This window comes from Phascolarctos cinereus, unplaced genomic scaffold, assembly GCF_003287225.1.
Source record: "Phascolarctos cinereus isolate Bilbo 61053 unplaced genomic scaffold, phaCin_HiC Scaffold_5;HRSCAF=322, whole genome shotgun sequence".
NCBI classification, from domain to species: domain Eukaryota; kingdom Metazoa; phylum Chordata; class Mammalia; order Diprotodontia; family Phascolarctidae; genus Phascolarctos; species Phascolarctos cinereus.
Window position 1 is genome coordinate 229,764,279 of NW_027555958.1, and position 71,124 is coordinate 229,835,402.

Below are 71,124 nucleotides of genomic sequence, written 5' to 3' on the forward strand. Positions count from 1 at the left end.
TCATATATGACTCTTTGTAACCCCTTTTGGAGTTTTCTAGGCAAAGATACTGGAGTGGTTTGCTATTTCCTTCTCCAGCTCATTTGACAGATGAGAAAACTTAGGAAAACAGGGTTAAGTGACTTGCCCAGAGTCACATAGCTAATACATGTCTAAGGCTGGATTTGAACTCATGGAGATGAATCTTCCTGATTCCTAGCCAACTGTTCTATCCCCCGTACCATCTAGCTTCCCCCATAATAATGATTGCTAGTCATAGCTGCCAAAAGTATAACAATAATAATATTAGATAGAGAGATCCCATTGAGGTTTACAAAGTGATTTCCATATATTATCTCATTCACTGCCCCCCCCCAAGCTAGTAAGTATCAGTAGGGCTATTAATGATAAAGAAATTAGGACCATAAATTTGGAGCTGGAAAGGACCTTTGAGGTCATCTAGTCTGACACTCTCATTGTAGTATTCTATTTTTGTGTATGTGTGAGGCAATTGGGGTTGACTTGCTCAAAATCACATAACTAGTAAGTGTTATATGTCTGAGGCCAGATTTGAACTCAGGTCTTCCTGACTCCAGGGCTGGTGCTCTATCCACTGTGCCACCTAGCTGCCCCAGGGACACTCTCACTGTAGACAGGGAAACAGCCCAAGAAAGATGAAATGACTTGCCTGAGGTCTCCCAGGCAGTAAGCAGCAGAGTCAGGCTTTAAACCTATCACTTGGGTCCAAATTCTGTGTTCTTTCTACTGTTCTGGGCTGTCTCTTATTAACAAGGACCCTTGACTCTGAAAGACCATTAGCTCAGTGCGAGTTATACAGTAGTTTGTACTTCTCTAATTCAGTTCAGTCTCACAAACATTCAATATCTTCTCTCTCTTTTTTTTTGTTTTTTGGCTAGGCAATGGGGTTAAGTGACTTGCCCAAGGTCACACAGCTAGTAAGTGTTATTATGTGTCTGAGGCCGGATTTGAACTCAGGTCCTCCTGAATCCAGGGTCAGTGCTCTATTCACTGCGCCACCTAGCTGCCCCCATTCAATATCTTCTCTGAGGGGCAAGGGACATAAAGGTGAATCCCCCAATTAATATGCATGTATTAAGCACCTCCTATGTATCAGATGAAAAAAACAACACAGACTTTGTTAGAGACTAATTTGTGTATTTACTATCTGTGTACATGTTGTTTCCTCCAATGAATAGATAAATGGATAAAAGATTTATTCAGTGCTTACTATGTGCTAGGCACTGTGCAGATTGTAAGTTCCTTAAGGGCAGGGACTGTCTCACTTTTAGGACCTTAAAATTTACTAGTAGTATGAGGTATACCCATAAATAACTATATTGGAGTGAATTAAATGCATAGGAGAGGTCACAGAGGCTTGAGAGATTACCGGAGGGAAGGATGATCTAATGAAATCTTAGGAGCGAGAGGAGAGGAAGAGAGGGAGAAATGGAGCTGGGCAGATATTTCTGCCATCTGCCTCTGTCCCTCTTATTCTGGCAGGAAACCCACAGAGGATGCAGGCAGAATAATATGTGCATGCAAATCAGTTCTAAATGAGAAACCCAAAGCACAAGGAATGGGAAGGAGATGTTGCTGATTCCCTATTCGAAAAAGAAAACACATTTTTAGTTATCATCCTCTTTGCCTTAGTTTCTTCATCTATAAAATGAGCTGGAGAAGAAAGTGGCAAACCACTCCAGTATACTTACCAAGAAAAGCCCAAATGGGATCACAAAGAGTTGGATGCAACTGAACAACAGGAGGCCAGGCAAAAAAATGTGTTGGAGTCAGGCTAGTGTGGAGATGGGATTTGCAAAGTTACAGTTCAGAGGCCAGAAGTGTTTAGAGGATGACAGGAGGGAGGTGGACTTAGAGGTGTGCAGGGATTGAGGAATGATAAAGGAAGACTGCTGCTACCTGAGACAAAAGGGAAGGTTAGCAAGAAGAGGAAGGTATGAAAATTAAGGAATGGTCATGGGATTATACTGGAAGGATAAAAGAGGGTTGTGAGGCTAAATGAGGCTAGGAGGAGGAAGAAGATAAAGAGGAAGAGTCAGGGAAAAAAAAAGAAAGAGTAGGGACTGCAAGATTGCAAAGTATACCTGAGAGACCACAAAGGGGAAGGTAAGATCAGGAGGTGAAGAAATGAGAAGGTAAGAGGACAAGTGATGAAGAGGGGGCAGAAGAGGGTGGGGGCCAGTGAGGGAATGGATGGGAATATAAAATGGAAAATGAGGGGATAAGAACTTCAGGGCAGGAATGAATGGGCCAAAATGTTCAGCATCCTTTTGTAAATTCCTAGTGTTTAAACGTCACATGCTTTTCTGGAGAGGAAAAGAGAGAAACCTAGAGATTCAAGTGATACCTCCTATAGGCCTTTCCTGATCTCTCCCCTACCCCCACCCCGCTGCTCTTGTGCCCAGCGATTACCTTGTATATACTTTGTATACCTCGCACCTACTAATCTCGACCCTAATTGTTTTCGTCTCCCTTTCTTTGCCCCAAAAACGTAAGCTCCTTGAGGACAGGAACTGTCTCACTTGTTTTTTGTATCTCCAGAGCCTAGCAGTGTTTGGCACATTGTGCTTAAATAAATGCTCATTGAATAAATGGAGCTGGAGACGGAGAAAACGGGGAACACAGTAATGGACGGGGATCACGGCTGCAGATGGTGTGAGCTTTGTGAATGAGAAGTGGGGATATAAGGGATGAGGTGAGCGATGGGTGAGAGATGTGAGCGTGTGTGTGTGTGTGTGTGTGTGTGTGTGTGTGTGTGTGTGTGTGTGTGTATGTGTGTGTGTGCGCGCGCGCGCGCGCGCGCTCTCGCGTGTGTGCGCTGATGTGTTGCCTGGATTGGGGGCGCGGTGCCTGAGGCAGTGAGCGCACTGGGGAGGGGGGCGGGCCGGCAGGCGGGCAGGCAGGCGGCGGCCCCGGGGGAGGCCGGGTTCTGCCGGCACACGCCGCCCCTGGCAAGCGGCCTGAGCGCACCGAGCCGCCGCCGCCGCCGCCGCCGCCGCCGCTCCCCGGTCTGGCCCGGATCCGGAGATTCCCGGAGCGCTCAGCATGGATGCCGCTTTCCTGGCCGGCCCCTTGGCCCTATAGGGGGCCGCCCTGCGCAGCCCCCAGCTCTGGCCTGGATCCCATTGGATCCCCTGGCCCGGCTCTCCGTACTCCGCTTCCCTGGTTGGGCTCCTGGGCGCACGGCGCCGTCACCCCGAGGTGAGGGAGGACCCTGGAGAGAGAACGCGCGGGAGGTGGGGGGGCTGGGAGAGACCAGGTGGGAAGCGACTGGAGGCAGGGGGCTCAGAGACACCAGACTCCTTTCCGAGATGGCGAGGGGATCGAAATGTTGCGTCTTGGGGGAGGGTTGTAGTATGGGGGTGTCTTGGCCCTGTGCCGTTGCCAAGCCGGAGCGAGTGGTGGGGACAGCTCTGAGAGGCTGGAGGTGGAAGTGGCCCCACGCTTTAGCGGGGGGGCGCTCAGTCATAGGTTAGAGGAGGGGGCGCGAAGATTGCTGTGTGTTGGGGATTGCCCCCTGTTTCCGACCTTGCTGCCCCTACCTCTCGGCCCCTTTTCCGCAGCCCCCTCCTCTTCTATCTGCTGCCAGAAACACCCCCACCCCCTTACATCCTCCTACACTGCCATTCCCCCTTATACCACCCCCTTATCTTCACCCCCTACCCCCTGTCATCCAGGTTTTGATCTCGTCACCTTGAATCTCCCCCACCCCCGCCATCCGCGCCCTTTCTCCTTATGTCTATGTGCCCGTAACCTCCATTCTATTCTAGCACTGTCCCCGTCGTCTCTACGTCCCTTCTAGCCCTGTCTTGTCCTGTCCTACAGGTGTCCGTCTTTCGTCCGTCCCTCCTGGGGCCGGCGCTGACCATGCCCAACGGTTGCCGCTGCCTCCAGCTCGTGTCCCTGCTCTGGATCCTGGGGGCATTAGCACAGCCCACCCATGGTGAGTGTCCCCAGCTCCCGGACCCCACGAGGAGGGATGGAGGAAAGCTGAAGCTACCGAAGCAGCTCCCCTCCCCCTTGCTCTGACCAGGAGTAGCCTCCGGCTCAGTCCCCTGTTCCCACACTGACCTCTGCCGGTAGAAGCAGGGACTACATCCCTACTGACCATCAGTGTCCCTGGGGGGTACCCAATGGATCTGACTGTTCCCAAACTAGATTGTGTGGAAATGGACGCAGGTCTTTTTTTTTTTTTCACGAGAAAAACTCCATTTTCCGACTTAAGAAGACCAAGATTCTCCTCACCCAAAATACAAATTTCCTACTTGGGGAATACTTTGATTTGTGCCACCTCAAAACATTAATGTTACCTTCTTACCTCCAGTAGCTGATGACTGTAGTTCCCACTGTGATCTGGCCCACGGCTGTTGTGAGCCTGACGGCACGTGCAGGTAGGTGCTTGGGATCTCCCAATCCTTAGCCTGCTTTCAAAACCCCTCCTAAGTGCCCCATTCTCCCTACTCTAGCCCTGTCTCACTTTCCCACCTACAAGAAGCCAGAGGGTCCAGAGGCTCAAGCTACCACTGCTTCTTTCCTCTAGGCCAGGAAAGGACATATGGACCAGTTACCCCACAGTCCTTTTTGCCTTTTGTGGGCTGGAGAGCACTTTGCTTAGTCCTACATTCATTTCCTATCCCCATAGTTTCACTAACATTCCCCTGCCCTCTAAAGTTTTTGTCCCCTGGGTCAGAAGGGTGGAGTGAACAGATGGAGAAAATAACTAGGGGTGAGGAGAGCAAAGGAACAAGAGCAATAAAGACAGGAAAAGGAGTAGGGATGATTTAGCCAGGATTAGAGAAGACTGGAAAAATCCTAATGGTACACTTATGCCAATGGGGACTTTTTCAATAGAAGGGATTATGGTAAAAGACAACAGGGTGAGGCTGAAGTTAGGAATGAAGAAGACCTCTTTGACTAGGTTTTGTTTTTACAGGTCATACTGGGATTTTAGAACAGAAAAGGTGTTTTGCTCTCAGGATATGAAATGCCAATGGATCAACTTATTAAACTTTCCAAGGCATTACTCACCTTGTGTCCATCTGGCGTGGGCTCACTGCAATGTAGGGATCGGGTACTTAGATCCCAGCCTCCACACTCCATTTGATGTGGGCTTTTATTTTCATTTCCTGAAATCTCCCAGAATAACTTGTGCCTCCATCTTCCTCCCCAGGTGTGACCCTGGCTGGGAGGGACTACACTGTGAGCGGTGCGTCAGGATGCCTGGCTGCCAGCATGGCACCTGTCACCAACCGTGGCAGTGTATCTGCCGTAGTGGCTGGGCAGGCAAATTCTGTGACAAAGGTGAGAATAGATGTGGGAGCACCTGCTGAGCCCTTCAGGTAACGTGGAAGGGACCCCATGGACCTAAAGGGGGAAACGAAAGGAGACCTAGTAATACAAATCCTTTAGGTTTTGATAGCCTTTTGCATTTAAAAAAAAAGACTCATATTCATTCAGTCAGTAAGTCAACAGGTATTTATTAAGCATTTGCTTAACACACTATGCTTGTGTTTGGTATGCTAGTACAAAGTATGGGCATGGGGCAGCTAGGTGGCGCAATGGATAGGGCACCAGCCCTGATGGCAGGAGGACCCAAGTTCAAATCTGACCTCAGACCAAACACTTGACACTTAGTAGCTGTGTGACCCTGGGCGAGTCACTTAACCCCAGCTGCCTAAATAAATAAATAAAGTGTAGGCATGATATAGGCATTGTGTAAATACAGTGAACAGTGATACAATGAAAGGCACAAAAATAAAAATTCACTTTCATTTTTCTTTACGGTAATAACCCTATGAGGTAGGTGGGACAGGTGCTGTCCTAATTTTAATGATGAGGAATTGGGAGAGAGAGATTGTAGGGAATGGGAGGAAGACAGAGTCCTGAAATGAATTACTCAAAAGTCTCAACAGCTGGTCACTGGCTGGAGCCCAGATCTCAACACCTGCCTCCCAGGATGCTTTTCATTACATAGCAATGATCTTAAGACAGGGAATGTGGCTTAGAAGCATACCAACAGAAACTAGGTCCCAAAGGTGGGAAGCTAGGCATGGATTGGGGGGGACCTCAGAAGTCCTTATCCTGTATTGGGTGAAGGATGGAGGAAGAGAGGCAAGTCCCCAGAGGCATCCCTATCTCCCCTCCAGATGAGCACATCTGTACCAAGCAGCCACCCTGCCAGAATGGAGGGAAGTGTGTGTATGAGGGGGATGGGGAGTACCACTGCGTGTGCCCACCAGGTTTTCATGGGCATAACTGTGAGCGCAAGACTGGGCCCTGTGAGCATGCTGGGTGAGTTGAAATTGGAGCAGGCAAAGTAGGGGCTTGGGCACAGGTCAGACTTTAAGGTATTTGAAGGAGGGGCTAGGGTGGGGTGAGGGCAATGGGGCCAAAGATCAGGGTGTTGGAGCCTGGGGGGAGGTAATAGGGAGTATGTATTGAGGGTGTGGGTGGATGGATTTGGGAAGGCAGTCACAGAAGCTTAGAGGGGGAAGAGAGACCTCAGAGAAAATCTAGTCCAACCATCTCTGTATGCAGAGGGGAAGGCTGGCCCAGAGTGGGATGTGATTTGGTCCAAGTCACACAACATTGTCACCATTAACTCTCTCCTTTCCATCTCACCCTTCTCAGATCTCCTTGCCGGAATGGTGGGCAGTGCCAAGATGATCAAGGCTTTGCAGAGAACTTCACATGCCGCTGCTTGGCAGGCTTTGTGGGTCCACGCTGTGAGGTCAATGTGGACGACTGCCTAATGAGACCTTGTGCCAATGGTGCCACCTGTCATGATGGCATCAACCGCTTCTCCTGCCACTGCCCCGAAGGCTTTGCTGGCCGCTTCTGCACTGTCAACCTGGACGACTGTGCCAGCCGACCATGCCAGCATGGTGCGCGCTGCCGGGACCGGGTCCATGACTTCGATTGCCTCTGTCCTGATGGCTATGGGGGCAAGACGTGTGAGATTGTCCTCCCAGCCCTGGACCTCCCTACGGAGCCAGACAGTGCCCCCGGACCCACCCTTGCAGCTGTGGTTCCTTTCACGGTACCAGCCCCCTTCAGCGTGGGTGCAGGGCTACTGCGAATCTCAGTGAAGGAGGTAGTCCGACAACAAGATGCAGGGATGGGGGAGTCCAGCCTGCTTGTTTTGGTGGTGTTCGGGGTCCTCACTGCTACCGCGGTCCTTACCACAGGGCTGTTGATCTTTTGGGCATGGCGCCATGGCCACTGCCCCGCCGGGCCCTGCTGCTACCCTGTCCGCCAATATGCCGCGCCCCCTGAGCAACATGACCGGGAGTGCCAGGTCAGCATGCTCCCTGCTGGAATCTGCCCTCCACCTGGCTCCCCACCTGAGCCTGGCAAGACTACAGCACTGTGATGGGGGCTGGAGGGGGGGCAGAGTGGGGCCCTCTCTCCAGCTCCTTCCTCCTCACATCTCCTACCCTCCAGAGACCGTTGCGGGTTTCCCCCCCACTGAGGTGTCTCAGCCTCACACCAGAAATGCTATTTTTTTAAATACACAGATTGTTCAAGAGAGGTTTTATCAAATAAAATTACAAAAAATGACAATGAATGATAGCTCATGCTCCCAGGGCTCCTGGCCCCAGGTGGGGTCAGCCTGGAGTCCCACGTCCAAGGTCCTAGTTCTGGTCCAGAGTTCTCCTCCAGTACCATCAGCTCACTGAGGAGGATTGGTATCAAAGACAGCATCCCGAGGTACCCAGCCAGGGATGCTCAGGGAAAGTGAGGGTGCCTCCTGGGGCTGGGTGGCCCTAGAGATGAAGGGGAGAGTACACAGCTGTTCATCACCTGAGATTAAAAGCCCGAACCCTCCCACATGGAGAGGGAGGTGTGACTGAGGAAGAGGGAAGACCATCGGTTCAGAGGAGGCAGGGTCATTGCTGACTGTTTTGTAGCAGCTGTTGGAACAATGAGTAGGGCCGACTTCGAAGGGCAGCTGGAGTGTCCAGCTCAGCCACCCTTCCCGCCTGCAACACCAGAACCCGGTCTGAATTCAGGATCGTGTTAAGCCTGTAAGGCAGGTGAGGGAGGGCACAGAGTGAATAGAGGATGATTGGTCCTTTCCCCATCTCTCATTCCTTGCTACTCCCCTACCCTCAGACATCAGATTTCTCCCACTCACTCCAATTGGGTGGGAGTGGGGGCAGAAGGAGGTTGCTTAGTGACTCGGTTTTTCCCTCAGGGTGAGGTAGTTCCCATCCCTGGTGTCTCATCAATGTCTGGCAGGAGAGTAAAATGGGCCTGAGAGGACATAAAGATATCTCCTCACTACCTTCTGGGTAGTACCCCACCCCCCCGCAAAGAAGGAAGGAATAAAAGGTCTGAAGCTGACCTGTTATAATCATCCCCCCTCAGTGGAAGCTTCAGCATTGGTTTAGTTTTCCCTTCCCTTTCCCCCATCACCCTTTGAGTCCTTCGCTGGGCCTCTCCACCACACATACATACCTATGTGCAATGGTCAGAACAGTCTTGTCAGCAAAACGGTTACAGATTGTCTGTTGGAGCAGCTGATCTGTCTTCTGGTCCACGCTGGCTGTGGCCTCATCAATGCACAGGATCTGGGGGAGGAGGAGAAGGGGTTATGTTTGCTCTGGATCCTAACCTAGCACCCATCCCTTTAGCCTCCTTGTCCCAGGTCTTCAGTGGAGGGCTAAGCCCTAGCAAAACAAACCTCTTTTTATGTCTCCCTGATACTCCAGAATGGCTCCTCCATCACCCTGTCAAAGGCCACCCTCCAGCCCCTCTACCGAATCCACCCATCAGGCTCCTAGTCCCATTCCTTACCTTGGCATCTGTAAGGAGAGCTCTGGCCAAACACAGTAGCTGCCTCTGCCCTAGTGACAAGCGCCGGCCCCCCTCACCCAGCTCACCATCCAGACCACCTGTTGGGCCCAGACTTTGTCATCCCAAGAGGCCCGCCCCTCTTCTTCCAGCCTCTCCCCCCTCCTTCCTGACCTCACAAGGCCTCCCTTACCTCCAGGGAGGGGCCTCTCCTTGGCCAGGTTTTCCCACTACCTGTTCCCAGAACTCACCTAGAGGAGTGATCACCTCACTCAGGTGGCACTCCTCCAAGGCCTGCCACAGTGCTTCATCCTCATGGCGACCCAGAGGGTCCAGGTTCTCTCGCACTGTGCCGCTGAACAAAAAGGGCTCTTGAGGGATGATAGCGAGCTCGGGACCTGAGAAGCAGGGAAAGGAGCGAATGATATGATCTGGTCATTCCTCGCACATGAGCTTGAACCTCTTTAATTCCTACCAATGAATCAGTCAGTCGATGGGAAACAACATAGTGTAGTGAAAGAACCCTGGAAATACTTGCTGTCTCGGGGAGTGGGGTGGGAAGGGAGGGAGAAAAATTTGGAACTCAAAATCTTACAAAAATGGATGTTGAAAACTCTTTACATGTAACTGGAAAAAATAAAATGCTATTAAGTGGAAAAAAAGGAAAGGAAAAGCCCTGGAGTAGTTAGGTGGTGCAGTGGACAGAGCACCTGCCATAGAGTCAGGAGGACCTGAGTTCAAATCTGGCCTCAGACACTTATCAGCCGTGTGATCCTGGGCAAGGCACTCAGCCCTGATTATCCCTCCCTCCTCCCACCCCCACCCCCCCAAAAAAAAGAATGGGAGAAAAAGAAAGAGCCCTGAATTGGGAATTGTAGACTTGGCTTTGAATCCCTGTTCTGCCTGTGTGACCTCAGGCAATTAATTCCCCTTTCTGGGCCTATGTCCTCACTGGTAAATTGTGGAGGTCCTACTAAATGATCTCTAAGGACGTTTCCAGCTCTAAATCCTAGGATCCTGCTGTGAATTTAGCAGTTTACTAGGTACTTGGGGGACAGCAGAGAGAAATAAAATATGGTCTCAGCAGCTCAAACCTTATCGGGGACAGAAACGACTCATGAAACAGGTCTAGGGACAAGCCCCATGGTGTTCAGAGTGGGAAGATATCAGGGTGAGCTGGAGTAGTGGAGGCAAAGATTCAGATTAGATTAGAAAGATTTCATTTAGAAAGAGAAAGGCTTGGCTCAGGCCTTGAGGAGGGATGCACTGGCTAGAAGGGAGAAATGAAGGCACTCTGGGGCAGGAGGACCAGCATGAGCAGGGAGAGGCCACAGTGAGCATGGCAGGGTTCTGAGGATGCTGAGACTGGCCTGAGCCAAGGGGAGGGAAGAAATGGAAAATGAGGTTGGCTAACAGCCCGGGAAAGGCCTTGAAAAGCAAGCTTAGGAGGTTTGACTCAATAGAGATGACAATCTCTAGCATCCAGCATAGTGCATGGCACCAAAAGGTACTTAATAAATGCTTGTTGATTGGCTAACTAATTGTATCTCTTTGCCCAGATGCTTTTCCATCCCTCTTAGCTCCCTTTGCACCCACAGCACCAATCAGTCTTTCTTATTCCCCGGCTTCACCAAACTGCCCCACTCCCATTCTTCTGTCTTTAGGTCCTGTCCCAGGCCCTCTAAGCTGATGCAGGAGTCCCAGGGGCCAGACCCTTTATGTGGCAGCCCCGCCCCCATCTCTACCTGAGATCCGACAAGCCCAGCAAGCTGGTGTCCATGCCATCCAGGAGTATATGCCCAGAGCTGGGCTCCACCAGTCGGAACAATACCAACAGCAGAGAGGACTTTCCGGAACCCGTCCGGCCCACAATGCCTATCTTCTCCCCAGGTAGCACATTGAAGGTGACCCCATCCAAGGCATTGGGTAACCCAGGCCGGTAAGCCAATACCACATCCTGGAACTCCACGTGTCCCTGTGACAGCCAGCCCACTTCTACCTGTGAAAGGAAGAGATGGGGGAGAGTTGTAGGCAACATGAGAGTGGCAGGGAGTTGAAACAGTGAAACAAAAATGAAGAGCGGTGAGAGAGAGATAATGAGAAGAGATAGGAATGATGGGGAGAAAGGGAGGATTAATGGGGGGAAAGATAATGAGAAGAGATAGGAGAAATGGTGGGGAGAAGGGGAGAAGAATTGTGGGAAAGATGGTAAGGTAGAAGAGCATGGACAGAGAATGAGAAGGTGTGAAAACATAGTGTAGGGGCGGAATGGAAATGAAGACAGATGGAAGGGATGTTAAGAAGGGAGTGAGAAGAATAGGGAAGGACAGTCAGAAGAGATGGTGGGGAGAAAGTGAGGAAAGATGACGTAGGGATGGTAGGGAGAGAGAGATGGTGAAGAGCATAGAAGATGGTAAAAATTGGGAAGATGGTGAGAGACAGTGAAGAGGATGGGCAGGATGGGGAGGAAATAAGGAAAAATGGGGAGAAAGACAGAAATGAGTGAAGACAGGTGAATGGAAAAAGACATGGTTGTGGGAAGATGAGGAGAAAAGTTATAAGGGAAATGGTGGGGAATTAAGATGCAGTAAGAAATAGTAGCTTAGCCACTGGCCCAACATAACACCTCCTCTGCATCCAGAACCACCCAGCAGGGTTAAGCCAATCCCTAGGTTCTCCTTATTTTGTTTCTGGTTCTATGTCCTGCTCCTTAGAAAGGCGGCTGTCTAGGACTGAAACTAGACCACACTGTGGAAGTGGGGGGTGGGGAAGGCTCTGAGATGGGAGAAGAGAAGGGGCGTCCAATCACCCTTACCTGTATCTGCTGGCCCTGGGGCTCACTGGGCAGGTCACAAGAATACTCCTCCAGTCGCTCCACGCTCACCATCATGGCTTCTGTTTGCGTGAAGCTGCTCACCAGGCCTGAGAGAAGGCCTGTCAGGGACAGGGCATAGGACAGCGACAGGCCCACCAGTCCTAAGGAGAAAAAGAATGTGGTGAGACTGCTGGGACTGCCCTGGCTGCTGCCGCTGCCACCTCTAGGCTCTCTCTACCACTGAAGGAGGCTGGGGAGCAGGGGAAGCATGTCTATATGCATTAGACTTGAAGTTTTTTAAAGGAAGGGAAAACGGCTTATTTCATTTTAATATTTTCAACACCCAGCACAGGAAGTTCTTTAAAATAGGTACTTAAATATTTCTTGAATTGGCTTGTATGTGAAAGAAAATCTGTATGTGTGTGTGTGTGTGTGTGTGTGTGTGTGTTCAGACATACATACGTGTTTATCTACATAAATGGCAGAATAAAAGGAAGCAGGCTGAGAAAAAGGAAAGGAGCCAGGTGGGAACCACAATAAGAGGCGAGGTGTATATATGGGGCTGAGGATGAGGGGGCTGGAAGCAGGGCCTGGTAGGGAGGTGCAGGTAATCAAGATGGATATAGAAGAGTAGGTATTAGGGCAGAAGATTCATTAATAGGGAATAGAAGCACAGGACAAAGTTAGGAGGAGGTGGGAGGGTTTTCAGCTGGGACTGGGCCAAGGCCAATAGGGACAAAGGTGGCACCTGGGTTAGCGAGGTGTTGGTGATGCTGGATGAGGGCGATGATGGCAATGGCGCTGACCACGGCAGCACCCATGAGCTGCAGCCGTATGTCCAGCCACTGCAGGCACGCACTGGCAGCAAACTGGCAGCGCTGGTTAAGCTCCAGCAGCTTCTCATTCTCCTCTTCAAACCTAAGGGCCAAGAGCTGAGCTGTCTCTCCCCTACCCATATGCCAAGGACCAGCCTCAGGGGGTGGCTCTCCTCCTTCCTGTCCTCATGTCTAAGATTAGAATCCTCTTACTCATAGGGTTCGGCATAGGAGAGGTGATAATTGGCTTATGCACAAAAGTCTCCCTAAACTCCCCCATGCCCCTTTCCTCCCAGGGTCCCTTCGGTATCTTCCTCTCCAGGCTTATTATCTCCCCAGCCCCTCCCTTCTCTCTTTAGGACCCCTTTGCCCTTCCCCACTGTGTCTCCTTGGCACCATTTCTTTTCCCTCTAAGGGCATCATCGCCCTGAGCCTCTGCTCCTTCTATCTCACCCTAGTAAAATTCCTGGCTGGGCTCCCTGTAGACGTGACTTTCTGTTCCTAGTACTGAGATGGGGAGTCTTGCCTGGCATGATAATATACCTCACCTGCAGGTGGCACGAGCGGCCCGGATGATACTGAGCCCAGCAAGGCTCTCAGAGAGGTGGGTATAGAGTGGGGAGAGGGTGAGGCTGCTCAGACGACGCAGCTCCCTCGAGGAAGCCCGGTAGTGGCGCTGTACAGAGTAATAAAGGGAGCCGAGGGGTGGCAGCAGCAGCAGCAGCCAGGGCAGCCCCAAGCCCAGGACAGCCAGCAGCCCCAGCAGTCCCACTGCATTGGCCAACAGGATGTTGAGAACGAAGGGCAGGCTGTCATCCGCGCAGGCCACATCTGATGAGAAGCGGTTCAGGATCCGGCCAGTTGGCGTGCAGTCAAAGAATGTCACGGGAGCCTACAAACGGAGGCCATGGTTGGGGCAGTGAAGTTGGGTGATGCTTGGTGAGCCTAGGGCAGGAAACTGGGTGGGAGGAGAATCTTGGAGAGGAAGGAATTAGTTGTGAGCCCTGATATGGGGAAGAGAACAAGAAGACAAAGGACTCTCACAAGATATGCAGGGATGTTGGAGTGGGAGTCCCCTGAGATAGGATGGGTTGGTTGTGGGAAGAGAGAAGGGGAATAGTAAGGAGGAGAAACGCCACAGATTGGGGGGCACGCAGGGTAGGGAGGATGGTGAATCTCCCCTAGCTGGCAGGGCCTCTGGGAAGGCAGCCTGTCCATTTTCCTGCCTCTAATCAGACACTTGAGCTGTTCTTAAATCTCTCCAGGGAGAAAGGAACTGTGACTGAAAGCCAGCCAGATTCCTGAATCCCACTAACTGCAATGGCCAATCTGGGCCCTAGAGGGCAAATGATGAAATGTGCTCAATTCCTCTGGAGGACGAGTATATGGGGACATGACTGTGATGTAAAAATAAAAGGCATTAATGTAACTTTTAAAAAAAAGGTAACCCTCTGTCACTAGGTTTCCCACCCCTTCACTTTGAAGATGTCCTTCCTGAGAGCTGACCTCTCTCTTAGAGGTTGGAGACCTTCAAAAGGAGTGAGATGAAGGGTAGGTATCAAGATTTTCTGACCAGTAGGTTGTGGGAGAAGCAACAGCTTCAGAGAAGGGAAGGGAGGCTATGGAGCCTCCTTCTCTGGAAGGGCATTTATTAAGAGGAGAAAAATCTTCCAAACCCTCTAAGGAGTCATTCTGTCAGGAGACAGGGGACTAGACTAGTTGACCTAGTTCACCTCTTAAAGTTCCTTTCAAGACCTGGATTCTAACCTCCTCCCAACTACAGCTTCAGTTGGTCACTCTTGGTCCATCTCCTAATAAAAGCAATAATTCACAGGTCTATAGCACTGTTTCACCAAAGTGCCTTCTTCACCACCCTGTGAAGCTGGTAGTGTAAATATGAAGATTCCCATTTTACAGATGAGGGAACTGAGGGTCAGAAAGTTTCACTGAGAAGCCACATTGCCTAGTGGTGAGGGCCCTGGACTCAGAAGGCCTGCGTTTGAATACCACCTCTGATCCTTTCTAGCTATGCGATCCTTCAGCAAGTCAGGCCCACTCTCTGAGCCTCAGTTTCCCCATCTGCAAAATGAGGGTGATAATAACAATACCTGTGCCAGGGTTATGAGTATCACATAGGATATTAAGCATTTTACAAAGCTTGATGCACTATAAAATGAGTTATTATTATAGAAACAGAGTGATATAGTGGCTACACTGATGCCTCTGAGTCATAAAGACCTTGGTTCAAATCCCGCATCTGCAACCACAGGCAAGTCACAACTTCTCAGGGCCCCCAGATGCCTCTCTAAGGACAAGACTCACAGAGAAGTTGAGGGTCTGCACCACAAAAGGAAATCCCCACACTAGGAGCACCCTGCCCTGATGAAAGAACCAGTGTGGCTTCCCTACCCTCCAAAGGACAATGATGAAGGGACTCCACAAATAGGCAAGTATCTGAGCTAGAACTGGAGCTCAGGTCATGGGGTTCCAGATCTATTATCCGTTCCGTTACAATATGCTGCCACTAGGCAATGGAGAAGAGTGAATATCTTACTCCAAAGGACAACCCTCTCCAAGCGGCCCAGGGAGAGGGGAGGAACGGAACTTTGGCAATGGCATGGCAATGATGCTGGGCAGACAAAGCAGTGCAGAGCTGGAGCAACGGCCCCCTAGGGCTGAGGGAAGGCTGGCAAAAGGGTCTCTTCACTCACTCACCCTGAGGACGCGGTGCAGCAGGCGCTGATGCAGGGTGGCTGCTGCCTGGAGGATGCCAGTGGCAAAGAGTATCGCCCGCAGGAGGGTGCAGATCGAGTTGGCGCTGGCAATGGACCCATATACGGTCAGGTAGAACTGCAGATCCAGGGAGCTATTTGGGGTAGCTTTGGGCCATGCTGACACGGGGGCACTGGACAGAGGGAAGGGAAAGTGGGACCATGTCTGTGTCATCCATGGGCCGAGTCCCAACCTCAGGCCACACACCCACACCCCAGAGAAGTCATCAGGATCCGCTCCCAAGCTTGGTCCCTGAACCCAGCTGTGACTCCGGTTTTTTCGGGCCCCAGCCCACTCACAAGAGACCTCCGGGGGAGAAGAGCAGCAGCTGTGGGGAGAGCAGTGAGGGGGCTTGGCTAGTGAGGCGGCCCAGCTCCTGGGAGCCATTCTCAGCTATCTTCAGCTGGGAAATCCAGTGAGAGAGCCACCAGTCGGCAGCATTCCGTGTCCCTGGGAAGAGGATGAGGAAAGAGGGGAAAGAAGAGGCACCCAACTGTCATCTGCATTTTCCTTTCATCCTTCACTCCTCCCCATCCCTCAGCCCCCTCCTTACCACCCCTCGGCCTCCTTGACGGCTCTAGTCCCTTGCCACCACAGGCCTCCAGCTCCTCTCCATCCTATTGGCCTGCCTCCTCATCCTCTCATGATGCACCTCCTCCGTGGCCCTGTGTGCCACTCTGGGAGAAGCAGGGAACAGGCCCAAATGTAAGAAATAAGAGGAAGACTTAGGAGAGCAAGGGCCTGCACAGCAAGCCAAATCCTGGAAAGGCTCTCCTCCCCATCTCCCTGATAGGTTCTGAGCCGGGGCTCAAGGCCAAGGAAACCGCCTCTCTCTTCCACAGAGTCTAATAAGAATAGCAACATAACTGACTTTCTGGTAGTCCTTTAAGTCATACAAACATTTCACTCTTGGCAACCCTCCGATAGTGCATGCATTAGTATCCCTGTCTTCCACGCAAAGAGGCATTAGAGTGTAATGGAAAGGGCATTCATAGAGTTAGACTAACTCCCGACTCTGCCACTGACTACTGCTGTATGAGCTCTGACAAGTCACTTAATTCTTTGGGCCTCAGTTTCCTCATTTGCAAAATGAGGAGACTGGAACAGATGACCTGCTTTGCAAATCCAAGTAGATCTTGGCACAGCTGGCACAGAAGAAAGTGGAAGGAAGGGAAGAAACTTCTATTAAGTGCCCACTATGCCAGGCACTGTGCTAAGTGCTTTACAATTATGATCTCATTTGATCCTCACAAGAACCCTGTGAGATGAGTGTTATTGTCCATAATAACTTATTCTTATTAAATAATATACATGACTAATATAATATCTATATAATATATATTATAATATATGATTGTGGCATGGGATTACATTAATATATTATATATAGATAATATAATGGGGAAACTGAGGCAGGCAGAGGTGAAGTGACTTGCCAGGGTCACATAGCTAGGAAGTGTCTAAGGCTGGATTTGAACTCAGATCTTCCTGATTCGAGACCCAATACTCTATCCACTATGCCACCTAGTTGCCTATGAGGTAAGAAGACCTGCCATCACAGGGGCATCCTTGCCCACTTCTACCTCCACCCCCAGCCCCAGCATCCAGGTCTACCTGAGATGTGGGAACACTTGTGACCACTGAAGGCACCCTGCTTCCCCTTTCTCACCCTGTCAACAGCTCAGAACCCATCGAGTTCTCCTTCTGGTGAGAGGGAGGACCACCAGGCCTTACCGACTGCCCTGCTACTACCTCCCAAAGTTCTCCAGGCTTTACCATCTGCCTTGCCTCTGTGTCCAGTAGATACCAGGCCCTGGGATCATCTGACCTAATGACATAACCGAAAGACCCTAGGACCTTGCCATCCTCCCTCACCACTGCACCTATAAGACTTCTTCTTCTTTTTTGGGCAAGGCAACTGGGGTTAAGTGATTTGGCTAGGGTCAAACAGCTAGTAAGTATGAAATGTCTGAGATTACATCTGAACTCAGCTCCTCCTGACTCCAGGACTGGTTCTCTATTCTAGTCCCTATAGGACTTTAAAAAAAAATTTATTTATTTGTAGGTTTCAACATTCACTTCCATAAGATTTTGAGTTTTAAATTTTCTCCCCCTCCCACTTCTTCTCCCTCCTCCAAGACGGCATATAATCTGTTATAGGCTCTACATAGACATTCATGTTAAGTATATTTTCCCATTAGTCATGATGTAAAGAAGAATTAAAACTAATGGGAGGAACCACAAGAATGAAGTAATAAAACAAAACAACAAAGGAAAAGGAGAGCAAATAATATGCTTCTACCTGCATTCAGACTCCATATTTTTTTCTGTGGGTGTGGATAGCAATTTCCATCATGAATCTTTTGGAGCTGTCTTAGATCTTTGCGTTGCTGTGAGGAGCTAAGTCTATCAAAGTCAGTCATCCCATAATGTAACTGTTACTGTGTACAATGTTCTCCTGGTTCTGCTCAGCCCTACAGGTCTTCTTATGAGCTTCAGCTCAGAGTTTTATGAGCTGTCTCTCCTAATTAATGTTCTATTGGTATTCACATAGTAAATGCCAAATAAATGCTTCTTTATCCATTCATTCACACAGTTTGCGTTTAATAAATCCTTATTCATTCATTCACTGGGCTCCTTTTAGTTCTAAATCCAATAATCCAACGGTCAGAGGAAGAAAGCAGCTCTTCTTAAACTGTGGGTCATGACCCACAGTTTAAGAAGCATGAAGGTGTGGCTAGTGGAAAAAGTTTTTAAGAAGCCCTGGACTAGAGAGAGAAGTGTGTCACTCATGGTCACTTCCTTGAGCCCCTGGAGCGAGAGAGAATGCAATTCCATGTATACAGGCCTCTCAAGGAGGGCAGTGAGCATCCCAATAGATAGGGATCCTACAGCTGAGACTGCCCAGCCCAAGTGGTGTGGATGATGGACAAAGGGAGGGGCAAAAGAATAAAGATAGCTGGGGGTTCATAAATATGCTCTTACCTTGCATGAGAAGCAAGAAGAAGAGGATGGCCAGGGAGAGACACCCACCCACAGCTTTCCAGTAAGCCTGGTACACCTGGAAGGCCACAGCCCCTTCTTTCTTTCTTTCTTCCTGGAGTAGGCGGCTGGAGGTTGGACCCACCTCCTTAGACTCCTCACTCTCTTTCTCCGGCTTCCATGCCTCTAAGGCTGCTGCTACAATGATGTACAAGGAGAAGATGTGGAATCACACTCAGAGGACTTATGGTAGGGGGATGACCGTGAGGAAGGGAAGAGAAGGGGATGTGTATTTAGGCCAGTGTCTAAAAATCTCAGCAATATTAAGCATGGAAGTTAAAGAGAGAAGGAAATATGGGGTGACTGTGGAAAGGCACACCTGGTTCAGTCTTCTGTACATCCTCAGACTGGGCATCGGGGGCAGCTTGGACCAGTGGCAGAATCTCAGAAGGTGGTCCTAGAGGATGGAATAGAGGGCAGAAGATGTCAGTCCTAGTTACCAACGGGTTACAGCATTTTGTTACATATGTTCAAAACAACAGATACTCAAAAAATGATTATGGTGCTTCAACCTTTTGTGTCCTCTAATAGCCACTGATCCAGCTAACCAACTTGGTTCTAACTTGCATGGCATCCTTGACTCCTAGGGCTGGGCAGGGCCTTTAAGAGTCACCTACTTCATCTCACTGCTTCTAGAGACCTTGCTGTTATTCATTTTTCAGTTGTGTTCGATTCTCTGTGACTCCATTTGGGCTTTTCTTGGCAAACATACTGGAGTGGTTTGCCATCTCTTTCTCCAGTTCGTTTTACAGATGAGGAAACTGAAGCAAACAGGGTTAAGTGACTTGCCCAGGGTCACACAGCTAGTAAATGTCTGAGACCAGATCTCAATTCAGGTCTTTCTGACTCTAGGCCTAGCATTCCACATACTGTGCCACCTAGCTGCCCCTGGCAGGCAGGCCAGCCCTGTCCTAAGAACAGTCTTAAAAGTCTAGGCCAGGGCAGCTAGGTGGCGCAGTGGATAGAGCACCGGCCCTGAAGTCAGGAGGACCTTATTTCAAATCCACCCTCGGACCAAACACTTGACCTTTACTAGCTGTGTGACCCTGGGCAAGTCACTTAACCCCAATTGCCTATTTAAAAAAAAAGTCTAGGCCAAACAAAGTAGATGCCCATTCACTGGGGAATAGCTAAACAAGCTGTGGTACATGAATGAGGCATCTAGGTGACATAGAGAATAGAACACTGGATCTGGAGTCAGTGAGGAAGACCCAAGCTCAAACCCTGCCCTGGATACTTACTAGCTGTATGACCTTGGGCAAGTCACTTAATCTCTCCCTGCCTTGTTTTCATAAACTGTAAAATGGGGATGATAATAGCACCTGCTTCTCAGTGCTGTTGTGAGAATCAAATGAGATAACATGTGTAAAGAGCTTTGCAAACTTAAAAGGGTTACATAAATACTAGCCATCACTACCACCACCACCACTATCATCATCATCATCTTCATCATCATAATCACCATCATTGTTGAGGGCCGATCTTAAGAGTCTGATAAGGGTTTAAGATCCAAGGCAGAGTTTGACCTCTGCTCAGGCTTTTACCCCAAAGGGCTCGGGGATTAAGTGGTACGGCTCCCCAAATTCCTTCCTGATAAACAGGTCTCTGAGACATCCCTTCTCTCTCTTTGAACCTTAGGTTTACATATTTACTCCTCTATGCAGGTGGCGCCTAGGCGCCTGGGAAAACCTTGGAATCTACAGCCCAATCTAGGAACCCTGATAAGGAGGAAATTCATGATTGTTACATCCTCAGCAGATGTTCTGGGGAGTATCTCACGGGGAGGACTCTTTGAAGTTAGGCTAGATCTTCCCTATATGTTCTGTGCCCTCAGATGAATAAACTGAGTCAGTAATTCTACTCCGCCTGGCCCATGTCATAAGTTATTTCACGCCTCTCCGTTCGGTGTACAATCTGGTTGCGGGCAACATTTTGGCACCTGAACAGGGACTAAAAGTCAGAGTGAGGTCGGTTCCTTGAACGCTCCGGAGGAAGAAATCCTTGCTGGTCACTACACCAGGAAACAAGGTCCTGAAGTGGCTCAACGCCACGGTACTAAGGTAAAAAGGAACGAGGGTCATTACAGGTTTCCCCATAGAAATAATAGGATTAAGAGGGGGAAAATCACCAGGCTTACGTGGGAGATTATAAAAAAAAAAATTGATTAGAAAAAAGTTTAGAAACAGGCTCGGTATTTAGAGCATAAGATATAGTGTCGCTTTGGAAAGGCCCACATATATACTTTCGATCTTAAGAGGCGCCCTTAAGATCAAAAGTATGGGTCAAGTACAAAGTGGAAAAAGAGATAGAGAGTATTACCTAAGATTACTAAAGAAAATAGTGAAAGAAAAAGGTTTAGTTATTCCAAACAGTCAGTTACAGGAATTTTTAGAAGTTATAGAAAAATGCTGCCCATGGTTTCCACCAGAAGGGACAATTGATTTAGAGAAATGGGAGATTGTAGGCAAGCAACTAAGAGAATATTACAGAGAAGAGGGCCCTGGTGCATTCTCGATTGCTACCTTTTTAATGTGGAATGTGCTAAAAATATGTCTTACGCCCCGGATAAAGTACTAGTGGCTGAGAAAGTGATACGGGCAGATAAGGGGGTAGGAACAGATGAGGAAGAAGAAATGCATAAAGCCTTTGAGGAACAATTGAGCATAGTTGAAGAGGAGAGGGAAGATGTGTATTCTGTTATACAACAGAGAAATGTGCATTCCCCTAAGCAACAGAAAGATGTGTATTTACCTTCAGTTAAACAACAGCCTGGGAGAAAGTTAATATGTAAGGGCTTGTTAGAAGAGACAATACAAAGGGCAGAAAGCAGAGGGGAAGAAGTGCCTATGGACTTAAAATTAGCTATCCCAAAAAGCATGATGTTTCCACTATATGAAGAAGAGAATCCAGATAATCCTGGACAGATGATTAGGGAACATAGGAATTTTGAATTCAAAGTTTTAAGAGAATTAAAACAAGCCTCAGTACAATATGGGCCAAACAGTCCCTATGTACAAACTTTATTAGATTCAATAGCTAATACAGCCATGGCCCCATATGATTGGTATTCATTAGCAAAAACATGTTTGGAGCCAGGAGATTATCTAATATGGAAATCAGAATTTATTGAGCAATGCCAAGAGCAGGCAGGATACAATACAAGAACATTGATTCCTGTTTCTTTGGAGCAGCTCACAGGGACAGGAATGTTTACTGCACTGCAGCAACAGCTAGATTATCCACTTGTAGCATATGAACAAATTACGAAGGCTGCACGGGCGGCATGGTTAAAGGTTCCTGGGAAACAAGATAGGGGAGCCTCGTATACTCAGATAAAGCAAGGCCCCCAAGAAACTTTCCCAGATTTTGTAGCCCGACTTACGCAAGCCATACAAAGGAGCATTTCTGATTCAAAAGCAGCTGAAATACTCCTTCAAAAATTGGCCTGTGAAAATGCTAATGCTGATTGTAAAAAAGCCTTACAAGGCGGCAAGTCCAATATGGATATTACAGAAATGATTCAGCGGTGTGAGAGTGTAGGGACCACGCAATTTCAGGTACAGGCTATGGCAGCAGCCCAAGCAGAAATGCTAGCAGCTGCCTTTCCTAACAATCAGAGGGACCTGAGAAGGTTAAAATGTTTTAATTGTGGAAGGCCTGGCCATATAAAAAAGGATTGTAGGGATCTTAGGAAGACACGTCTCAGCCCCCTACTACTCCTTGTCCTAGGTGTCAAAGAGGAAATCATTGGGCTTCATTATGTAGATCTACTTCAGATGTTAATGGACAGCCTTTAAACCCCCGGAGGGCCCGCTCCGCCCGCCAAACAATAGGAGCAGCGCTGTCATTGATTCAACCAGTCCCTGCTCCTGCCCACAAGACTCACAATATTAGACCTTATTCATGCCACCCCAGGTAGTGCCGGATTAGATTTAAGTTCCACTCTTGATAAAAACATTGGAGATGAAGTTGTACGTATTCCCACTGGAGTACATGGTCCATTACCCCCAGGGATGGTGGGTTTAATCTTAGGCCGTAGTTCCCAGACACTTAGGGGACTCATGGTCATTCCTGGAGTGGTGGACTCTGATTACACTGGAGAAATTGAGGTTATGGTTTATGCTTTTCCTCGTTGTCGTTTTGTCATTCAAAAAGGGGAAAGAATAGCACAAATGATTGTAATGGATTATAAAAAACTGGGGAATATGACAAAAAAGGTAAGGGGGACAGAAGGATTTGGTAGCACAGGACTGTTTTGGCATAGAACTATCACAGATGCCAGACCAACTCTAAAAATAGAGATACAAGGAAAAGAATTTGAAGGGTTAATAGACACTGGAGCTGATAAGTCAGTTGTCACCTTACGGGCTTGGCCTAGAAACTGGCCACTAGATCAAGGAAATGTGATGTTACAGGGAATAGGAGAAATAGCCGCTCCTGCACAAAGCGCGGCATGGCTTACTTGGAGAGTGGAGGGGCAGCAAGGGAGATTTAGACCATATGTATTGCCACACCTTCCATACTGCCTCTGGGGAAGAGATTTATTGAAACATATGAATGTTACTGTAAGTAGCAAAAATTTTTAGTAGGGGTCACGGTCGAAAAGAAAAGAACAGTACAGGTTCCTAAGATAACATGGAAAGAAGGGCCCCCCATATGGGTGGACCAGTGGCCCCTTAGTCTAGAAAAAATTAAGGCTCTTCGAGATATTATAACCAGACAATTGGCAGCAGGTCATATAGAATTTTCCACTAGTCCATGGAATTCTCCTATATTTGCTATTAAGAAAAAATCAGGTAAATGGAGAATGTTAACAGATCTCAGACGAGTTAATGCTCGTATGATAACTATGGGAACCTTACAGCCAGGGCTGCCTTCTGTGATTGCTATCCCAGCAGACTGGCCTTTGTGGGTAATTGACTTGAAAGATTGTTTTTATACTATACCTCTTAGAGCAGAAGATTGTAAATACTTTGCATTCTCATTACCATCAGAAAATTTGAAACAACCTTACCAAAGATATCAGTGGAAGGTGCTTCCTCAAGGGATGAAGAATAGCCCCACCATGTGTCAGCAATATGTAGCAGATGCTATAGATCCCATCAGGAAAAAATACCCCCAAGCATACATAATTCATTATGTGAATGGCATCCACAAAAAACAATTAGCTGGTATTATGCAGGACATGTTTACCGCTCTTAGAGACCATGGTTTAGAGACTGCACCTGAAAAGATTCGAAAGGTACCTCCTTACTCTACTTAGGACAATTAGTAGGGATGAAAGAAATTCAGCCTCAAAAGATATGTATTAGACAAGATAAACTAAAAACATTAAATGATTTTCAGAAACTCCTAGGAGACATTAATTGGATCAGATCTTATTTAAAAATAGGGACTCATGAATTAAAGGATCTATATGATATTCTTAGAGGCGACCCTGATCCTACATCTCCTAGAACACTTACTACAAAAGCAAAACAGCAATTAGAAAAAATACAAGAATCAATTGAAACTGCAATGGCTCATCGCATAGAATCTGGTGTGCCTTTAGAAGTTACAATATTAGATACCCCAGATATACCTTTTGGATGTATACATCAGAAAGACAAGTTACTGGAGTGGGTTTTTCGGCCTTCACAGCCGAAATATACCCTTCAAACATATCCTTCTATGGTAGCAGACTTGGCTAAGAAAGCCTGCAAAAGAATATTACAATTAGTTGGAAATGCCCCTAGTATTATACATCAACCTTATGATAAAAAAAAATAGAGGAATTGCTCAGTCAAGACCATTCTTGGCAGGTGCTTCTTACTATTTTTCAAGGGGAAATAGATAATACATACCAATACCCAATTTTACAATTTGCCAGGAAACATCAGTGGATTATTAACACGATAGTGCAAAAGGATCCCATAGTGGGAGCACTCTGTGCCTTTACTGACGCTTCCTCTCATCACATTTCAACATATTTTATTCCCCCTGATGAGAGATATGCAGCACATACACCATTTGATTCTACACAACAAAATGAAATTTATGCTATAATATTAGTACTACAAAGATATTCTGGTCCTCTTAATATATTTTCAGACAGTAAATATGCAGTAGGAATGGTTAATAACATAGAAACTGCTCAAATTAAAGTGTCATCTAATTATAATATATTGCAACTTTTTATGATGTTACAAAAAACTATTCGGGAACGAACTTCCCCAGTATATTGTACACATGTTCCTTCACATACGGAGCTTCCAGGACCTATTACACATGGGAATCAGATAGCTGATGACCTCACTAGACCAACCCTGTTAATGTTGTCTGTTGAGGAAGCTAAGGAATCACATGACAAATTTCATCAGTCTGCCTCTATGTTAAGGAAACAATTTGGGATTACTAGAGAACAGGCTCGACAGATAGTAAAATCCTGCTGTAAATGTCTTCCTTATATACCCACACCATATAAAATGGCTGTTAATCCACGCGGATTATATTCAGGAGAAATTTGGCAAATGGATGTTACTCATTACAGCAGTTTTGCAAAGTTACAATTTATTCATGTAACAGTTGATACTTATTCTTCCTTCACTATGGCTACTGCACAAGCAGGGGAAGCAGTACAAAATGTCATAGATCATATGCTTCATTGCTTTTCTATTTCTGGTGTGCCCTCAGTTTTAAAAACTGATAATGGCCCTGCTTATGTTTCTCATGCATTTCGTACGTTCTGTCTTACATTTCATATTCACCACATTACCGGGATTCCTTATAATCCTACCGGTCAAGCAATTGTGGAAAGGAAAAATAGATCTCTTAAAACATTTCTTCAAAAGCAAAAGGGGGAGAAGCCAGGGGTAGGCCACGAAGACAATTGGCTCAAGCAGTATATGCTTTAAATTTTCTTACTCCTGATAGAGAAGGCTGTACCCCAGCTGAAAAACACTTTAGATTACATAAAGGGAGTAATTATGAGGAACAAAAGACTCAAAAAAGAGTCATGTGGAAGGACCCAAAAACCAATCATTGGTTTGGACCAGATAGATTATTGACCTGGGGACGAGGGTATGCTTCTGTCTTTCCAGATGGTGCAGAAGGACCAATATGGATCCCTGAACGTAACATCAGAATCTGTCTCAGAGATGACCCGGAGGTTTCAGAAACTTCAAATACCAAAGAGGAAAAAGGACATAAGAAAACAGAAGCAGCGCCGGAGGCGACGGTGAGGAGCAAGCTCGGCAGGATGGCTGCTGCAACTGATGATGCTGTTACAAACAATGACTATTGAAGCAAAGACTTTACAGCTTTGGTCATACATTAACAACCCCCGTGGCTGAGATTACTCACTGGGATGATCCAGTTATTGACATTATACCCGCAGGACAAGCGGCAGAAATTTTTGGACAAAGGGATTGGAGAATTAAAGACTTAGAAATGAAGGATGTTTTAGGATACAATTTTAAAGGCAAAACTGGCACACCCCCAATATGTTTTGGAATTAATGTAGACTTTATAGATTATTGTGTTAAGTTAGAAAATATTACTCACTCTGCTCAATTTGTTCCTAGGGGAATAGTTTGGAATATATCTATGTTTGGTATGGAAACTACTAGATCTGTGAAAGGGCCAACTCATCTTTCTCCCTGGCCAGATTGTTCTAATATCTCTGTATTGTCAGCATGGCATAAAGTTCTACCTTGGGTAAAATGTCATACTCAGTATAGGGGTGTAGCTAATTACAAGTGGGAAAAATTTGAAATATGGAATAAATTAGATATGATATTGAGGGTGCAAGACAGGGGTGGATTATGCCAGGAATTATCAATAAGAATGGTGTACATCAGGAAAAACTTTGGTTAGCAATGGCAGCATTTGATCCTATATACTTACATGCTGCCACTCCCTTTAAACCTGATATTGCTCTTTTTTATAATAGAACAAAGCTAGTTGCCTGTTTACCCAGGCATCAAGCATTTCTTTTGGGAAGACCCAACATCACACTGACACCTGATGGGTATTATAAAATTGTATGCAAAAATTGTGTAGTAAATAGATGCTTATATTATGCACATGGAACTTGGGAATTTGTAGCTATGATATTAGAAAGACCTAAATATTCTATATTTCCTACTCAAGTACAGGAGGGATGGTTTTTAGCTCCTGCTGATCAAACATTGTACTATCTTAATCGAGAGATTTCTGTTAGAAAAAAGAGATGTGTCCAATGTGTCGTTTGGGGAGTTGTGTCCCTGGTATCACTTATCTCATCCCTTGTTGCATCTGCAGTAACATTTCATACATTTACACAGCAAGTGCATGATGCACAATACACTGAAGCATTGGCTAGGAATGTGTCATTGGCACTTCACACACAAAAGGAAATTGATTTAGATTTTGAGAGAAAATTGGATGCATTAAAAGATGCTGTGGAATTTATTGGGGATGAAGTTGCAGAAATAGAATTTAGAGCTACTTTAAAATGTGATTATCGCTTTACTATGGTATGTGTTACTCCTTTTCCATATAATTCTAGCATTGTAAATTGGAACATGGTTAAGAATCATTTAGAAGGTGTTTGGCATAATAGTAACCTTTCTGCTAATTTGTCTTTTCTTGTTAATATCACCCAGGTGATTGTAGATAGTCACTCCCCGGGGATTAACCCAAAAAATCTGGCTGTAGAGATCCTGAAAAAATTAAGTGAGACCGATATATTTAACAATTTACCTGCCTTGTTACTTCATGCATTGTCTTGGGCAATATTACTCATCATATTATGTTTTATTGTCCCCTGCATTGTTACCTTAATTAAATCAAGGATCACAGTGTTGGGAACGGATGTTCATCACCTCAAGCTCCTTGCTAATTCGAGAAGGGAGGAAGTTGTTGAGGGCCGATCTTAAGAGTCTGACAAGGGTTTAAGATCCAAGGCAGAGTTTGACCTCTGCTCAGGCTTTTACCCCAAAGGGCTCGGGGATTAAGTGGTACGGCTCCCCAAATTCCTTCCTGATAAACAGGTCTCTGAGACATCCCTTCTCTCTCTTTGAACCTTAGGTTTACATATTTACTCCTCTATGCAGGTGGCGCCTAGGCGCCTGGGAAAACCTTGGAATCTACAGCCCAATCTAGGAACCCTGATAAGGAGGAAATTCATGATTGTTACATCCTCAGCAGATGTTCTGGGGAGTATCTCACGGGGAGGACTCTTTGAAGTTAGGCTAGATCTTCCCTATATATTCTGTGCCCTCAGATGAATAAACTGAGTCAGTAATTCTACTCCGCCTGGCCCATGTCATAAGTTATTTCACGCCTCTCCGTTCGGTGTACAATCTGGTTGCAGGCAACACATCATTATGATTATTACTGAGCTATAAGAAACAATGACTATGATGACTACAGAGAAGCAGGGGAATGCTTATATAAACTGACACAAAATGAAATCATTAGAAGCAGAAAAACAATATACACAATGACTCCAACTCAACAAAAATTCAAAAACAAAACAACAGAAAAATCTATAGCCATATGAAAAAATGATTTAAAACACTACTGACTGGAGAAATGCAAATGAAAACAATTCTGGAGGTTCTACCTCACACCTATTAGATTGGCTAATAGGATAGAAAAGGAAAATGACAAATGTTGGAGGGGATGTGGGAAAATTGAGATATTAATGCACTATTGGTGGAGCTGTGAACTGATCTAGCCATTCTGTAGAGCAATCTGGAACTATGCCCAGAGGGCTACAACACCACAAATACCTTTTGACCCAGCAATACTACTACTAGGTCTGTATCTCAAAAGAGATAAAAAAAAAAAAAAACAAAAAGCAAAAGGACTTATATGTACAAAAATATTTATAGCAGCTCTTTTCTGGTGGCAAGGAATTAGAAATTGAGGGTTTGCCCATTAAGTGAGGAATGGCTGAACAAGCTGTGGTATATGATTGTAACTGAATACTATTGTGCTATAAGAATTGATTAGCATGATGCTCTCAGTAAAACCTAGAAAGACTTACATGAGCAGATGTAAAGTGAAGTGAGTAGAACCAGAAGAACATTGTACACAGTAACAGCAATACTGTATGATGGTCAACTGTGAATGACTTAGCTATTCTCAGAAATGCAATGATCCAAGACAACTCTGAAGGACTTATGATGAAAAATGCTATCCATCCCCAGAGAAAGAATTAATTGTGTCTGAATAGAGATCAAAGCATACTTTATTTAACTTTCTTTATTCTTCTTGGGTCTTTTTTTTGTCTATGTTTTCTTTTACAACATGACTAATATGGAAATATGTTTTGCATGACTGCACATGTGTAACCTATATCAAATAGTTTGCCTTCTCAATGAAGAGGGTGGGGAGGAAAGGAGGGAAAGAATTTGGAACTCAAAATTTTTAAAATGAATGTTAAAAACTGTTTTTACATGTTATTGGGGAAAAATAAAATACTAAATAAATAATTTAAAATCAAATAGCTAGAAAAAACCAAAACAATGGAAACCAAACACTTCACAATTATAATGACCATGTTTAGCCCCAGAGAAGAGATATACAAGAAGGTATCTCCCTCTCTGCTTTCTTTGTAGAATAAGGTAGGTGGCTATGGGTGTGAAACACTGCATACAACATTAGACTTTTTCAATTTCTTACATCAAACTTTTTATTCTTTCTTAGTATTTATTATAAGGGATGTCTCTTAGGGAGGACGAGGAGGAAGAAAGAAAATGAATAACTTCCCCAAATTCAAATAGGGTCCTCCCTATTTAACAGATGTCAGCAGCCATAAATGTGGGGGGAGATTTTGAGGTGAGCAAAGATAGAGAGAGGCAGGAAAGCATGGGTAATGCCCAGGGATTCATTCAACAAATCTAGTTTGGAAAGAACGTAGAATGTCGAAGTGATGGGGGTGAATGTTTGATCAGGTTGGAACCAGATGATGGAGGCTCTGAACACGAGGTTAAAGAGTTTCAATTCAGTTTAACTCAATAAGCATTTATCAAGTACCTACTTCATGCAAGGCACTAGAGAGACAAAAAACCCCAAATGAAACAGCTGCTGCTCTCTAGGAACTTACATTATACTGAAGAGATTAGGACATGCACACAAGAGTTCTGATTTCAGAGGCATCTAGGTGGTACACTGGATAGAACCCCAGGCCTGGAGTCAGAAGGATTTGAGTTCAAATCCAGCCTCAGATATTTACTAGCTGTGTGACCTTGCACAAGTCACTAAACCCTTGATTGGGCCCCCCATCCCCCCCAAAAAAATCTCTGATTTTTTCTGATCTCAAGAGAGTGGAAAGTCTTCCCTAATCTCCACAAGTTGGAAGTGAACGTTTCCTTCTCTAAACTCTGTATCTTGATTATGGTATTTTGCTCCTTGCTTATGACATTTATCATATTCTGCTTTATATTACTGATGTTTATATATGTCTTAAACAGCTATTAGGTTCCTAAGGGCAGGGACTGCGTCTTACTTATCTCTGTATCCCCTGTAGCATGCACGGTGTCTCACCCACATTAAGTGTTCAATAAAAAAATAATAATAATGATAGCCAACATTTATAGAATACTTTAAGATTTTCAAAGCATTTTATAAATGTAATAAAAATATAAATAGTCTCAGTTATGGTTTTTCCAGTAGTAATGTATGGCTATGAGAGCTGGATTGTAAGGAAAGCTGAGCACTGTAGTACTGACGGTTTTGAATTGTGGCACTAGAGAAGACTGTGAGAGTTCCTTGGACAGCAAGGAGATCAAATCAATTAATCCTTAAAGAAATTAATTCACACTCTTCACTGGAATGACAGATACTGAAGCTGAAGCTTAAATACTTTGGCCACATTATGAGAAGACTGGGCTCATTGGAAAAGACCCTGATGTTAGGAAGATTGAAGGCAAAAGGAAAGGGGACGGCAGAGGATGAGATGGATAGATAGCGTCATGGAAGCAATGAAAATGAGCTTGGACAGACTTCAGAAGACAGTGCAGGACTGTTCAATCTGCTGTGCTATGGTCCGTGGGGTCACAAACAGACAAGACTCAACAACAATAACAACAACTCAGCTAACTAACATGTCTATAGTGCTTACTATAGGCAACTAGGTGGCACAGTAGATAGAGCTCCAGGTCTGGAGTCAGGAAGACTCATCTTCCTGAGTTCAAATCTGGCCTCAGATACCTCCTAGCTGTGTGACCCTGGGTGAGTCACTTAACCCTGTTTGCCTCAATTTCCTCATCTGTAAAATGAGCTGGAGAAGGAAGTGGAAAACCACTCCATTTTCCTTTGCCAAGAAAACCCCAAATGGAGCCACAAAGAGTTGGACATGACTGAAAAACGACTGATTAATAACAATACTATATGCCATACACTGTGCTAAGCACTTTGCATTTATCATCTCATTTGCCCCTCACAACAGCCCTGGGAGGGAGGTGCAAACTGGTTAAGTGACTTTGCCAGGGCCACAGAGCTACAAAGTGCCTGAGGCCAGATTTGGACTCAAATCTTCCTGACTCCAGGCCCAGTGCGCTGTCCACTGAGCCACCTAGATGCCCAGTAGGATTATTACCATCCTATTCCTGAAAGCTGATGCCCTTCTTAATGGAATCTAAGAATGTACAGTTATCCCTTCACATCATGATTTTCCCCATAGCAGTTTTGGTATATCGCAGGTCGATGTAAGAAATTAAATGGGAATTTTTTTGGAGTTTTGCAGAAGCCAGAGATGACATGCGAAGGCCAGCAGATGACACATAAAAAGTTCAGAAACTCAGAAATGCATAAAATATATGTATAGGATTGTCTAATATCAACCCAAATTTTATAATAAGGTATTGTAAATATGCTACAAAAGAAAAAAAAATTCAGACTTCTTCTCTGGTATGAAGGGATGGCCAAAAAAATTTTACATGGATTTTCCAGATCACAAGGGCACTGTGCCCTTAACCCCTTCAGTATTGAAGGGATAACTGTATTACCTTTTTAGGCTCCTATATCATATTGTTGACTCATATTGAGCTTGCAGACCACTAACATCCCCAGATCTTTTTCAGAACAACTGCTACAAGTATTGTTATCCCTATTTTAAGATGAAGTAACAGGCTCAGAAGGATTAAATGATTTGCCAGTGCTTGCTCAGCTAGTAAGCGTCAGAAGTGGGATTTGAGGCAGCTAGCTTTGACTTGGTGGTTAGAGTGCTGGCTCTGGAGTCAGTAAGACCTGAGTTCAAATAAAGCCTCAGACATTTACTTTCTATGTGACCCTGGGCAAGTCACTTAACCTCTGTTTGCCTTAATCCACTGGAGAAGGAAATGGAGAACCACACCAGTATTTTTGTCAAGAAAACCCCATGGACAACATGTCCCACAGGGTCAAGAAGAGTCAGACATGACTGAACAACTGAACAAAAAGAACATGCTCTTGCCTCCAAATATAGGATTCTATCTATTGTAACTAAGCCGTGTCGCCTCATAATTTCTTTTGTTTTTTTTTAAATACATTTTTATTTCATTAAATATTTTCCAATTACATTTAAAACATTTTTAACATTCACTTTTTTAAATTTTGAGTTCCAAATTCTCTCCCTCCCTCCTACGCTTCCCTTACCCCTTGAGAAGGCAAGCAATATGATATCAATTATACATGTCTCATAATTTCTTAAACCTGTCCTAAAGCCATTTTCTCTAAGTCATTTTATGAGAAATCTCACTCACCTCTGAGCTTCAGCTCTCCCTAAGGCCCCAAGGTAATCAGACCCACAAGTCCCAAAGCTATCTCCCCTTCTCCTGAAAAAATTCTATTCACATATTCACTAATTCTTGTACTTTTCCCATCTATCCTTTTATCTCATACTCATACCAGTCCTAGGCACCTAGGAATGATTCTACACATTATATAATAAAGGTGGAGAAGCAGAAATCCCCAAAGGGGTAACGACTTTCCCATAGTCACCCAGGCAATCCTGGTGGCAAAGCTAGGACCAGAGTCCAGACGTCCTAATTTTCAGAGTACCAATCATCACTCAAGGTTACCAACAATATCTTCATTGCTAGCCTTTCTTAATCCTTCTCCTTTTTGATCAATCCTTGCTCCTTCTCGGGGCAGTTGGTAGTGCAATGGATAGAGCACCAGGCCTGGAGTCAGGAAGACCTGAGTTCCAATCTAACTTCAAACACTTATTGGGCAAGTCACTTAGCCACCGTCTCCCTGTTTCCCCAAATGTCCCCATCGTCTCCCCTTTAGGACCAAAGAGAACACATCTAACCCTGACTCCAAATGACAGCCCTTTAAAGACTGTCTTATCTCCATGCCTCACCATAACAGTTCTCTTCTATAGGCTAAATGATGATGATAAAAACTAACCCTCACAAGGCTGTTTCGAAGATGAAATGAGATAATTTTAAAGTCCTTAGCCCAATGCCTGGCACATAGTAAGTGCCATATAAATGTCAGTTATGATTATAACAATATTAATAATAATCTCTCAGCCATTTTTGACACTGTGGACCTCATTCCCCTCCTTCCTGAATATTTTCTTCCCTTAGCTTTTGTGACACTCCTGGTTCTCCTCCTGACTGCTGGACAGCTCCTTCTCAGTTTTCTCTGCTGGATCCTTGTCCAGCTTTGGGCATCCCCCAAGGCTCTTCTCTCCCCTCTCTATACTTTCTGTGATCTTATCTCCCATGGATTCAATTATCATTTCTACACAGATGACTAGCAAATGTGTACATTTAGCCCTAGTTTCTCTTTGAATTCTAGTCTCATGGCCCCAATTACTTGATGGACAGCTTCATCTGAATGTTTTATAGGCAGCTCAAACTCATTATTTCCAGAATAGAATTCATTATTATCCCCATTAAACCTATCCTTTCTCCAAGCTTTGCTACTTATGTTGAGGGTGCCACAAGTGTTTTGGTTACCTAGGTTCCCAAACTCAGAGTCATCTCACCTCTTGAGGCAACTAAGTGGTGCAGTGGATAGAATTTTGGACCTAGAGTCAGGAAGACTTAAGTTCAAATTCAGTCTCAGACACTTACTAACTGTGTAACCCTGGCCAAGTCACTTAGCCTCTGTCTTGGTTTCCTCAACTGTAAAACAGAGAAAATAATAGCATCACTTCACTGGGTTGTTGTGAGGATCAAATGAGATAATACTGGTAAAGCACTAAGCACAGTGCCTGGCACACAGTAAGTGCTTCATAAATTGTTCCTTCTTTCATTCCTCTCTTTCCCTCATTCTTTCCTTTCTTCCTTTCCTCCTTTCCTTCCTCCCTCCCCTCCTTCCCTCATAGCCAGTCAATTGTCAAATTTTTTTTGTTTCTACCTCTACGACACCACTCACTTCTGTCCCTTTACCACCACTGACACAGCCATTATCATAGTTTAGAGTCTAAACTTTAGGCCCTCATCACCTCTCACTTAGTCTACTGCAGCAGCTTCCTAACTGGTCTCCCTGCTTCTGGTCCTTCCCCTCTCCAATCCAGCCTCCACATCATCTTCGTAAAACACCAATCTGACCGTGTTATTCATCTGCTCCAGACCTTGGCTGCCTCTAAGATCAAACAAATTCCTCAGCTTGGCATCTGAAAACCTTCATAATCTGACTCCAACCTTCCTTTTTGGACATCACTCCCCTTCATACACTACATCCCAACGATATCAGTCTATTCACCATTCCCTGGCCTCAGCAATTCCATCCCATCTGGATGCCTTTGTATACACTGTTCCCATGTTTGGACATCCCACCTCCCTTCTAACCTCTTAATGTCTCATCCTCCTTCAAAGACACTCAGGCATTACTCCTTCCATGAAGCTATCCCTTTTCACCTTAAATTATTCTGTATTTGCTCATGTTTACATGCTCCTAGAAGGCAAATAGGTGGGCAACTAGGTGATGCAGTGGATAGAGCGCTGGTCCTGGAGTCAAAAAGACTCATCTTCCTGAGTTCAAATGTGGCCTCATTTGTGATTCTGGGAAAGTCACTTAACTGTGTGTGCCTCAGTCTCCTCATCTGTAAAATGAGGTGGAAAGGAAATGGCAAACCACTCCACTATCTTTGCCACAAAAATCCCAAATGGGGTCATGAAAAGTCAGACACAACTAAAAACAACTACACAACAACAAAGAAAGCAAAGAACTATTTAAAACATTTTTGTCTTTTTATCCTCAATGCCTTGCACAGAGTAGGCATCCATGAAATGCTGGGTTAATTAAATTCCAGCTGACAGGAAAGCTGATACTCAGTAGCTACCCACCCCTGGCCTCATTGTCCCCCAACCCCAAGGGTACCTGCTTGGATGATGCGTCCACCCTCGAGCAACAGCACAATGTCAGCCTGCTCCAGGTATTCTGTTCGGTGGGTGCAGAGCAGCCGGGTGGTATGTCCCAGGATGCCCAGAATACACTTCTGCAGCAAGTGGCTGGCCACATCAGCATCCACAGCAGCCAGGGGGTCATCCAGGAGGTACAGCTTGTTCTCCTGGGGAAAGAACGGTGAGAGGAGCTACCAACTGAAGGCACAGGCCACGTGTGGAGGCGGGGGGCTGGTCGTGACTCAAAGGACAAGGCCTCTGAGAACCTCCTAGGGGACCTATCCCCAGAAAGACTGAGGGGAACAAGGGCCACTAATGCAGTAAGAAAGAAAAGTTAAACTTGAGAGGATCTCCTTATGGCCAAGGGTAGCTAAGTGACCTAGGGCCAGCACTCAGCTTTTGCTGGGTCTAGGAAACCCCCTCCCAACCATATAGTATGTCTAATTCAATATGATTGTGATTTATTAAGTGCCTACTATGTACCAGACACTGGGCTACCATTCAGCTGCAGAAGGTAAAAGAAAATGGACAGTGGGAGAGGGCGGGGAGATAAGAAGGGAAGGAGAAAGGAACTGGAGGGTAATGCAGATCTTCCTTCTGTCAGCCTCCGTCTGTCAGTCCCTCTTAAGCCTATCAACACTCTCCCAGACCCCAGCCTTCACCTGTCCTCTTCTTACCTGGTAGACAGCTCGAGCAAGGGCAACGCGGGCCTTCTGTCCACCACTGAGAGTCACACCTTTCTCTCCCACTTCTGTCTGGTCTCCATCAGGCAAGATCTGTTGGCATAGCAGCACGAAGGAGTACAAAGATAACAACAGATTTGGAGTTACAAGGCCTTGATTTGAGTCTCAGATCTTGTTATATAACCTTGGGCAAATCACTGAAATTTTTCAGTTTCCTTATTTGTAAGATGGGATAGCACCTGAATAGAAAATTCTCTTCATGGAGGATGAATAGAAAGCTATGAAAGAAAAGCACATGAGATAAAAAGATATGGATGTGCTGAGATTTGCCCTGGTAGAAGGTGTGCCCACAATGATGAGGTGAGAGATCCATGCGAGTATCCATGGGATCAATACCTGCCTAGTTCACAGAGCTGGCATTAGGATCAAAGGAGATATATCCCATGTGAAAGGTGCTTTGTTAACATTAAAAGTGTTTGATCAAGTGTAAGCTGCTTTATTCCACAGGTCAGGAGAGACCTTCTTCTATGCTAGAATCCTACTTCTGATTACTCACAAGCTGTTTGCACAGGTATAGGAAAGTCATAACTTTTCTGAGCCTCCACTTACTCACTTGTGCTAATCTTCCCTGAACACCCCAGGAGGGTTTGCCGAGCCCTTTTCTAGGCTGCTCATCCACTTACGGTGTCCACCTGCCACCCAACTCTCACCTGTGGCTCCAAGAAGCTGTAGCATGGGCAGCAGCCACACCGGTAAACCGTCTTTGTAGACGGCCTAAACCATTTGAAGGGTAACCGAGGGGCCTCAGACCTGTTGGTGAGTTAGCAGGGTGTCTACCTCAAGCATGTGAAGACCTCCCCTGGCCAAATGGGCAGATGAGAACAATTTATTCCAATGGCCACAAAGATGGCTAGACACCAAGGTTTTCCAGGTCATCACCAGTCATCTTTGCCTTGCCACTGGACTTCGATGACTCAGGAAGAGTGAGGCTGATGACTCTGAGTGGCTCTGCCTCACTTAAATCCAATTCACGCACAAGTCAAGACATAACCCATGATGTCACTGGTCCTCTTCGAAAACAAAGGATGAACAACAATACTCATTTGTGAAACGGAGATAATAATATTTGTAGTTAGAGGTGAGATTTGAAATTAGGTCCTCTGAATATAAAGCCCGTGTTTTTTGTTTTTTTAGACTGGATCTGTAACTTCACTGGTACCAATGCAGATCAACACATGAAAAGTGATTTGTCCCAGGTCACAGGGCCAACAGAACCAGTGCCCACAGGCATGGGATACCCTGCACCAATGGGCACAAGCTGGAGCCATCCTACTTCCTCCAGCCCTAGAGAGCTTTCAGGCAGGGTGATAAGGACAGCAGTCCTAGAGCTCCTGGGGGCATAACACGTGATGAGGTGGGGCATAACATGTGATGAGGGGAGGGTCATGGAAGAGCTCTGAATTAATCCTTCCTTTCTCCCTCCATCCCAGAAAAATCCTAAGAGCTTGGCCCCAACTCCCTAGGGAGGCCCTGGCACTTCCTAGCCTCATCTGAAGTGAGTGTCCCCTGGAAGAACAGTCAAGCAAGTGGAGCAGAACTCCCTGAGGGTCTGCAGCATCATGGTGCCAGAAATGCTCATGCTGTGGTACATGAGACACCCAAACTCCCACCTTACTTGCCTGGGCCCCATGGTGAGTCTGGTGGGAGTACCTTCAGGGAGAGGGATGGGGCTGGGGGAGTCCCTTTATAGAGAAGAAAGAAAGTCTTTAGAGGTTGAGGGCACTCACAGCAAGGTCATCGTGGAGGGCACAGGCCTCCAACACCTTCCAATAGAGATGAGCATCGAATGCCTTCCCAAAGAGGATGTTATCTCGAATGGTGGCAAACTGGATCCAAGGTTCCTGGGTGGCCAGACCAAAGCCTTCACACCGCCCAGCTACTGAGATCTGACCACTTAACCTACAGGAAGTCAAGGGTGGGTGTGGTGGGTGGAGGGAGAGTAGTGAAGCATGAATAACTGCTCCCTTCAGGGTCCTACCTTACTAGTCCAAATTCCAATTCTAAATCCTTTTTTTCTCTGTCTTTTTTGGAGGAAATCTGGGTTAAGTGACTTGCCCAGGGTTACAAAGCTAGTAAGGGTCTGAGGTTGGATTTGAATTTAGGCTCCTCCTGACTCCAGGGCCAGTACTCTATCTATGGGCCTCCTAGCTGCCCCAAATACTTGTCTTCTAAGATCTTCCTGGAATGTCTTGCCCAATGTTACACAGGAGACAGTGGTAGAGCTGAAATTCAAACCCCAAGTCCTCAGACTCCTAATTCAGCACCCTTTCCAGAGGATCACACTGCCTTCTATCTAGACATATGTCAGTTCCTTATATCAGAGGTGGCTGGTGAGGCAACGGATAGAGACCTGAGTTCAAATATGGCTTTAGACACTTAACAGATGTGTGACCCTGGGCAAATCACTAAATCTCTATTTGCCTCAGTTTCCTCAGCTATAAAATGGGAATAATAATAGCACATACCCTACACGTTACTGTGAGGATCAAATGAGATATTTGTAAAATAACATTATTTGTGAAAACAGCACTAGCACAGTGCCTGGCACACAATCAGTGCTCTATAAATGTTTATTCTCTTCCCTATATCAGTGGCTATAATGACCCACAGGATGGCTGGTTAGAAAGTAACACAAATAATGCCCGGATTGTGGGTTCTGGCTTGGTCAGTTAACTTTGTACACATAGCGGAAAAACTGCTCCCTGACCATAGACTTGGCCCTAACTACCACTTGCTACCATGTGAAAGCAGAGAACAGGCAGAAGATGACCATGGGTAGTCTGGGTGTAATATGACTTTGCATCTAATATAGATAAGTACTTGAAAATGAAATAAACATTCATTGAATTGGAATCTTTTAAACTCACCCTCCTACTGAAGAAAAAGATGAATCTTCATATCTATAGGTTGCATTTTTTTTAATGCAAGATGATCCAGACATCATTTATATGCATCTAACTTTACATCTGGAGCATTTGTCAGTTTCTAGCTAACTCTATTATATATCCTCTGATAAGGTCACAGAAAGTCCTTTTTCATTTTATATCCTCCTTTCTCCACAGTGAGAGCTTAGAAAATAGCAATAATACTGTAAACAGTCCTTCCCCTACATTTCCATTTCTAAAACACTTTCCCACCCACAGTTTAATTTAACTTCAAATGGGGTAATGAGTGTCTTGCCCAAGGGAATGTGGGAAGAGAAAGGGAAGAGAACCTGGGCCTATCTGCTGTTTTCCCGGTCCTTCTCCACATCTTATACTCCCATCTCTCATCCTCCCCCTCCCCTTTCCCTAACTCCCACCTGATACCAATCTGCTTCCCCCAGAAGTTCTTACACAGGTCCTGGCCTCTTCCTGTCAATCCCCTTCTCACCTCAATCTGTCATGCCAGACAAGATAGGCAGTAGGAGGGGAGTTTAAGTGGGGACAGTGAGGGGACTGGAGAGGACAGTGGAGGAAGGAGAGCTGAAGCCTGGCACTGGGTTGGGGGAGAGGCGTCTGGGGCTCTGAGGGGGTTACCTGTGGAGCTCCCCAGAGATAGCAGCCAGGAGAGAGCTCTTGCCACAGCCCACCTTTCCCACAATGCCCACCAGCGAACCCTGAAAGAAATGTCCATCAGTGACCAGAAAGCTTGGCAGCTGCAGAAGGTGTAGCGTGCCTTGCCCCCTCCCAGAATGGTATCCCCTCTACCCTCTAAGCTATTTCAGTAAAATAAACATCAATCATATTCCTAAAAGTCTTCCAGGAAAATAGATGAGCATTTATAAAGACCATATCTTTAGAGCTACCTGGCTTTCATTAGTTCTGGCCTTATTTTTCTATTTCTGTGTCTATAACTCTGTCCTGTCTTTTCCATTCGACTAGAAGTCGTCAACCCTATTTCCTCTGTCTCCTTGATCAGATTGGGAATAACCTGAAGTCTGCCAACTGGAAAATCATCCAGTTCTGTTTCTGAGGATAAGAATCATTTTTGGGGGGTGGGGGTGTTAGACAATTGGGGTTAAGTGACTTGCCCAGAGTCGTACAGCTAGTGAGTGTTATGGGTCTGAGGCCAGATTTGAACTCAGGTCCTCCTGACCCCAGGGCTGATACTCTATCCACTGATCTACCTAGCTGCCCCAAGAACCATTTTTCTTTCCCCTACTCTCAACAAAATTGGGAATTATCAGAGTGTTCAGTCCGGGGATTTCTACTCGGGGGAGGCTTAGGACAAGGAGTTGACTCACTGACCTTCTTCACCTCGAGGTGAGTGATGAAGGTCTTTAGGCCTGTTCCAATGGGGTCCCAGGAAAACATGGCTTCATGGAGCTCCAGCACTGTTAGTGGTTCTGTGGGAGGATCTGAAGGGAAAGGAAAGGCTGTTACTTGAGTCAGGTTCCCCATCCACAGATGATTTGCCTGACACTAAACCAGAAGTGGGGAATCTGCGGCCTCGAGGCCACATGTGGCCCTCTAGGTCCTCAAGTGTGGCCCTTTGAATCTAAACTTCACAGTCAAAGGGCCCCACTTGAGGACCTAGAGGGCCACATGTGGCCTTCAGGACACAGGTTCCCCGCCCCTGCACTAAACCCTGTTTGTAGCCTCCTACTCACCATCACTCTAGAAGTAGGGATGAGAAAAGGAAGAAGCAAAGAAAGTGGGTCAGTTGCAAGTGACTCCCCTGCCTCATGCGCCCTGACATATGGGGGTCAGCTCTGTACTGCCTGAATGACCCGCCAGATCTAGCCAGCATTCTTACCCTGTTTCCCCAGGTTCCCAGCATAACTGCTTATGTTTATATAGTACTTTATAGTCTTTAGGGTACTTTCATATTTCTTACCTTATTTGATTCTAACAAGATGATGTAGGAATTGATTCCCGTTTTTACAGATGGGAAAACAGGCCCGGAGTCAATGGCAAGGTTTCAGAGCAGACCCAGGTCTCCTGACTCTTAAGTCAATTGCTGTTTCCCCTTTCATGGACCACTCCACAATTACAAATCTGAGACTAGAATGAAGCCAGCAGGTGCCATAGCCATCTCTTGGTGGAGGAATGGCACCTCTTACCCCAACCAGCTTCAACCCCAAATTCCCAGGAGTAATCAAATTTTGTGACTTCTCAGCAGCTGTCAGCTCTATTGCCTGGTACCAGGTACCACTCTCTCCTCACCCCATACCCTGCTGTCTTCTTCTCCACAATACCTGGACTGTAATAGGCCTGAGGATCATGGTCTGGGAGGTCCAGGAAACGCTGTAGTCGCCCCAGAGACACCTTGGCCTCCAGAAGCCCATTGATCACCCAGGGGAAATTGTTGAGGGGGAGGATGAGCATTCTGATCAGTGCCAATGCTGTGAATACCTTGGAGAGAAAAGGACAAGAGGGAGTGTCACCTTCAGTCCAGGGTCAAAGCTATACAGTGAAACCCTCTCTGATTATAAAGTATTATTGTGGGTGGCAAAGGAGAAGGAAGGGACCTATTCAACAGTGACCCCAAGAGGGTCCTGACTAAACATCTGAGCAGGAGTTGCCCCTAATACTAAAAATTTGAGGAAGACTAGGTCCACTCCCTTGAGGTATCCAGGTCATAGAATCAGAGAATATCAAAGACATAAGGATCCTTAGCAATCATTTGGTCCTGGGTCTTCTGTGATCTAGCCAGCTGCTTTCCTATCCTGGAGAAACTGGAGCTCTTGGAGACCCTACTTCGTCTCTCTTACTACTTTTAGGCAATGAGGGTTAAGTAACTTGCCCAAGGTCATGCAGCTAGTGTCTGAGGCTGTATTTGAACTCAGGTCTTCCTGACTTCAGGGTCATTCTTTATCTTCTGTGCCACCTAGCTGCCCTGGACCCCACTCTCTTGATTGGTGATTGCTTCTCTCCTCCTCCCCCCTCCCCCCTCCCCTTTCTAGAATCATGAACTCATGATCAAATCAAATCTTCCATTCTTCCTAGAAAGGAATGTGTCAATCTACTCCTTTAAGGCCATACTTCTCACCCCAAAAGTTTCAGAACCAAATTCCCCTTCCCTGGCCAACATACCGCCTTTTGTGCTATCTCCTCCTTCTGAATATAAGCTCCGAGGGCAGAGACTGTCTTTATTTTTTATATCTGTATCTTTATCACAATTCTTGGCACACAGCCAGTATTTAATAAGTGCTCATTCATTTATTGATTCAATACTTTCAATTTAGGTGATACAGTGAATAGAGTGCTGGGCTTGGTGTCAAGAAGACTTGAGTTCAAATCCAGCCCCAGATACTTACTAGTTGTGTGACCTTAGGCAAGTCACTACATTTAACATGACTGTACATGTATGACCTACATCAGATAGAGGGGAAGGAAGGAAGGAAGGGAGGTAGAAAAATTTGGAACTCAAAATCTTACAAAAATGAATGTTGAAAACTTTCTTTATAAGTAATTGGAAAAAAAATACTATTGAGGGCAAGTCACTTAACCACTGCCTGCCTTAGTTTCCTCAACTGTAAAGCGAGGATAATAACAGCACCTATCCCGTAGGGTTGTTGTGAAGATCAAACAAGATAATATTTGTAAAGAACTTAGAACAGTATTTGCTGCACGGTAGGCACTATGTAAATGCTAGTTATTTGTAATAACTAATAATAATAATAATTGATAAAATATTATTATTAATCATAATAAACTGCTGTCATTCAGATATTTCAGTCACGTCTGACTCTTCGTGAGCCCATTGGGGATTTTTTTGGCAAAGATACTGGAGTTGTTTGCCATTTCCTTCTCTAGTTGTTATTACAATTATTAAGAAACTGAGGTTCAGGGAATTTAATTGATCACCCAGGGGAATTGCTTTGTCAATTAGCTAATATGTAAGATGGGCACCAGAGAAGGGTCACTTCAGGATTCTCCCTAGGCAGAGAAGAATGGGACTCTGTCCTTTTCCACAGTCCCCAAACCCTACTCCCTAGCATCTCCTGAACCTTGACCTTCACTCACACTTAACACCTTATAGAGGACCCTGCCATTTTCACATTCACCATAGCTCCCCATCACACGTCCTCCTTCAATGCTGGGTCCTCTGATGCCCAGACCCTCACCTTGGCAGCAGTAAGCTGGTGACCCATGAGGACGTAGGTGATAAAGATGACAATGGAGATGACAACAGGTAGCGCAGCCCACAGGTACACGCAGGCTGCATCCAGGTACTTGATGACGCGTAGCTGCTGAAGTTCTTGGGCACGGTGTTTCTGCACTCGAGAGCCAAGAGTTTGCTCCCACCCACAGAACTTGATGACCCGAATGCCACAGAGCAATTCTGTCATGAGATGGAGATGGGATGGAGATGGGGTCAAAGGACACACGAAAGGTCAAGAGACATCCAAATAGGGGAGGAAAGAGAGGGAGAGACTAGAAACTACTCTGGGTTCAGGTGGTGCTCGGAGCTTCCAGAAGGCACACTATACCCCACAGAAAGGCTAATGAGCACGGATAAAGTGGGCATGGCCTAATGGAGCGCTTGGAAGGCAAAGAAGTTTGGCCAGGGAGTACAGACATTCACAGCTGTCATGAGAAGAAGGCATGCACTCTGAAGAGCCTTCCAGATAGGAGAGTATTCCAGGGAAGTGGGTGGGAAGGAGAGAAGACAGAACAATTCATACCATGACAGCATCACCTGTGCATCTTGTTCCCTTACCTTGACTCGAGCATCCTTGTGCTGGAGCATAGACTCATTCTTGGCCAAGATGCGGGTTGCAATCACTTTGTTAAGAGGCACTAGCAGCAGCGCCAGGCCCAACCCACCTAGGAAGGCCAGGCCTACCTGCTGGTAGAGCAGATAGAGGGTGATAGACAGCTGCAGGGGCAGGCCCCAGGCCTCATGGAAGCTGTTAGCAAAGTTAAGCAGCCGCTCAGAATCAGTGCCCAGGAGGTTCAGTGCCTCGCCAGCAGAGGGGCGATTTGGCCCCAGGTGGAGGGTCTTGTGGTACACAGCTCCCAACACAGCTCCTCGAGCCTGCAATGCCACCTTCCTCAACTCATACCCATACTGGTTCTGCAGCAAAGCACCCAGTACTGCCCCACCTGCAAGTCCCATTGCATAGAGCACCCCTTGACTCAGTGGCTCCCGTTCGTTCTCCAAGAAACCAACCAGTAGTGAAAGAAGCAAAGGACCAGAGAAGCCTAGAAGTGTCCCTGCCAGCTTCAGGAGTCCTAATGTGAGGTAGCGTTGCCCTAAAGCTCCATACAGGACCAGCCACAGCCTGGCCTGCTCCCTCCACTGTGCCCTGAAGAGGCGGGCAAGGTAGGCTGTCTGCAGCCTGTAGGGTAGCAGGCAAGTGTCTTGAGGTTGCTGGATTTGTCCCCGGGCCCCCCGGGCCAGCAGGGGAGCCAGCCACAGGTAGAAGAAGCGCGACAGCCAGCTCTCCCCATCTTCAGCCATCTCTGGCCTCTGTGGCTCAAGAAAGAGGCTGTCAGAGGCCCAAGCCCTTCGCTGCCTCTGATCCCCAGGCACTGCCCACCCCAGCAAATAGGCCAGAAGCATGGTCAGCTGCAAGATTACAAAGCAGAGTCGGAAGAAGGGTGCTAGCTGGAGTGGGGTCAGGACAGTCCCTTGCTGACAATGCCACAGCAGGGTCAGCACCATGGCAGGGGCAGGCAGGAGGGCAGTCAGGGCCAAAATCAAAGGCCCACGAGAAAGTCTACCCTGGGACCGAGCTAGTGCCCGGAGCGCCAAGCTATGAGTGATCCAGGCGATTGTCGCAACACCTCCTGCCAGCACCTCTAATGCCAGGGGACCTGGGACTGCCTCCGAAGGGATGGCAGCTGGAAGCAGGTCGAGTAATGGAAGAACTGACAACAGGAAGGAGACAACAAGCCGAAGACGCCAGCCTGGGCTACACGGTGGAACGGAGTCTGGATACCTAGAGAAGTTGGAGGTGGGACAAAGGAAGAGGTAAATTAATACTGTAACCCTTTGCACTTTACATTTGAGCCTCCTCTACCAGCAGGCCTTCCAAAATTCACCCCAGTCCACTTTTCAATGTATAAACTCATTCTCTCACCCAATCTTCCTCTTCAATACACTGTTTTGTAACATGGATCTATAGCTGTGCTCAATTAGAAGAAAATCCAATATGCAAAAATTCGTAAAACATAAAATCCTAGATCTGGAAGGGGCCATAGAGATGATTTAATCCTATCCCCTTCATTTCATCCAGAAGGAAACTGAATCCCAGCTAGGGGAAGGGACCTCCCCAAGGCCATAGTGTAAATAGCAAAGCCAAGGCCTCCAGACTCCGTTCTTCCACTTATATCCTAAGTTACACAACATATAAATTCAGGATGACTCTGCATTTCACAAAACATTTCATCTCTCCGCTCCCACCATTATCTTTGGCTGTCCTTTGTGCCTGGAATGCTCTCCTTCCTCCACTCCAGCTTCCTTTAAGTCCCAATATAATCCCACACACAGAAATTTCTACAGAAAGCCTTCCCCAACCCCTCTTAATTCTAATGCCTTCTCTCTTAATTATTTCCTATTCCTCCTGAGTATAGCTTGCTTTGTATATATTTGTTTGCATGTTGTTTCCCCCATTAGATTGTAAACTCCTTGAGGGCAGGGACTATCTTATGCCTTTTTTTGTCTCTCCAGCACTTAGCACAGTGTCTGACATGTAGCAGGCACTTAATAAATGTTATTGATTGATTTAATTCACTCAGGGGATCCTGTAAATGGCAAACATAACTACGGTACTTGAAGCATAGGTCAATATTTACACATATTTCACCAACACACACACACACACACACACACACACACACTTACACACCCCCTAAACAAGGTATATACATAGTTCTAATGATTAGAGCAGACCTGCACAACATATGGCTTACAGAGCTCTTGTGGCCCGCCAAAGGATTTCGGGCAGCCTCGAAAAATATAGGGTTGCTAGTGTGTCTTTCTCCTGTTTGTCACACGACCCCTGGCAGTCAACCATCATCAGTCTGTCTCTAGTCCAACCTATCTGAGGCCCAAAGAAGTTTATCCTATTTTAATCTTGGCCCCTACCTACTGCCAAATTGTGCAAGTCTGGATTAGACAATAATCCTTGCCTCCACATTTATACTTGAGAGCTTTACATATTTCTTTTCAGCAAGCACCCTAAAATACTCTTGCCTTTACTACATACTCTATGGAGGATTAATGAAGATTTTTGACCTACTGATCTTCTTTCTGCTTTGCCATGCCATTTGAAAAATTAATGCAGAGAGGCAGCTCGGTACAATGGAAAGAACATTGGGTCTAGAGTTGACCCTGGTTCAAATCCCAGCTTTACTACTTATTAACTACCTGTGTGATCTTAGAGAAGGCACTTAAAGTCTCTAGCCCCAAAGTTCCTTATCTGTACACTGAGAGGGTTTGATTCAGAGACCTCTAAAGTCTCTTCAATCTATAAATCCATGATCCTCATAGACTCAAGGAAAGACTGCATAGCTTTCCCCACCTAAGGTACAGATTGATTGGACTGGGGTCCCTTAAAGTCGGGACAAACATTAGCTTAGAAGCTTTCTAAAGAAGGGAACATATCTGCCTCTCCAGACTGAAAAGTCTCCCCAGGTCAAGGGCTGTGGCTCCCCTACGAGATTAGGAGATCCCAGCCCAGCAGTTTCTCTAGTTTGGGATCTTCTCTCACCTCCTATCTCTTTGTTCCTGTCTCCCCACCCCATTACCCCTAAGCACTCAGGACACTGAGAGTCACTTTAGCTTTTACACAGTATTTTTATGCAGAGCTAGGGGGAGTCTACAGCTAGCCAGAACCCTGCTTTTATGTCCTGTCCCTTTCTTCACCTATCACCTTTCTCTGTGTGTCAGATTCTAAGTATTCTTAGCTCAAGAGCTCTGGGGCTACGTTAATGACAAACTGGTCTGATATTCTATGTCGCTGTCATGATGAGCCCCCCAAAAAACACACCTTTGAGGCAATGAAAATAAGGCTGGGATGAATACTTCACCCAAATCTGCTGCAGATGCAAAAAATAATTTAGCACGGAAACAACACAAGAAAGGAGTGGTGGAAATGCAGAGAAAAATGCTGGAGGGGTTGGGGGTAGGGATAAAAAGAAGGAGGGGATGGTGGCCTGTCCCATGGAAGGGTTTCATGTACCTTTCTCTACCCACCTTGGAGTGCTGATGTAGCAGGCACTGATTAGGGCAAGAAGTACGTGGGCCAGGGAATTGAGCACCAGCTGGGTAAAGCAGTGTCCCACAGTGCCCGATTCCCAGAATGGGAATGGCTTGTCTGGGCTGGAATCACACAGTTTTATCAAAAGCCTCTCCATCCTGGCTACACCTGTAGAAAGAAGGAGGATAAGGGAGAAGAATGAGATTAGAAGAGAGGTTTGGAAATCTGGGCAGAAAGGAAAATCACCATATTGGGTGATGGGCCAGGGGAAGCCTGAAGAGACCACTCCCCTGCAGGTTGTTGGCTAGATAGCCCATAAATGGGGGGATACTCAAGGAGAATAAATAGGGGGCTAAAGATATAGGGGAGCCCCAGATCGGGGAGGTACACATCCCCTAGAGGAGGCAGGGAACTGTGAGTCTATAATTAGTGGAGATGGAGCACAGGGGTCAGCGATTCCTGGAAGGGGTAGGTACGAATTATGGGAGTCAAGGAGCCCCAGGATTGAGAGGCCACAGACTGGGGGTGACAGGGAGGTCTGGGTCTGAGAAGGAATGGATGGGAGGGTGGGGGGATTCAGATGTCTGGGTGCAGATGGGAATAACGACTAAAAGCCATAGACCTTGTGTGGAGACACAAATTAGGAGAATCTAGGGTTTGAACAACTTGGGGCATACGTGGGGGATGGGAAGTTAAGTTGGGGGGCAGGAGTATCGGGGTGTCTCACACACACACGATTCCAGGCTTTGAACTGAAAGGGATTTTACAGGGCATCTAGTACAACTGCCACATTTTACTGATAAGTAAACTGAAACCCAGAGAAGTTAAGCAATTTGCCCAAGATCGCCCAGGAAGTCAGTGGCAGAGCTGGGATTTGGAGCTGGGATTCGAACCCGCTTCCTCTGGCTCTAGACCACTTAGCGCTCATTCCCTCCTACTGCCCGGTCTCCCCCCAACCCCCACACCCCCGATCACTCCCCACTTCCCCTTCCCCCTGCGTTGCACTTCTGCCCCATCCGGGGTCACGCAATACCTCAGAGGGAAGGGGAGGGGGAAGCTCCCTCCTCCTGCGTGGTTCTTCTCGGCCTGGACCCCTCCCCCGCTACCAAGATCCAGGAACTGCTGACCTGAGGATGCGCTTCCAGCCGGGCTCAGATTACCGAAGCACTAAATCTTGCCTGGCCACGGGCGCCCCCCGGGGGCTGGAGGACTCCCCGGCCTTTCTCACGCGGTCGCTCCAGTCTACTCTGTGCGTGCACGCGCTCACTCCCATCGCTACGTGCGCGCCCCATCGCTACGTGCGCGCGCCCTTATACTAAGCCTTTCTTGGGGGGAACGGGTTCATGGGACTGACACCGTGGGGAACCTTTTGGGCTCAGGGGTCAATATCGGGAACTCCCAAGGGATCCCAATTAGCTTTGCTGAGATGACAGAGTGGAAATCCTGCCTCTGACGCTTAACTGTGTGACCCAAGACAGGCCTCTGTGAACCTCAGTGTTTTCATCTGATAAATGATAACTGTAGCCCTAGCCCACAGGAATGCTGTACTCCAACTCTTAGAGGAGTTGTGCCCCCTCGAAACTGGCTCACACCTGAAAGGGAGAAGGCCACCTGGGAGAAGTCCTGAGAGGTCGGGTAGCCTAATGGAAATGGAGCTGATCTCAGAGTCTAGAAGGCCAGTCTAATGGCTTTGTGACCCCTCTGGACTGGTCACTAGACCTTTTCATGTCCTCAGACCGTGCAAAGACTATAAAATGTAGAACAATTGTTATCTGCATTTGCAAAGGCAGTCCCTACATCTGGGAGTTCGCTATGCAGATGAAATCACTGGTTGGGACCAAAAGAAAAAGTACCTGCCATATGAGTTGGGAAATTCCAATGAGATAATCTATGTGCTTTGAAAGCTTTAAAGCGCTATATAATTGTAAACAGGCAGTTTGCTGCAGTGGACAGAGTGCTGGAGTTGGAGCCCAGGACACTTGGATTTGAATCCTGCCTCATACACTTAGCATCACTATGACCCTAGCCAACTCACTTAGTCTGTTTCCTCATCTGTAAAATGAAGGTGTTGAACCTGGTTGGTTTTTGTCCTTCATTCTCGAAGAGGACCAAAATGACATCACTATGTGGGGTCAAGTGTGTCTGACAGTAGCTGATCAGACCAATACGAGCTCAGAAGGCTCTACCACAGGTTGGGCACAAGTAGTCCATATGAATATTTGGAGTGGAGATGTCTCTAAATTTTTGCATCTCATGTTTCTTTTGAGCTACTGCAATTCTGCTCAGAGAGCACAGTGCCTTTCTTGATACAGGCATTCCATGATTGGCAGTCCTGTGCCAGTGTCTCCCATGTCTCACAACTGATTCCAGAGTTCTTCAGAGATAATTTGAGAGTGTCCTTGTATTGATTCTTCTGACCTCCATATGAATGCTTGGGTTTTGAGTTCTCCATAAAATAGTCTTTTAGGCATATGGTCACTCTCTGCAGTTGAGTTTGAATGCTTGACAATTCAGCTTGAAAAAGGACCTCAATGTCTGGAACCTTATTTTTGCCAGGGGATCTTCAGAATCTTCCTAAGACAATTCAAAAGGAAGCAATTCAGTTTCCTGGGATGGCACTGGTAGACTGTCCAGGTTTCACAGGCATGCAACAACGAAGTCAGCACCATTGGCTCTGTAGACCTTCAGTTTGGCAGGCAACCTAATACCTCTTCTTTCCCACACTTTCTTTTGCAGCCTCCCAAACACTGAGCTAGCTCTAGCAATGTGTGCAGTCAACCTTATCATCTAAGTGTTCGTCCCTGGGAAATATACTCCCAAGGTAATTGAACTTATCCATAGAGTTCAAAATTTCTCCATTTGCTGTAACCCTGATTTCATGTAGGGATGGTGCAGTGCTGGCTGGTGGAGAAACTGTTTTCTTGGTGATAATTGTGAGGCCAAAATTAGCACAAGCAGCAGAAAATTGATCCATACTTTGTTGCACCTGAGCTGAGGATGACTGTATTGAATGCATAATCATCTGCAAACAAAAAGTCATGCATCAACTCTCCCTCCACTTTAGTCTTGGCTTGTAGCCTTTTCAAAGTTAAACTATTTATCATCAGCGTGGTAGTTGACCTTGATGCCTTCTTCATTCTCAATGAAGGCTTCTGTTGAAAGAGCATCATTGAAGAATGCTGAACTTAATGACCTCTCAGGTCCCCTACAGCTCTAAATATATATCTAACACTATTTTAGCTGTTATCACTGGTTTCATCCAGTTTTTGTATCGGATTCTTTGTGATCCCATTTGGAGTTTTCTTGACAAAGATACTGGGGTAGTTTGCCATTTCTTTCTCCAGCTCATTTTACAGATGAGGAAACTGAGGCAAATATGGTAAAGTGACTTACTCAGGTCACAAAGTTACTAAGTGTCTGAAGCCAGATTTGAATCCGGGCAAGTCATTTAACCTCTGCCTGCCTCAGTTTTCTTATCTGTAAAATGGGGATAATAATAGCACCTACCGTCTAGGTTGTTGTGGGGATCAGGTGAGATATTTGTAAAGTGCTTTGCAAAATTTAAAGTACTTTATAAATGTTAATCATTGCTATTATTGTTATTCAGATTTTGATGGACCAGTGCAGTTGAAGTATAAACTTCTTTAGTCCTTTAGGATGTGTGAAGTTCTTCAATCAATTTGACTTTGCTTGTGTCTCCCCAGCACCCAGGACAGTCCCTGGCATGTAGTACTCAATAAATACTTGATGACTGAAGTCAACCTCTCCCCCCTCCTAAATTAGCCTAGAGGATGGTAAACTACATGCCTTGAGGACTGTTAATTCAGACTTGTTGACTGGCTAACTGACCTTCTCTCTCCTTTGTCATGCTAGGGAACTGCTGGGAAGCAGCAGAGTAACCTCCAGCTCAGATTCCTAGAGATGCTAGGGCTGAGAATAGACCCACTTATTTATGCATTCATTCAATAAGCATTTATTAAGTACCTACTATATACCATGAACCATGCTAGTCACCAGGGATACAAAGGCCAAAAGAAAATAAACTCTTCCTTCAGAAGATTATATTTCATTTGAAGGAAATAAGTACACACATACACAAAAAGTAAAACACGTACAACATAAATCCAGAACTCATTTCCCCCCACCAAACACACCCTTCTTTAGATCTATCCATTCCCTTTTCTTCACTCACAACCACCAAAATAAGTTGTCCTCATTACCCTTCACCTAGACCAGGGGTGGGAAACCTTCGGCCTCGACCCTCCTCAAGTGCGGCCCTTTGACTGAATCTAAACTTCACAGAATACATCCCTTTAGTGAAAGGATTTGTTCTGTAAAACTTGGACTCAGTCAAAAGGCTGAACCCAAGGACCTAGAAGGCCACACCCAATGACCTGGAGGGCCACATGTGTCCTTGAGCCCACAGGTTCCCCACTCCTGCCCTGGACTGTTTCAGTAGCCTCCTAATTAGTCTTAGGTCTCTCCTCACTCCAATTTACCCTCCACAGAGTTACCAAAGTGCTTAGCACAGTGCCTGGCACATAGCAGATGCTTCACACATGTTGATCGAATGATTGAAAGTGATTTTTTTTTTATAGAGTACGGCTCTGATTCTGTCACTCCCTTACTCATTAAACTGCAGTGGCTCCCTATCACCTTTAGGAACAGTTTGACATTCAGAGCTCTTCACAACCTGGCAGCAACCTACCTTTCCAGCTTTATTACACATTATTCTATTCCACATACTCTCCAGGCCAGCTATATTGTTCTTAGTGTCTCTCATTCCCTTTCCCATCTCTTTGCCTTTGCATTGGTCATTTCCCATACTTGGACTTGTCCCTCACCTCTCCCTTAATTTCCTTTCAGATCAGGTTCAATTCAACCTTCTACGTGAGGCTTTTCCCCAGCTTCTAGTGCATCCTCTCTGGCTGAAAGATGCCCCTGTTTGCTTCCTCAAGGAAGGTGATTCAGGTCTCCAGTCTCCTCTCAGGTCATAGTCTCCCTTCTGCCTGCACTTTGCTCTGCAGTTATAAGAGAGTTGATTTGTACCTTAACAGGAAGAGGGCAGGCTCTGTGGGAGCCCCTGACACACTCAGGTGTTAGCCCTACCCACAGCTTCCTGCCAGGGTCAGCAATTAAGAGGTCACCTCCAATAGAGCAGGCCTTAAGGATGGGGAATACATTAGGAGAGGAGTCCTGACATTTTCCCTTGGGGGGCAGGGAGATGTTACTTGAGTAAATTTTTCTTCTTAAAACAAAAAGGAAAAGGACCTATATGTATAACAATACTTATAGCAGATTTTTTAGTGGTGGCAAAGAATTAGAAATTGAAGGGATATCTGTCAATTGGAGAATGGCTGAACAAGTTGTTGTATACGATTGTGATGGAATACTATTGTACTATAAGAATTGATGAGCAGGGTACTCTCAGAAAAATCTGGAAAGACATGAACTGATGCAAAGTGAAATGAGCAGAACCAGGAGAACATTGTTTACAGTAACAGAGTATGATGATTGTATGATGTAACATTGTATGATGATCTACTGTGAATAACTTAGCTATTCTCAGAAATCAATGATCCAAGACAGTGTGGGGATTAAATTGTCCGACCTACAATAAAAGAGACTGAAGCAAAGCACTGAACCAATGGCACTTTATTAAAGGGTCCATGGTCCATTCTAATGAAATGGAGCCCAGACCTTCCTCAGAATCTGAGATGCCTCCTTCTTCCAGGACCTAGTTTTAATAGGGTTTGATACCCAAATATGTAAAAGAGGCATAATAAAACACAGGATCTCGTTGCTTGACAGATCTGGCTCTGGGGAGCCAAAAATGACATATTAGCAGCGAGATGGAGGGATCATAGGTTGGGTAAACCATGGGGTATCTCTCACTGACTAAATGGTTATATGGTCATATCGACAAGATAGAGAAGTCCAGAAAGTCCAGAGGGGACTTTCCAAAGCATCAAGGCATCCACCCATGCTGGGTTTGGGCATGGAATTTGAGTAAAACAGGATGGAAATATGTTTGTCAGCATTCTCACAGTTATAACTTGTACAACTTGGCGAACAAGTAGTGAACATTACATTAAAGTTTGAGGCCTACTATAAGAACCTATCGCTATATGATTTATATAATATATCAAACTGATTAATACTGATTGGAATAGAGTAGGGGTCCAAATGAATTATTTTTCACAATTCTGAGGGACTCATGATGAAAGATGCTGTCCATCTTCGGAGAAAGAACTGGTAGAGACTGAACGCAGATTGAAGATACTTTTTCTTTACTTTCTTTATTTTTCTTGGGGTTTTTTTGTCTGTCTTTTATTTCATAGCATGACTTACATGGAAATGTGTTTTGTGTGACTACACATTTATAACCTATGTCAAATTGCTTGCCTTCTCAATGAGGGGGGAGGAGGGAGGAAAAGAATTTGGAATTCAAAATTTGAAAAAAAAAATGTTAAAGGTATTTTTAAATGCAATTAGGGAAAAATAAAAGACTAAAAAAATGAAGTGAATGTCTTTTAGAAAAAGAAATTATTCTTCTTGAGATAGCTCTCAAGGGTGGCCTGGACGGACTATGGAGGAAGGTCCCTGAAGCCTGTAGGAGAGGTATTTAGTTCCTTGATGGCATCGGTGCTGAAGCACAAATGATGTGAACAGAGCATTAAATGTATGTGGGAAACATTGAAGTTCTGTCTGTGACTGGCTAACTGACCTTTGGTCCTTTGTTTCCCTTAGGATTTAAAGGATTTAGGATTTTAAGCTTAGAAAAGTTCTTATAAATCTACTAGTTCATCTCCTTCATTTTACAGATGAGGAAACTGAAGCCCAGAAAAGCGTTACTTTTCCATGTCCATATAGGTATGAAGTGGCATTGCCAGGATTCTGGCAAGGGCTGATAAGTGAAGTCCCAGCTTTCTCCTCCCTTGATGCTCCTTGGCTCCAGTTCCTCTGCTTAGTCCTGGAGCGGTACATCACTGGGAGAATCCATCTCCTCTTCTCTAGAAGGCTTCGTCCAGGACTTCTCACTTCTCCAATACTGAATCTGGATGCTGTCATCTCTGGAGCCACATGATTCCCTATCCAGAGATTCCTTGGTGTTCAGCCATTGTACCTGTGCAGCTACCATTATTGGGAAGGAGGCAGGGGAGGGAGGAGAGAGAAAGGAAGTTAAGGAACAGACATTTATTAAGCACCTACTATGTGTTATTTTTATGTTATTGTTAAGTTGTTTCAGTGGTGTCTGAATCTTCATGACCCCATTTGGGGTTTGCTTGGCAAAGACACTGGAGTGGTTTGCCATTTCCTTCTCCAGCTCATTTTATAACTGAGGAAACTGAGGAAAACAGGGTAAAGTGACTGCCCAGGGTCACACTGCTAGTAGGAGTCTGAGGCCATATTTGAAGTCAGATCTTTCTGACTCCAGGCCCAGCACTATATGCACTGCACTACCTAGCTGTCTTGGTAAGGTTCATATCATATTGTAACTTTGCACAACTCTGCCTCACTCAAATCCAGTTCACACGCAGGTCAGGACCGATCACTTGTGACATCATTGGTCCTCTTCAAAAATGAAGGATGAATAACAATCATACCATATACATTCTTATGGTCCAATCTCCCACAGAGCCAAGTACCTGTTATCAGGAGAAAGCTAATCTGTACCCCAGAACCCAGATGAGGTTCAAACTTGGAGGCACCTTTCAAAAATCTCTCCCTTCAAAGTAAGAGAAGACATGCAAAACTATCAATAACCACATGAAAAATGCTCTAAGTCACTCATCATAAGATGAATGCAAATTAAAACAACTTAGTTTTTACTGCACATCAGCCAAACTGGAAAGGATGTAAAAATAGTGTTGGGCATGTGTGGGAAGATAGATTATCACATTCTTGGTACAGATCCAATCATTATTAAAAACAATTTGGGATTACATGAGAAAAGTAAATCATTCTATACCTCCCATCTAGCCCAAAGATCCCATAGCTGGGCATATATCCCAAGACAAAGGGAAAGGTTCAACATGTAATAAAATATTCACAATCATAACAGCACTCTTTATGGTAGCAAAAACCTAGAAAAAAAAATGGATGCTTATTCATCCAGGAATGGCTGAGGAAGTGTAGTATAGGAATGTAACAGAATACAGTTGTGCCATACTCAATGATGAATATGGGGAATTCAGAGAAATATGGGGAGATTTGTATAAACTAATGCAGGGCAAAGTAAGCTGAACCAGAGAAGAATATGTTCAAAGACTAGAGTAACGAAAACAAAAACTCAACTGAAAGTCAATTCATTGCAACAGTCAGGCTTAGTCCTGGAGGACAGATGGTGACAGCACTCGTATCTACTGTGCCACCTAGCTGCCCCTAGGCACTTTACAAATATCATGGCATTGAATCCTGACAACAGCCCTGGGAGGTAAGTGCTATTATTATCCCCATTTTACAGATAGAGGAACTGAGGTACACAGAGGTTAGAGTGACTTGCCTGGGGTCACACAGCTGGTAAATGTCTGAGGCTGGATTTGAGCTCAGGTCTTCCTGGTTCCAGGACTCTCTCCATCAAGCCAGCCACCTCTACTGGGTCACTGGGGGAAAGTCGTTTAGATAAGCAGACTTTCTCTCCAGACCCCTATGTCCAACCCACTGTGGGAAAAGAATCCCCACTGTAATAATACATCCAACTAGTGGTGTTTAAAGACCTCCAGTAAGGGATAATCCACTGCCTCCCAAAGCAGTTTATTCCGCTTCTGGATCTCTCTAGTTTTTAATAAGTTTGTTGATTTTTTCCCCCCTGACATCAAATTTAAGTTTTCCTTTTTTTTAACTCTCACCCATTGCTTCTGATTCCACCCTCTGGGGCCAAGTAGAGTAAGTCTCATCTCTCTTTCACAGGACAGTCTTTTAAGTATTTTCCTCCCTCCCCCTCCCCTCTTCCTCCAATCTCAAAGTTCTCAGTTTCTTCAGATGATTCTCATATAGCATGAACTCAGAGTCCTTCACCATATTCTGGTTGCCTTTATCTGGGTTACTCTCTAGCTTATCAATATCCTTCCTAGAAGATCGTATCCAGAACTGAACAGAGAACTCCAGATGTTGTCTGACCGAGGCAGAACCCTTGAAAGGTGGAATAAAGCCTGTCATGCATTCCATCTATTGTTAGTCTAAAGGTTTGTAGAGGTCAGAGCTTCTTTGTCTTTTCTGTACAGACCTAGTCAGTGGCTCAGTGGATACAGCACTGGGCCTGAAGTCAGGAAGACCTGAATTTAAATCCAGCTTCAGACACTTTCTATCTGTGTGACTCTAGGCAAGTCACTTAACTTTTGATTGCCTGACAAAATAGATCCACTGGATGGGGTCATAAGGGTCTGACAGAACTGAACAGTAACTATGGTTGGAGGCACAAATCAGTGGGAGGTATATATTTTTTTAAGTTTTAATGATGCCTTTTTTTTTTTACAAGTCATTTCCTGAGATGACCATGTCAGGACCAACTGACCCTCACCACTTAGAAGCAATCAGGTAATCTTCCTAGAATTGGGAAGACTCAAATTCATATCTGACCTCAGACACTTACTGACTGTATGACCTTGGGCAACTTACTTTAATCTGTGTGCCTCGGTTTCCCCATCTGTAAAATGGGGATCATAATAGCACCTACCTCCCAGGGTTGTTGTCAGGATCAAATGAGATGATATTTGTAAAGTGCTTGGCACACAGCAGGAGCTTAATAAATGCTTATTCCCTTCCCTTCCCTTGTAGCAAATAGAATGTTAAGCAAAGCTTAATATGGGATATTCTCCTATAGTTTTCCCACCTCTCTACCAAAAAGAAAAAAAGTGTGTTTCACCATCTGTCCTCCAGGACTAAGCCTGACTGTTGCAATGAATTGACTTTCAGTTGAGTTTTTGTTTTCGTTACTCTAGTCTTTGAACATATTCTTCTCTGGTTCAGCTTACTTTGCCCTGCATTAGTTTATACAAATCTCCCCATATTTCTCTGAATTCCCCATATTCATCATTGAGTATGGCACAACTGTATTCTGTTACATTCCTATACTACACTTCCTCAGCCATTCCTGGATGAATAAGCATCCATTTTTTTTTCTAGGTTTTTGCTACCATAAAGAGTGCTGTTATGATTGTGAATATTTTATTACATGTTGAACCTTTCCCTTTGTCTTGGGATATATGCCCAGCTATGGGATCTTTGGGCTAGATGGGAGGTATAGAATGATTTACTTTTCTCATGTAATCCCAAATTGTTTTTAATAATGATTGGATCTGTACCAAGAATGTGATAATCTATCTTCCCACACATGCCCAACACTATTTTTACATCCTTTCCAGTTTGGCTGATGTGCAGTAAAAACTAAGTTGTTTTAATTTGCATTCATCTTATGATGAGTGACTTAGAGCATTTTTCATGTGGTTATTGATAGTTTTGCATGTCTTCTCTTACTTTGAAGGGAGAGATTTTTGAAAGGTGCCTCCAAGTTTGAACCTCATCTGGGTTCTGGGGTACAGATTAGCTTTCCTGATAACAGGTACTTGGCTCTGTGGGAGATTGGACCATAAGAATGTATATGGTATGATTGTTATTCATCCTTCATTTTTGAAGAGGACCAATGATGTCACAGGTGATCGGTGCTGACCTGCGTGTCAACTGAATTTAAGTGAGGCAGAATTGTGCAAAGCCACAATATGATATGAACCTTGCCAAGGCAGCTAGGTAGTGCAGTGTATATAGTGCTGGGCCTGGAGTCAGAAAGACCTGACTTCAAATATGGCCTCAGACTCTTACTAGCAGTGTGACCCTGGGCAGTCACTTCATCCTGTTTTCCTCAGTTTCCTCAGCTGTAAAATGGGAACGATACAATAGCACCTAATAGTCAGTGCCTGGCATGGTAATAAGCACTATGGAAGTACTAGCTATTATTATTAACCAAGATTAAAAGAATGCTTATGGGATTGGGCCTGATCCTACAAATTCAATCTCTTTAAGAGTAAATTCTGGTTTTTGAATAGATCCTTGACTTTTTAAATAATAATCCTTTGTGCAAACTGCTAAATCTGCTTGTGGACAAAAAGCAACTTTAAGTGTAGATCCAAAATACATATACCAAGTACTCAAAAGAATTAACACTCAAGAGAGCTTCAAACAGGGGGCCTTGTGAATTGACAGATGTGGAGAGGTTTCTTTCAAAACCAGGCAGGAACACAGAGAGAAACCATGTATCTACAACTCATAAGGATAGGGGCTGGAGGTTATGCATGTGTGTGGGGAACCAAAAGGAAAACTTAGCCGCCTTTACAGTAGAAAAACAGAAGCACCAACCTGCACATAGTTATTGGATTATGGATGGTGCAGATTAGAAAAAGTATAAAAGCCTTTCACCTTGGCTCACTCCAGGGTTGGAGAACCTGAGGTAAAGACTTTAAGCTTTCAATAATGAGCAAATTGGTTTCATTAGGAGTCTCAAGATACAATTTGTTTCAATTGTAGCAGTGATGGGTGCTCACTACCAGGGAGTATTGTGTAAATGCCATATTGTCAACAGGTCAAAGTATCTATAAGGGGGAGAAGGGATAATTCACATTTGTATAATTAAGGCTTGCAAAGCACTTTATATTTATTATCTCATTTGATCCTCACAACAAACCTGAGAGGTAGGTGAGGTACTATTTTTTTTATCGTAATTTCAACGGATTTATGGTATTCTTTTTTTATAAACAATTTTTTTAATGTGTATTTTTAAAACTTTGGGTTACAAATTTTTTTCCCTTCCTCCCTCCCCACCCACCCTCATTGAAAAGGCAAGCAACTGGATACAAGTTATAGATGTATAGTCATGCAAAACACCTCCATAGTAGTCATGTTGTGAAAAACTAAGCTTATTTACCTTCATCCTATCCTACGCCCCCCCCTTTATTCTATTCTCTTTTTTGACCCTGTCCCTCTTCAGAAGTGTTTGCTTCTGATTATTCCCTCCCCCAATCTGCCCTTCCCTCTATCATATCCCTGCTCTCTTGTCCCCTTTCCCCCCTTATTTTCCTATAGGGTAAGACAGATTTCCATTGTGTATGTTATTCCGTCCTTAAGCCAAATCCTATGAGAATAAAATTCACTCATTCCCTCTCACCTTCCCCCATTTCCCCTCCACTGTAAAAGCCTTTTTGTCCCTGTTTCATGTGAGATAATTTACCACATTCTACCTCTCCCTTTCTCATTCTCCCAGTATAATCCTCTTGTACCCCCTTAATTTTATTTTCCAGATATCATCCCTTCATCTTCAACTCACCCTGTGCCCTCTATCTATCTATCTATCTACACATACTTATAATTTTTTTCCTTCCCACTACCCTAATACTGACAAAGGACTCATGAGTTACAAATATTATGTTTCCATGAAGGAATGTAAACAGTTCAACCTTAATAAGTCTCTTATGATTTCTCTTTCCTGTTTACCTCTTCATGTTTCACTTGAGTCTTGTATTTAAAAGTCAAGTTTTCTATTCAGTTCTGGTCTTTTCATCAAGAATGCTTGAAAGTCTGCTATTTCACTGAATGACCATTTTTTACTCTGAAGGATTATACTCAGTTTTGCTGGGTAGGTGATTCTTGGTTGTAATCCTATCTCCTTTGCCCTCTAGAATATTATATTCCATGCCCTCCAGTCCCTTAATGTAGAAGCTGCTAAATCCTGTGTTTCCACAATACTTGAATTGTTTCTTTATGGCTGCTTGCAATATTTTCTCCTTGACCTGGGAATTCTGGAATTTGGCTACAATATTCCTAGGAGTTTTCCTTTGGGGATCTCTTTCAGGAGGTGAGCAGCAGATTCTTTCAATTCCTGTTCTGTCCTCTGGTTCCAAAATATCAGGGCAGTTTTCCTTGATAATTTCTTGAAAGATGATGTCTAGGCTCTTTTTTTGATCATGGCTTTCAGATAGTCCAATAATTTTTAAATGATCTCTCCTGGATCTATTTTCCAGGTCAGTTGTTTTTCCAATGAGATATTTCACATTGTTTTCTATTTTTTCATTCTTTTGGATTAGTTTTACAGTGCCTTGATTTCTCATAAAGTCATTATCTTCCAATTGCTCTATTCTAGAGTTTTTAAGGAAGTATTTTCTTCAGTTAGCTTTTGGACTTCCTTTTCCATTTGGCCAATTTTGCTTTTTAAGACATTCTTCTCTTCATTGGCTTTTTGGACCTCTTTTGCCATTTGGGTTAGGCTATTTTTTAAGGTGTTATTTTCTTCAGTATTTTTTGGGGTCTCCTTTAGCAAGCTGTTGACTTGTTTTTCGTGATTTTCTCTTTCATCACTCTCAGTTTTTCCTCTACTTCTCTTACTTGCTTCTCAAAATCCTTTTTGAGCTCTTCCATGGCCTGGGACCAATTCATATTTTTCTTGGAGGCTTTGGATGTAGGAGCTTTGGCTTTGTTGTCTTCTTCTGGTTGTATATTTTGATCTTCTTTGTCACCAAAGTAAGATAATATAGTTTGACTCTTTTTGTGCTGCGTGCTCATGATCCTGGCCAATTGCTTGAGTTATAAACTCTTTGTTAAGGTAGGGGTCTGTTTCCAGTGTGGAGAATGTACTGTCCCAAGCTTCAGGGGTTTTGTGCAGCTGTTTTCAGAGGTACTTCTAGGGACTTGTAAATTTTCAGTTCTTCCAAGGTGCTATGATCAAGGGAGAGGTGTTTACTCCTTTCCTGGCCTGTGCTCTGGTCTGTGAGTGACCACAAGCACTCTTTTCTGTCTTGGAACTGTGAGGAGGATTTTCTCTGTACACCACTAGAAGCTCTACTGCCCCAGAGCTCCTTCTCACCCCAGGACCACCACCCAGAACTGTGACCTAGATCCAAGTATGGGCAAAGCAAGAGAATCCTGCACCAGCAGAGAGATCCTTGCAATCCTGCTCTGATCAGCCACTTGATTTCCCCTCAGTCTGTGGGCTGGAAGCTCAGGAGGCAGCCACCGCCCTGGGGCCAAGCTTGGGAACTGGAGCAAAGATCACCACTCTTCTGTCTCTCACCGCAGACACAGACTTTTCCCACTGACCTTAGTTGTTTTTGGTGTTCGTGGGTTGAGAAGTCTGAAAACGACTGCAGCTACCTGTGATTCAGTTCTCTGAGGCCTGCTCCAGGTTTGCTGCTGCCTGTGCACCCACACCAAACTGTGTTCCTCTCCCAGCCCAGTGTGATATACCTTTCCAATCAACCATCCAGGTTGTCTTGGGCTGGAAATTTGTTTTGCTTTGTCTTTTTGTGGGTTCTGCTGCTTTAGAATTTGTTTAGAGCCATTTTTATAGGTATTTGGAGGGGTTTGGGGGAGAGCTCAAGAAAGTCACTGCTTTTACTCTGCCATCTTTGCTCCTTCTGAGGTGCTATTATTAACCCCATTTTACAAATAAGGAAACTGAAGCTGAGAGAGTTTAAATGACTTTCCCTGTGTCATCTATCTAGTGTCTGAGGCAGGATTCCAAATGATCTTCCTAACTCCAAATCCAGGATTCTATTATTCCACCTAACATTTACCAAAATGTTGCACATCCTTTAGGCTAAAAGAAGACCTATGTTTAACCTCTCTGTAGTTTCTTTCTAGAGGGGCAATGACTGCAGTTAGACAGGTTGTGATTTCCCAAAGTGCTTCTCAAGCTCTCTGGTCTTAGCGCATACCTGGAACATAGTAGGTGGTTAATAAATGTCTATTGATTGATTGGCCTTTAGTGTTTCCCAAGAAGCATCCATCCATTACACAAAGGGAACCTATTGTACTCTACACTAGAGACTGCTTTTGCTCTGTGGATGGGAGAAGGGTTTAAGAAATATAACCAGGGCCCTCCTCCACCTTCTCCAGCTCCCACAAGTTCTCTATTCAGTCTCCTTAAACAAAGACTTTCATCTCTACCTGTCTTTCATGGGTTCCCTTCTTTACCTCCTCCCTCCCAGGTCTATTCTTCCTTTTTTTCTAACTCCTTTCTCCAGTCCTTTGTTCTTTAACCTTTCCCAGTAGTCTTTTCCTTTCTTTCTACATAGGGTATGTGTTGTCCACGTAAGATGTATATGTCCACATGAGTTGTCTAAATGCAACTCAGAGGAGACATTGATAAATATCTCTGGAATCTTAACTACTCCTCTCCAAAGGAGACATTGATTGCTGCTTAGAGGGGAGCTGAAGGAGGGGCTATGAGGCTAGATGCTTGGCTCTCCTCTGAGACAGAGAGGTAATAGGCTAGAATTATACCTCTCTGATGCCCTAAATAGTATTGGTCTAGGGGAATGACTTTTTTTTTAGGTTCAAGGCACTTTTTTTTTTCAGCCAAAGACAAGGTTTATTAAAGGTCCACCATATTGGCCAGACTCTTAAAGAATCTAAACATTTATGACACTCATATTGACAAGTGGGCTAGAGTAAGTCTTAGCCACTGGCTAGATTTTAAGAATCTGAGCACTTTAATGGAAACCAGATGGGCCTTATTTACATAAAGACTGTGGGAGGGATCTAGGAGTAGCCAAGTAGATTGGGGTGACTGGAGGAGAGGTCTGGGAGAAGGGATCTAAGGAGGATCTTGATGGGAGTAGCCAGTAGGCTGGGGTGACTGAAGGAGGGGTCTAAGGAGGATTTTCAAGGCACTTTCTTGATCATTATGCCCTAAAGGGGAAAGGGGTAACCCCAAACTCATATTCTCAAGCTTTACTTTCCCTATCTACCAACAAGTGCCAGTTATACAGAATACCATAACAAATACTGAATAGTGAGTAAACCCATTTATCCAAAAACATAGCAAATAGAAATCAGTGAAATTCTATAGGATCAGAGTATACCAGAAAATGAACAAAGTAAATGAGCTCTCCTACTGGGAGCAAGAAGTCTCAGTTCAGGCCAGAGAGATACCCTATCTCACCCAAGGGGAATTTCTCCTTAGATTTATGGAGGTAAGCAGGAAATCAGGGCCATGTTAAAATACTGACTTCTTTACATGTCTGTCTTCCTTTCCCCAAGTCAGTCCTGAAAAGAGTCTGGAATCACGTGTATATTTCTAAAAGAAGGAATCAAGAATGTTTCTTCTCTCCAGAGTTCTCATGTCCAACTTCATGTTTCTTATAAGCATGTAGCATTGAATCATCATTCTCCTTATCATTGAGGTGAGTCTTAGGCAAATGCTTCATACTTGAAACCTGAGTTACATTTATATCTCCAGTTTTGCTTTTTTCTTTTTTAGAAATCCTTTTTATATTTTCATAGTTATTATATTATTGATATTTATGTTTATCATGCTTATATCATTTTAAATTTATATTAGTATAGTTAATATTTTCAGTTCATCAAATTCAGCCAGACCTGAATCCCTCCCCCCTTATCATATACTCTTCAGCCAATCAGTCAACAAGCATTTATTAAGGACCTGCTATGTGCTTTACCTTCTTTTGCAGGGATTCCTTGTTTTTCAGTCCTTATTTTCCCAATTGTTCAGATTCAAAATCCATGATTGACCTAAGGTAGCATTGCTTCTTATATTATTATATTATTAGTTCACATCTATGCGTTGTCACACTTGCCTGTTGCAATGCTGACAATAAAAAGTAATTTCATAGGATCATAGACCTAGAAGTGGAAGGGACCTCAGAAGGGGAAGGAAAAGGAATAAGCATTTATTAAGTACTATGCTGTTGCTCAGTTGTTTTTCAGTTGTGTCTAGCTATTAGTGACCCCATTTGGGCTTTTCTTGGCAAAGATAATGAAGTAGTATGCCATTTCCTTCTCCAGATAATTTTACAATTGAGGAAACTGAGGCAGAAGAAAGTTAAGTGATTTTCCTGGGTTACACAGCTGATAAGTGTCTGAGGCTGAATTTGAACTCAAGTCTTCTTGACTCCAGGCTCAATGCTTTATCTACTGTACCACCTAACTTCCTCGGAAGCCAACTAGCCAACCCTAGACTTCCTCATTTTGTAATTGTGGAAACTGGGATCCAGGAAGGCTAATCTATTTGCACAAGGTCATAGGATCATAGACCAGAGACTGATAGACCTAGATTTGGAAGGGGTCTGAGCCACCCTGTCTAACCCCTTGACAGGTGAGAAAACTAAGGCCCCTAGAGGTTAAGTGACTTGCCCAGAGTAGTAACAGTTAGAAGCAAATTTGAACCCAATGCTCTTTCTACTACACCATATTGCTTTAGGAATAAGGATCATGTTTTTGTAGCTTCAGTTTTGGACTTGTTCAATTCAACAAACTCTTATTAAGCACTTGCTAGCAACAGCACGAAGAGAGTGTTGGATTTGAAGTCAGAGGACCTTGGTTCAAATCTTGGTCTACTATTTGCTATCTGTTAAGCCTGGAAAAGCCAAATTAGAAACTGCGTAGACCTCCAGTTTTTTAATGTGTGAAATGACAGGATGGGACTAGATGATCTCCCATGGTCTTTTTCAGCTCTAAGTCTGGGGTCCTGTGGGCAAGGGCACATAACATGTGCATGTGCTGAAGCTAAAATCCCAAAGCTAATGTCCCTAGCAGTAGGGAAGAATAATAAGGAAATGGATGCATCAAAGATCTGCTTATATTTATATAACAAAGGCAATGCCATGGAGCATGCTCAGAGAGCGTTAGGCTCTACTTATGGCTAGGTAGTGACCTAGCACTAAAAAGATTTGGTGTTCTGGTATGGTATGGCAACCTCTGAGTGGTTCTTTGGTCTCTCTCCTGCCCCATGAAAGCAGGGTGGAATGGAGTGGAGTTCTGCATCAATTAAAAGAAGAGACAGATTCCCACTCAGTCTCAGGATATGAGAAGAATAACCAAGCTATCAACAACTATGTGAAAAGATGCTCCACTTATAACTAGTAATTAGAGAAATGCAAATTGAAGGTTTTGCCTCATAATTCAGATGGGCAAAAATGACAAAGAGGAAAATTACAAATGTTGCAGGGGCTATGGGAAAACAACCTAGTGAAGGTTTACCAGAGCTATGAATTGGTCTAGTCATTTGGAAAATCAGTGTGGCACTGTGCCCCCAAAGTTGCTAAACTGTGCATACCCTTTAACCTAGTCATGCCATTGTAAGGTCAGTACCCCAAAGAGATCAAAGAAAGAGGAAAAGGTCCAATGTGTTCAAAAATATTTATTGCAGCTGTAGTTGTAGTAGCCAAAAAACTGGAAACTAAGGGGAGGGGCTGTCAATTGGGAAACGGCCAACCAAATTATGGTATGTGTATGCAATGGAAAATTATTGTGACAGAAGATGTGATGTGAAAGATGACAGAAAAGATGAAGATGGAAGACGAAGATGTGAAATGGACAGTTTCAGAGGAAACTGGAAGGAGTTCTATGAACTGATGCAGAGTAAACCAAAAGAACAATTTGTACAAATGACGATAGCATTATAGAGAAAAACAATTTTGAAAGACTTTAGAACTCTGACTAATGCAATGATAAACCAGGAGTCTAGAGCACTGAAGATGAAATATTCAACCAACTCCTTGCAGAGATATGATGAGAGGAAGGGATGATGACGAGCGTTTAAGTTTGTTTTTCTTTTAAAAGAATTGTTCAGTGGTGGAGAAAGGGCAGTGGGAGGGAGAGATAGTAAATAAATGCTTATAAAAATTAAAAACAAAGAAGGCTGAACCCAGAAAAGCAGAGAGGGCTTAGCCTATTTACTCCTATTTAGCCTATTACATCAATGAAAAAATATTAATTTTACTTCCAATTAATAATCAGTCATGGCAATAGAAGTATAAGCAAGGTCTTAATTATTTTGTTACAACTTCCTTTCTGCCAACCAGGACTCTCTATACAGACACACCTAATTTATATTTCCACATCTTTTTTTAAATTTACATATCTTATATATCTTTTTCATATGTTAAGTTTGCGTCATCTAATAGTGCCATTAGGCAGGACAGGGATCATGAGTTCTATTCTCTAGTTCTTTTTTTTTTCTTCAGTATCTAGGACAGTGTTTACCACATCCTGAAATCTGAGGGTCTTGAGCATATGAGAGATCATCTAGTCAAACCTTTATCAAAAGGTCCTTTAACCTCTCTCTGAACACTGACAGGCAGGGAAGGAGCTTGCTTACTCCCAATATAGTCCATTCTTTTGTTGGACAGCTGTCATTGTTAGAAAAGCTTTCTTATAAAGTTGGTTTTTTAAAAAGATTTATTCCTTTAAAAAAATTTTTTTTGTTTTTTTGGCTAGGCAATGGGGTTAAGTGACATGCCCAGAGTCACACAACTAGTAAGTACGATGTGTCTGAGGCCAGATTTGAACTCAAGTCCTTCTGAATCCAGGGCCAGTTCTCTGTCCACTGTGCCACCTAGCTACCCCTAAAAAAATTTTTTTTAAAGAACAAGTTGTCTCTAGGATTTAGAAGAAGGACATTCAATAGAATCTTTCCTTTTACTTTTGTTGTTAACATTTTCCATAGGAATATCCATAGAAATTGTCCTTGAAATTGAGGAAGCTGATGATGTTAAATAGTGTCTGGTTTTTTTTTTCTCTGTCTCTATGTCTTTTTCTCTCTTTCTCTCTTCCTCAGGGTAGGCTGGTTGTCTGTCTTTCCTTATAAGATCTTGAGATAAGGTTCTTCCTCACATAGCAACCTGGGGAGTGGTTGGGAAGGGGTATGTTAGAGCCAGTTCTAAGTATCAGAGTTAAATTTTGCTCAATTAAGTGACAGCAAAATGCAAAAATACTACAGCTCAGGGTATGATTAATTATTTTGTTGTATGTTGAGACTTAAGAAAATGATGGGGAAAATGTTTATAATACAAATTAAACTCGAAAGTATGCTGTGGTCATATTCCTCACCTCCTCCCAAGCCAACAGTTGTTAAACATTTTACCAGCACACCCTTGGTTCTCCACAAGGACATGGCATAAACGTCACATCTAGCATCTTGAGCAGTTTCATCATTGTCTCTGATAATGTATCTTGACCAGGTTGGCAGGAGCAGTGGAGAAGAGGTCATGGGCCCATAGACTTAAAGTTGAAAGGAATCTCAGAGGCCACCTACTCCAACCCCCTCATTTTATAGATGAGGAAACTGATGCTCAAAGTCACATGGGCAGTAAACATCAGAGAGGAAATTTGAACCCAGGTCCTCTGACTCCAGGACCGGTGTTTATTTCACTGGACTAAACTGCCTCTTGTCAGAGCAGGAGATTATCTTCCCAGGGCTATGCCACCAATCCATAGGCAGTGTGGAAGACACAGTGTTAACTAGAGCAGAACAACCCAAATGTAAACTATCCACCCACAAACGGGGACTTCTCAGGTCTATTTCTAGCGCAGGGCAAATGGGACTTTTCCCTAGGGGTCGATGTTGGGAGGGCTATCTTCATGGAGGTGTCATGGAGCCCTATCTTGGTACGCAGGGGTACAGATCCAGATTCCAGACACCACTCCCAGGGATTCTTGGCCATGGACCTACATAACCCTCCCCTTCCCTGCCTCCTCCACATAGAAAAAAACAGATAGACTCTGTGGCGGGGGATGGAGGGTAGATCCCCTCTACTGCAGCAATTGCACTGCTGGTGAAAATGAGATTGATGTCTGCTCCAGTACTACCTTCTCCCCTCCCCAATTACTCAAATTGAATTTGCCCCACTCATACTTAAGGTGCAGTGTCTGGAACATAATAGGTGCTTAATAAATGCTTGTTAACTCCACTTGATTTAAGCCTACTTATGGCTGGCCAGTTATGAATTTGGGATCTCCACATACTGGAATGCCCTGCTGGTTGGAGAAGAGACAGTGGTGGCCAAGATGATATTTTATGCATTTTCAACTGTTCTGGTCAGAATTCTCTTTTTTACCTGGGAGATCTGACCTCAGTGTTCAATTCCAGGGTTCTAGGACCCTTGCTTTAGCAGTCTATCTTTGAACTGGCAGAGCTTCCACTGGCCAGTGGGGCTCTGAAGGGTGGTAGGCAGGAGTGGAGTTTCCAGAAGGCAGCTTGTAATTTGATAACAGGAGTCGTCAGCCTTCTGACTGTCAGGAGAGTCCAACTGCAATAAGAGAAGATTCTAAATTCTCAGAAACCATGAGGATTCATTTGACAACCTCATCATTCAAGGTCTGATCAAGTCAGCCCGCTCTATATGGGGAATGACATGGGGTAGGTCACAAATGGCCATGCCAACAAGTATAGAAATTACTATTAGCCACAGCATACTCTATCCAGAAAAAGTAATCCTGAGAGCAAAAGTAATGTAAGTTTTCTTTTTTTTTTCAGGTTTTTTTCCCTCTTAGCATTAAAAATAACAAAATAAAAAAGTTCCTTACTGTCCTTTAGATATAAAAGTGATACCTCTGACCCACTGACAAATAGGAAGATGGGACTCAGATATGTTTCATCAGTAGCAAGAATGCAATACATCATTCTATCTTCAGCCAGCTAGTTGTACGTAAATTCTTTAAAGACAGGGATTGTCTCACCTTTGAATTTGAATCCCCACTGGCTAGCACAGTGCCTATGGGTATTTAACCTGCATAAGAGGAGATAATAAATACTTGTAAATTCATCCTTTCTGCCCTGGTCTCCACTCTCCCCAGTCATTCTGGTGATCAGATCGCTGTGTGATTCTAGCTATCTGGAAGGTAAGATGGAATCCACAATTGGCCCCAACCCTCTGCTCTGGGAAGATGCATTTGCATCCAAGATGTTTCATTATTAGTCCTGGGTAAATGGATGAGAGTTCCAAAATCTTCATCAAGGAGGCTTAATAAAGGGCAGGTAGGTGGTGCAGTGGATAGAGCACTGGCCCTGGAGTTCAGGAGGACCTGAGTTCAAATCCAGCCTCAGACACTTGACACTTACTATCTGTGTGACCCTGGACAAGTCACTTAACCCCATTGCCTAGCCCCCCCAAAAAAAAAACCAGAGAGAGAAGATGAAGAAGGCTTAATAAAGTTTGAGTGAGGCTTGAGCAGAGGGAGATAGAGTCCACAAGGGAAAAATATTAAGGATGAGAGAAAACATTAGCTGACTTTTTGTCCTCATTTCATTTCTCATTCTCTCGACTCCCCTAATAGATCATAAGCAATTTTGTTTTTAGTTAATTTTTTAAAATAACTAGCATTTATTCACTTTCCCCTCCCATGGGGAAAAACAAAGAAGAACAAAACCCTTATAACAAATAGACCATTAGCAGTTTGTAAGAGGGGGGGGTTGTGTTAAATGAATGAATGAATGAATGATTGATATATAGATAGATGAAAGAATGAATGGATAGATGGATAAATATTGGGTCTTGAGCAAAAAAATATTGGGTCTTGAGGGGTATAGTTGTGCCTTAAGCCAGGTAAATTCAAGAATTAACTTGTACCTTTTTAGCCCTTCCTCCTTCTCTGCTAAGCCAGAATCACTTATCCTGACCTTGAACTATGTTATATCTGATTGGGAGTTGTTCAGTCATTTTTCAGTCATGCCCTACTCCCCATAACCCCATTTGGGGTTTTCTTGGCAGAGATACTGAATGGTTTGCAATTTCCTTCTCTAGCCCATTTGACAGATGAGGAAGCTGAGACAAACAGGGTTCAGTGACTTGCCCAAGGTCACACAGCTAGTGAGTGTCTGATGAGTGAGATGAGTCTTCCTGATTCCAGGCCCAGCATTCTATCCCTATGGAGCAGTGGATAGAACTCTCCACTAAAGTGTTCAGTTTGAAGACAGAAATTTCCCCCCAGGGCAAATTTTAGCTCCCCGGGAAGATGCAAACAACAAGTTTGTCAAGGAGGAGTAGAAGGCAGAATTTCCTCTCTTCCTTATCTCCTCCCACCCCAGTTGTCTACCTGAGTTTCTTTTGGGCTCTCCAATGTCCCTTGCTATTATGTAGGCTTGAGGTTAGAGTTGACTACTTGAAGGTAAGCTCCTAGAGGACAAATATTCTATCATATTTATCTTTGCATTTTTAGGCATTAAAGATTGGGGCTTCTATTGGTCAGATCTCCTGGGGAAAGAGAGAATTCTGATCTGGACAGTTGAAAATGCATAAAACGAGAATATGAGGGCTACTATGTATCGATTTTTCCATTCCTCTTTGCTGAAGCCTTGAACTGTCTTTTGAAAGTATTAGATCCTGAATAAATAGCTGTTGATTGTTGAATGAATAACCACAGCCCTGTCCAGTATCAATTGTATTAGATATAGATTGCCAAGTTTAAACTTCAAAATCAAAACTAATCATGGTATGTTTGTCATATTGATGAAAGTATTGGGGGTGGGAGCCAGGGAGAAGGGAAGGAATCAAGATGACATTAAATTAAAAATGGAGGGAGAGCAAAATTGCTTTCATGTACCTGATTGGCAATTGTGACGTAGGAAGAAGATCAGGAGGTTCCCCTGTCCCTCCATAGCCTTTTCATTAGCCAGTCCCTCCCTTATGTTGACTGCTGTTGACTCACTTCACTATTTGAGGTGCTACTATGTATGAATTTTTTTAAATAACTTTTTTCTATTAAAAAAGCATCTATTTTCTTTCCATCTCACCTCCTCTTCCCTGAAAAAGAAAAAACAAAACCCTTGTGACAAATAGCATAAGTCTTCACTTCTTAATTTCTTCCTGTGGGAATAAAGTTGTAATGAGCCAAGGAAGCCCCTGCATTTATTAATTATTATATACAGAAACTGCAGTGAAACCCCAATTTGTAAGACTCCCTTTCCCAAGCAGAATACAGATTTGTATTCTATATTCTGGGCAACTCTTTGCTTGCATGTTAAGAGCTGAATTTTCTTTGAAGTATAAAGTGTTTGCATACTTACTGATGAAGTTTAGGGGTTCAAGGGTCCTGGGACCCCAAAATCACAACACACAGGTCCTATCGAAAAGAATTTGACCCAAGGCTTCTTTCAGCCAAAGACAATGTTTTATTAGAACATCCATCATATTGGGCAGATTCTTAAGTAGTCTGAACATAGGTAAGCAGTGGCTAGATTTTAAGAATCTGAGCTGTGCCTAGATTATAAGAATCTAAGCATCTTAATGGAGACAAGGTGGACCTTATATGCAGAAAGACTGTGGGAGGGTACTAGGAGTGGCCAGTAAACTGGGATGAACAGAACTTCTGGGACCTGGACCTCGTGGCCAAGGGAGAATGGAGCCTAGCTAGGATTAAGGGTGAGAAGTGGCCAGGGGCCATACATAGGGAGGTAAAACAAAGGAAGGCCAGGCTAGGTTAAAACTAACAGAACTGGGAGATTGGGTGTAGCCACAATGAAAGGCCAGTGGAAGGGATTATAGCCTCAGGCAAATGCCAGAGATTTGGCCAAGTGGGAAAGTCCAGGGTTTTTCCTTTCTGGGGTCTAGATCCCAACCCCATGTGTAGTCAGAATTTGCATACTCAATGCTTGCATACTAAAATTTCAAAAGTTTTTTTCTTTCTTTGTAACTTTTGTAAAAGGCTTTTTATCTGTTTTCCTCTTCCCCACTACCTCTGGTTCCTAATGAACAAATACTCTATGCTAACTTAAACTTCTTCCAAGGACATTCTTAGGATAATTATGAGTAATTAAATCAGGCAAAGCACTGACCCTGAGACAATTGCTGCCTCTCAAAGTTGATGACTGTATAGATCAGAGGCTAATTATAAAATCTGTCCAATATAGGTTTTGCCCCAAATGGTAGCCACCTACTTCTGAAACCACTGA

The 71,124-nt window shown here is 44.6% G+C and overlaps 2 protein-coding genes across 7 annotated transcripts; one reads left to right on the forward strand and one right to left on the reverse strand.

Annotated features, from left to right (window-relative positions):
* Positions 1-3,075: 3,075 nt before the first annotated feature.
* Positions 3,076-7,390, forward strand: DLK2 (delta like non-canonical Notch ligand 2). Of its 2 annotated transcripts, XM_020976867.2 has the most exons (6): positions 3,076-3,219; positions 3,844-3,961; positions 4,343-4,409; positions 5,189-5,319; positions 6,165-6,309; positions 6,649-7,390. In XM_020976867.2, exons 2-6 carry the CDS (start codon positions 3,886-3,888, stop codon positions 7,388-7,390), a joined length of 1,161 nt encoding a protein of 386 aa, XP_020832526.1. In that variant the 5' UTR covers positions 3,076-3,219; positions 3,844-3,885. The 2 variants fall into 2 exon arrangements, with proteins under 2 accessions (XP_020832526.1, XP_020832525.1); XM_020976866.2 differs by lacking the exon at positions 3,076-3,219 and having other exon boundaries at positions 4,346-4,409.
* ABCC10 (ATP binding cassette subfamily C member 10) lies at positions 5,479-47,698 on the reverse strand. Of its 5 annotated transcripts, none has more exons than XM_020976865.2 (22): positions 47,479-47,566; positions 46,442-46,613; positions 42,959-44,183; positions 42,363-42,590; positions 40,491-40,647; positions 39,541-39,650; positions 38,830-38,909; positions 37,039-37,210; positions 35,246-35,344; positions 34,546-34,735; positions 18,578-18,655; positions 18,202-18,396; positions 15,516-15,666; positions 15,160-15,349; positions 12,993-13,336; positions 12,378-12,547; positions 11,630-11,790; positions 10,558-10,813; positions 9,066-9,209; positions 8,818-8,915; positions 8,479-8,591; positions 5,479-7,784 (listed from the first exon to the last, which is right to left on the reverse strand). In XM_020976865.2, the coding sequence occupies exons 2-22, from the start codon at positions 46,600-46,602 to the stop codon at positions 7,691-7,693; spliced, it is 4,416 nt and encodes a 1,471-aa protein (XP_020832524.1). In that variant the 5' UTR covers positions 46,603-46,613; positions 47,479-47,566; the 3' UTR covers positions 5,479-7,690. The 5 variants fall into 5 exon arrangements, with proteins under 5 accessions (XP_020832524.1, XP_020832520.1, XP_020832523.1 ...); XM_020976861.2 differs by lacking the exon at positions 47,479-47,566 and adding an exon at positions 47,573-47,698 and having other exon boundaries at positions 7,691-8,043; XM_020976864.2 differs by having other exon boundaries at positions 7,691-8,043; positions 18,202-18,393.
* Positions 47,699-71,124: the final 23,426 nt, after the last annotated feature.

Bases quoted from the DNA above. Each gene is read 5' to 3' on its own strand.
- DLK2 (XM_020976867.2), top strand. From the start codon at position 3,886: ATGCCCAACGGTTGCCGCTGCCTCCAGCTCGTGTCCCTGCTCTGGATC. The intron at 3,962-4,342 runs GTGAGTGTCCCC...TCTTACCTCCAG, and splicing joins ATTAGCACAGCCCACCCATG to TAGCTGATGACTGTAGTTCC. The intron at 6,310-6,648 runs GTGAGTTGAAAT...CACCCTTCTCAG, and splicing joins GGGCCCTGTGAGCATGCTGG to ATCTCCTTGCCGGAATGGTG.
- ABCC10 (XM_020976861.2), bottom strand. From the start codon at position 46,602: ATGGAGAGGCTTTTGATAAAACTGTGTGATTCCAGCCCAGACAAGCCA. The intron at 35,345-37,038 runs GTGAGTGCCCTC...CTATGCCAACAG, and splicing joins CCCTCCACGATGACCTTGCT to ATCTTGCCTGATGGAGACCA. The intron at 10,814-11,629 runs GTAAGGGTGATT...TTCCTTTCACAG, and splicing joins CCCAGGGCCAGCAGATACAG to GTAGAAGTGGGCTGGCTGTC.